The 70863-nt window shown below is 32.3% G+C and overlaps 7 protein-coding genes and 1 non-coding gene across 18 annotated transcripts in view; 5 read left to right on the top strand and 3 right to left on the bottom strand.

Annotated features, from left to right (window-relative positions):
* The first annotated feature begins 10330 nt into the window (after positions 1-10330).
* LOC114180039 lies at positions 10331-10437 on the top strand. Its single transcript, XR_003603615.1, has one exon. It is a non-coding gene; the product is annotated as a small nucleolar RNA R71 (small nucleolar RNA).
* Positions 10438-18932: 8495 nt separating this feature from the next.
* On the top strand, positions 18933-27277 carry LOC114178177 (probable amino-acid acetyltransferase NAGS2, chloroplastic). 3 transcript variants are annotated; one of them, XM_028063932.1, is made up of 11 exons: positions 18933-19383; positions 19795-19882; positions 20081-20289; positions 20479-20630; positions 20830-20904; positions 21397-21805; positions 22177-22274; positions 22946-23057; positions 23172-23331; positions 26720-26792; positions 26965-27277. In XM_028063932.1, the coding sequence occupies exons 1-11, from the start codon at positions 19018-19020 to the stop codon at positions 27119-27121; spliced, it is 1899 nt and encodes a 632-aa protein (XP_027919733.1). In that variant the 5' UTR covers positions 18933-19017; the 3' UTR covers positions 27122-27277. The 3 variants fall into 3 exon arrangements, with proteins under 3 accessions (XP_027919733.1, XP_027919734.1, XP_027919735.1); XM_028063934.1 differs by having other exon boundaries at positions 19133-19669; XM_028063933.1 differs by lacking the exon at positions 20830-20904 and having other exon boundaries at positions 18935-19383.
* Positions 27278-30846: 3569 nt separating this feature from the next.
* Positions 30847-32671, top strand: LOC114176441 (protein RDM1). Of its 2 annotated transcripts, none has more exons than XM_028061484.1 (3): positions 30847-31017; positions 31109-31198; positions 32086-32671. In XM_028061484.1, the coding sequence occupies exons 2-3, from the start codon at positions 31135-31137 to the stop codon at positions 32463-32465; spliced, it is 444 nt and encodes a 147-aa protein (XP_027917285.1). In that variant the 5' UTR covers positions 30847-31017; positions 31109-31134; the 3' UTR covers positions 32466-32671. The 2 variants fall into 2 exon arrangements, with proteins under 2 accessions (XP_027917285.1, XP_027917286.1); XM_028061485.1 differs by having other exon boundaries at positions 30875-31017; positions 31112-31198.
* Positions 32672-34458: 1787 nt separating this feature from the next.
* Positions 34459-38427, bottom strand: LOC114176188 (NADH dehydrogenase [ubiquinone] iron-sulfur protein 4, mitochondrial). Its single transcript, XM_028061141.1, has 5 exons — positions 38212-38427; positions 37562-37650; positions 37058-37187; positions 34855-34884; positions 34459-34681 (listed from the first exon to the last, which is right to left on the bottom strand). The coding sequence occupies exons 1-5, from the start codon at positions 38341-38343 to the stop codon at positions 34622-34624; spliced, it is 441 nt and encodes a 146-aa protein (XP_027916942.1). The 5' UTR covers positions 38344-38427; the 3' UTR covers positions 34459-34621.
* A 4693-nt stretch (positions 38428-43120) lies between these two features.
* On the top strand, positions 43121-51076 carry LOC114175853 (telomere repeat-binding factor 2). Of its 6 annotated transcripts, XM_028060686.1 has the most exons (9): positions 43121-43186; positions 43299-43376; positions 43978-44265; positions 44488-44699; positions 45567-45654; positions 46282-46365; positions 47091-47434; positions 47627-47672; positions 50760-51076. In XM_028060686.1, the coding sequence occupies exons 3-8, from the start codon at positions 44116-44118 to the stop codon at positions 47637-47639; spliced, it is 891 nt and encodes a 296-aa protein (XP_027916487.1). In that variant the 5' UTR covers positions 43121-43186; positions 43299-43376; positions 43978-44115; the 3' UTR covers positions 47640-47672; positions 50760-51076. The 6 variants fall into 6 exon arrangements, with proteins under 6 accessions (XP_027916487.1, XP_027916491.1, XP_027916486.1 ...); XM_028060685.1 differs by lacking the exon at positions 43121-43186 and having other exon boundaries at positions 43226-43376; XM_028060687.1 differs by lacking the exon at positions 43121-43186 and having other exon boundaries at positions 43226-43376; positions 47627-47676.
* Positions 51077-52379: 1303 nt separating this feature from the next.
* LOC114179584 (pentatricopeptide repeat-containing protein At5g67570, chloroplastic) lies at positions 52380-57949 on the bottom strand. Its single transcript, XM_028065979.1, has 9 exons — positions 57341-57949; positions 56903-57094; positions 56358-56439; positions 56091-56273; positions 55877-55990; positions 55252-55345; positions 55013-55170; positions 53916-54353; positions 52380-53430 (listed from the first exon to the last, which is right to left on the bottom strand). Exons 1-9 carry the CDS (start codon positions 57895-57897, stop codon positions 52633-52635), a joined length of 2616 nt encoding a protein of 871 aa, XP_027921780.1. The 5' UTR covers positions 57898-57949; the 3' UTR covers positions 52380-52632.
* Positions 57950-59729: 1780 nt separating this feature from the next.
* LOC114179585 (ADP-ribosylation factor-like protein 8a) lies at positions 59730-62865 on the bottom strand. Of its 2 annotated transcripts, XM_028065981.1 has the most exons (7): positions 62607-62865; positions 61820-61901; positions 61696-61728; positions 61455-61576; positions 60391-60552; positions 60107-60227; positions 59730-60018 (listed from the first exon to the last, which is right to left on the bottom strand). In XM_028065981.1, exons 1-6 carry the CDS (start codon positions 62642-62644, stop codon positions 60110-60112), a joined length of 555 nt encoding a protein of 184 aa, XP_027921782.1. In that variant the 5' UTR covers positions 62645-62865; the 3' UTR covers positions 59730-60018; positions 60107-60109. The 2 variants fall into 2 exon arrangements, with proteins under 2 accessions (XP_027921782.1, XP_027921781.1); XM_028065980.1 differs by having other exon boundaries at positions 59733-60227.
* A 6197-nt stretch (positions 62866-69062) lies between these two features.
* Positions 69063-70863, top strand: part of LOC114178297 — a 4296-nt gene continuing 2495 nt past the window's right edge. The window contains exons 1-2 of one of the 2 annotated variants that reach the window (XM_028064120.1): positions 69063-69393; positions 70219-70724. In XM_028064120.1, coding sequence (XP_027919921.1) covers positions 69351-69393; positions 70219-70724 — 549 coding nt within the window. In that variant the 5' untranslated portion in view covers positions 69063-69350. Of the gene's footprint in view, positions 69394-70133; positions 70725-70863 lie in introns of both variants that reach the window. The other variant, XM_028064119.1, reaches the window with a different exon arrangement.

Raw genomic sequence — 70863 nt, 5'->3', positions numbered from 1 at the left:
CGAAAAACTTAGCTAGACATGGAAAATGAACAATCAAACACTTCAAAACTGCAATAACAAAACAGAACCAAGAACCCTAACTTATGAAATCTGAAAAACGCAATTTAAGAGAAAAAATAGAGATTTCAAAGCTTAAATGGAATGCAAAACGGTATTGTCATATATTTACAAATTCGTGGTCATATCGTGGTCATATCACCCCTGCCACTCATATTTACAAAACTGCCACTCTGCCACTCAGATTTACAAAAATGCCACTCTGGGCCTCAAATGTTGACCCATTGACTTTGCTGACGTGGAAATGACATGAAAATGTTGTGGCAATGATGTGGAAAGTCTCTTCAACTAAATATTAATGTCCAAGCTCCAAAATTGCTTCACCCAAATACCTAAAAATAATTAAAAACAAAAATTAGGCCAAATAATGTGAAATTAGTCCAAATTCGGAACAGTGGCCCAATAAAGTCCAACAGATGAAAAACACTCTAATGATGAACAATTAAGCACTAATCAACTGTCTAATGGGTGCACAAAGGCTAGTGGAATAGAAGAAAATAATGACTCATCAAAATCGACCACACTTACCCTTTTGCACCCCTGGGCAAAATTAAAGAGTAAAGCAAAGCAAGGACATCACAAACATAATAAGAGAGACAAAAAGACACAAGACAAACAGACACATGACAAACGGAAACACATCTAACACAGAAGGATTCAAAGCTGCAAGGTATCCATGAACATCATCCAAGCAATTCAAAACATGTCAAGTACCCAGTTCAGCTTAAGGAGAGAATTGAAAGCAACATAACCTCACGAAATATGCACTGTATCACTCAAATCTCTAGGTTACTGTTTACTCTCAAAGCACCCCTGAAAAACAAACATCAAACAGACTTGGCAAGCCTCTAGAACGAACAATCAAACCAGAAACACATGCAGGTCAAGATCAGAAGGACTTTTCAAGGTTGTAATGGGACTGGGACAAGGTGTGGAACATATGGATAAGTAGCTAAGCAACCAAGGAAATAGAGGAGCAATGGGGAATAAGTCTCAATCAATCATGAAAGTAATCCCAAACACCAACACTTCCAACTTCGGTTCTCACACAATGCTCAAATCCAAACTCCTTTTTATTTATTTTCTTTATTCTCTTTTCTTTTCTTTTTGTTTTCTCTCTTTTCTTTTCTATACAAAGAACATGCAAAGAAACAATAATTTTGAAATCCCACTTTGGTGTACAAATGAGCAATTCCAAGAACCAACCAACAACAAGTGCGCGCACAACCACACTTGTTGTGTGCGACCACACTTAATTGAGCACCCATTCCCAAAACAATTCCAAAGCTCCAAAATTTCCTAAGGTAGGAATAATCATGGTTTTTCAGGCTAAGGGCTTGTAATGAGCTGTAGAATAATGAAAGGGTATGCAGGCTCAAAAAGGGGTATCAACAGAAATAGTTCAAGGTAGGCTCATCTGGCTATAGGCTCACAAAACAAAATTGCCTAAATCATATCCCAACATGCATGTGTATCAGGAAAGTATCAGAAAGAGTCAAGCCAAGGCCACTGTGCAAGCATTCAAGAGGCGGTATCACACAACAAAGAACAGAGAGTGGCTCAAATTCTCACACAGGATAAAACAATTCCAAAAGCAACTTGACATGCAAAGACAAAGCAAGGATATCAATTCACAGAATAACCAACAACTCATCCTCCAAAAGTGAAGTGAGTGTTCCAAACAGAAAGCAAAAATATAACACTAACTAACACAAATTAACAAAAAGGAATCAAACAAAAGGAAACAACAACAGACAGACCTAGACAAGTGCAATAAAAGTAAAGAAGAAAGGGAAAGAAAACTCCCTGAATCATGGTGAAACAGTAGTGGGGCAAGCAGGGAGGTTTCCTCCACAACAGTATCCACCAAGGCAGGATTGCTGAGGAATGGCTTAAGACGATGCCTATTCACTTTGAAGCTCTTATCTGTGGACTGGCTTTTGATTTCAACTACACCATAAGGATAAACATCAGTGACAACAAAAGGACCAATCCACTTTGATCTCAACTTACCCCCCATGAGTCCAAGTCTGGAGTTATACAGTAAAACTTGCTGACCAATAACAAACTCCTTTCTAGCAATGGAGCTATCATGGAATCTCTTGGTCTTCTCCTTGTAGAACATAGAGTTCTGATATGCCTCCAAACGGATCTCATCCAACTCGTTTAACTACAACTTCCTTTCCTCCCCAGCTTGATCAAAAGAGAAGTTGCATGACTTGACAGCCCAGTAGCCTCGATGCTCTATCTCCACTGGAAGGTGGCATGGCTTACCAAAGATAACCCGATAAGAAGACATCCCTATAGGTGCCTTGTAAGCAGTCCTGTGAGCCCATAGAGCGTCCTCAAGTCTACCCTCGGCTGCTTATCAATCCTTTGAGCTAGAACAACCCCTAATGCATAGTTGGATGCATCACACATAAGCTCAAATGTGGCTGTCCAGTCGGGCGCCTGAATGATTGGAGTTGTGGTCAGGGCCTTCTTGAGGCAATCAAAAGCCTCTTTGCATCCTTCATCAAAGATGAAGTCAACATCCTTTTGCAGTAGATTGGATAGTGGGAGGGCCTTCTTACTGAAGTCTTGAATGAAGCGCCTGTAAAACCTTGCATGGCCAAGAAAATAACGAACCTCTCGCACAGAAGAGGGGTAAGGCAATTGAGAAATAATTGAGATCTTGGCAGGGTCAACTTCAATGCCCTTTTTTGAAATTATGTGCCCCAATACTATGCCTTGTTCTACCATGAAATGACATTTCTCAAAATTGAGAACAAGGTTAGATTGGATGCACCTGTTTAAAACTCTGTCCAAACTATCCAAACATGCATCAAATGAGGACCCATATACAGTAAAGTCGTCCATAAATACCTCTATGTATTTTTCAAGAAAATCACTAAAAATGCTAAGCATGCAACGCTGGAATGTGCCAGGGGCATTGCATAGGCCAAACGGGATCCTCCTATAGGCAAAAGTGCCAAAGGGGTAGGTGAATGTGGTTTTTTCTTGGTCCTCAGGTGCAATGTGAATTTGAAAATAACCAAAAAACCCATCAAGAAAGCAATAGTGGGACTTACCTGCCAAGCGCTCAAGCATCTGATCTAGAGATGGCAAATAAACCCGTCCCCGTGGGTATTGCCCGAACCCGTCCCCGTTTTGATGGGGAATCCCCACATTGACTGGGTATGGGTATGGGTATGGGGAATCCCCGACTTTTTCAGTTGGGTATGGGGATGGGTATGAGGATGTACATATACCCGCCATAATACCCGTCCCCGCCATATCTCCATTCTCGTTTAAATTATTAAAATATTCACAATTAATTAAGTAACTCCTATATATATATATATATATATATATATATATATATATTTTTTTTTTTTTCTATTTTTTATTCTTTTAATTATTTCATTTGTCATGAAACTCATTCTCATCTCCAATATATTTTTTATCTTATCATAACCTTTATGTAATTATGTTAAAATGATGTATGTTAATAAAAAAAAATATTATGCCTCACATTTGAATATTTATATTATTTTTTAATATTTTTATTTATTATAAATTTTCCTTTCACATGAGAATGTTTATACTCTCAATTTAAGATAATATAAAAAAATTCTTTACTTATTATTATTATTATTATTATTATTATTAATTTTTGTTTAATTTGAAGAACTCTTTTGTTTCATTGAAATAATTTTCGTTATTTTTCAACCATTAAGTATATATGTTGATATTTGAAAAGTTTTCTTAGTTCTCTAAGATATTTTTCATCTTATCATACCTTAGTTATACATTTGATTTCCTTTGTGTGATTTTTTTCGATAGTCTCTCAAATTATTTCTAAAACACACATTTGTTAGCTTTTTAATATTTTTATTTATTGTTTTTATTTTTATCATGTAGAATAATATTTCGATATATTCTATCTAATTATTTTTTATTTTATAACTCATTGTTAATCATAATGTAATTTTTTCACTTTCAATTCTGTTTGAAGTGGTTAAAATTATATATATATATATATATATATATATATATATATAATGATATTTAGGAATAATATATGATAATTCACTACAAGAAAAACATGAAATGGTGACTGATTTAGTCAGTAACCCATATCAGTCACTATTTTTCATCATTGGTGGTAGTAGTTGATTTATTGTCTGAATCAATGACTAAATTAGTGACTGATTCAATGATCGAATCGATACTTGATTTAATGACCAATTTAATTACTAATTTATTTGTAATTTAATGACAAATTTTTTGGTCACTAATGATATTTCTATTTAATTTCAACCACTTCAAACGTAATTTAATAATTAGTTCTCTAATGTATTTTTTATTTTATCATACCTTAATTATACATTTGATTTCCTTTGTGCGATTTCTTTCGATAGTCTCTCAAATTATTTCTAAAACACACATTTGTTAGTTTTTTAATATTTTTATTTATTGTTTATTTTCATCATGTAGAATAATATTTCGATATATTCTATCTAATTATTTGTTATTTTATAACTCACTATTAATCATACTGTAATTTTTTTCACTTTAATTGTATAAATAACTTTTATTTACTACAATATAAAAATTTAATGTAATTGCTATGAATATTTTTTTGTCACTATCCAACATATATTGAAGTTCAAAAGATACAAAATCTATGTCAAAATTTTATTATTATGTTTATTATTTGTTCTTTGTGTCATTTTGATCAAGTGATGTATTATAACTTTTATTAGTGTATAAAAAAGAGATTTATTATAATTTAAAAAATTGAAGTAAACAAACATTTAAAATATATTTTAATTTGAATATTTTTTTCCTTTTATTATTATGTTTATTATTTGTTCTTTGTGTCATTTTGATCAAGTGATATATTATAACTTTTATTAGTGTATAAAAAAGAGATTCATTAGAATTTAAAAAATTGAAGTAAACAAACATTTAAAATATATTTTAATTTGAATATTTGTTTTCCTTTTATATTTTTTTGAAATATTTTTTAATTTTATCAACTAAGTTCATCAATGTTGTAGTTTGCAAATTTAATAAATGTTTTGGTTCACATGAAATTTTATTTGGTATTCTAATATAAAATGTAAACAATTATAATTTATTTTAAGGTATTTGGCATCAAAGAAAATCCTCCTAATATTGAATATTTCATAATATTATGTTTTCTTTACCGTAATTTTTTTTCTTTTATAAAAATTAATAGTGAAGTAGTTAGAACACGGGTACGGGTATGGGTACGAGATTATACCCGTTACCCGGTGGGGATGGGGATGGGAAAAAAGTTTGATACCCGTTGGGTTTGGGTATGGGGATGGGGATGAATTTTTTATGCGGGGATGGGTATGAGATAGCGAAACCCGTCCCCGCCCCGCCCCGTTGCCATCCCTAATCTGATCAATAAAAGGCAGGGGGAAGTGGTCTTTTCTGGTTTCTTGATTTAGCCTTCTGTAGTCAATGCAAACCCTCCAACTGTTTTGCACTCTTGTTGGAATCAGCTCCTCTTTTTCATTCTTGACTACAGTGAGGCCAGTCTTCTTTGGAACAACATGGATGGGGCTAACCCACTGACTGTCAGAAATGGGGTAGATGATCCCAGCTTGTAGAAGCTTGGTCACCTCCTTCTTTACAACTAGGGATGGCAACGGGGCGGGGCGGGTACGGGTATCATGATCCCATCCCCATCCCCATAATAAAAATTCATCCCCATCCCCATCCTCAAACCCAACGGGTATACAACTTTTGACCCATCCCCATCCCCACCGGGTAACGGGTATTTTCTTATACCCATACCCATACCCATTTTTTTATTGTTCCATATATCAATTAAATATTTTTTATAAAAAAATTTAAAAATCACACCAACGGAATCATGATACTATCAAAATATTCAATATTAAAATAACATACTCTTTTTGATTTTCATGATGTCAAATATTAAGAAAAATATTATAATAGTATAAATCTCAAATTAAAGTATCAAATAACAACTAAATAAAATTCAAATAATTATATAAAAGCTAAAAAATTACACATTACTAAAATTTTATAATAACCAAAATATTTATTAATTTTACAAATGATCAGTGGTTTCATTTGCATTCGATCCACCTACACATAGAAAAAAAATGAAAAATTAGATATGATATAATAATTGAAATTGAAAATTTTAATTACTAGAATATAATGTACCTTCTTCATCAGATTCATTTTCACTCATGAGAACATCTTTTCCTTTTAATTTTTTAACACCTACAAACACCAAATGTAGAATATTAGATGAGAATTCACAAAAAATACTAACAAAAAATATTAATAAATTTGAGTAACTTACCTAGATGGTTTGAGTTCCATATCCAACTTCTTGTACACATCAAAGCCTCTATAGTAATATGATGAAGTCGACTACGGTGAGAAGTTAATATCTGACCACCAGTACTAAAAGCAGATTCAGAAGCTACAGTTGTTATTGGAATAGCTAAAACATCCCTTGCAATTGCTTGAAGGGTTGGAAACTTTAACCCATTTGTTTTCCACCATGATAGGATATCAAATTCTTGTGTAACCGGCAAATTATCTTCTTCCAAGTAATAATCCAACTCTGTTTTCATAACTGTAGTTCTAGATTTTTTCTTTTTTGCCATAAACTCTAAAAATTCATTCGCATCATTATCAACATCCTTTCCCAACTCCAATGATGTAGCTCTATAAGAAGAAGTTTCATTCTTTTTTAATTGATATTCCAAAACCAAATCATAGCACATTTGACGAATCCTACTAAGTTTCAGATCAAAATCATTACCATACAATTTATAAAAATAATATTCTAACATGTCCATCTTGTACCTTGGATCTAAAACTGAAACAATTGCCAATATGTTATATAACAAAAAACAAAGAGAATGAGAAATATGTTATATATATATATATATATATATATATATATATATATATATATATATATATATATTATATTATATTATATTATATTATATATTATATTACTATGTATATATATATTATATGTGTGGATATCTTATGTTTATATATATATATATATATATATATATATATATATATATATATATATATATAATTATTTATATATATTATATTATATTATATATTATATTATTATTATATATTATATTATTATTACTATGTATATATATTATATGTGTGGATATCTTATGTTTATATATATATATATATATATATATATATATATATATATATATTTTTATAGATATATATTTATTTTAAGTATATATTATATTATATTATATAATAATATAAATATAATAATATATATTATATTATTATGTATATATATTATATGTATATGTGTAGATATTTTATGCTTTTATATATATATATATATATATATATATATATATATATATTTCTTTTAAATTTTTATAAATTTGTAATGTTATAAATTTGTTTATAAAAGATCTCACTAGTTAAATGATTAATTTGTTTTATACGTATATATTATATATATTATATTATATTATTATGTATATATATTATATGTATATTATATTATATTATATTATATTATATTACATGTATATGTGTAAATATATATATATATATATATATATATAAAAGTATATTTTATTTATATGTATATATACTATATTATATTATATTATATTTTATGTGTAAATATATTATTTATTTATATATATTTTTTAGATTATTTAATAAATTATAAATAGTTTAGTAATTTAAGCGGGGACGGGTATTTGGGCGGGTATATATATATCCCCATCCCCATCCCCATCCCCAGTTGAAAATTTCGGGTATTACCCATACCCATACCCATACCCAGTCAAAGCGGGGATTCCCCGTCAAAACGGGGACGGGTTCGGGTAATACCCACGGGCACGGGTTTATTTGCCATCTCTATTTACAACATCCGAGATGACAGGGTTGAGTAGCCTATGTGGCTGTCTCACTGGCTTTGCTCCATCTTCCAACAATATCCTGTGCATGCATGTTGATGGGCTAATACCAGGGATGTCAGCCAATGTCCATCCAATTGCCTTCTTATGCTTCTTAAGAACTTGCAACAACCTCTGCTCTTGTTCAGCAGTGAGGGAGGTGGAAATGATGACATGCAGTTTTTTCTCCTCCTCTAAGTAGACATACTTGAGGTTGTCTGGCAGTGGTTTCAACTCTAGAGTACTGGATGCTGGCTGAATATCAGGAACCAGAGGGGAGGGAGAAATGGGTTCCATAGCCTGTACTTGAGCATAACAATCAGATGCATATGTACTTCCTGCAACATGGTTAGTGCAACCTGATTGTATAACATCAAAGTGAATAGGTACAACATCCAGAGAGTCAAACTCTGTACATTCAACATTATCCACATCATATTCAGCATCATCAGAATCAGAATCAAAATCAGAATTAGAATCAAGAACATCAATGCATGCAAATTCAGATAACTCAGACACGGATGAATGTTTTAATGTATGCAAAGAGTGGAAATCAGAAATCAATCCATCAACAGCATCATCAATAATATCCACGTGAAAAACAGAATGATCCTCAGAAGGATGTTTCATGGCATCCAGAATGTTGAATCGCACAACAATATCATCAAACTCCATGGACAAAGTACCTGCATGGACATCAATTTTGGTTCGTGCAGTTTTCAAAAATGGTCTGCCTAAAATGATTGGTGCAGAACCATGTGAAAATCTCTCTTCCATATCAAGAATGTAAAAATCAGCAGGGAAAATCAATTCACCAACACGAACCGAAACATCATCAACCAAACCTGCGGGGTGGGCAACACTTCTATTTGCCAACTGAATCACCACACCCGTAGGTTACAAGGGTCCAAGAGAAAGAGATTTAAAAATAGACAGAGGCATTACATTTATTGAAGCACCAAGATCAAGCATTGCATTTTCAAATTTATTGTTACCTATGATGCAAGGTACACAAAATGTACCTGGGTCCTTGCACTTCTTAGGAATCTGAGGAACAGATTTACCTATCAATGCTGACATGTTTCTGCCACCATGCTGATGTTTTCGTTTCCCTTTAGCCTCCTCTTGTGCGTGCATAGCTCCTTCAAGAACTTTGCATATCTGGGAATCTGTTTAATGGCATCCAACAGAGGTATGTTCACCTCCACCTTCCTGAAAGTTTCTAAGATCTCCCTGTCAACCTCTTCCATCTTTTTGCTTGGAATGGCTCTTGGAGGGAAAGGAAGAGGTATGGAAGGTGCAGCAGTAGAGGTGGAAGGTGTAGAAGTCGCACGAGATGTGGAAGGACCAGCTGCATGAGCATCACGCTTTCTTTGAAGTGTGGCAGGGTCGGCTTCCTTTGGAGGTGTAGGCTCGAAAGTGGAAACTTCAATGTTCTTCCCAGATCTCAAAGTAATGGCATTCACATTCCTAGGATTTTCCACCGTCTGTGATGGAAGCTTGTCAGAATTCTGAGCTTGTGCCTGGTTTAGCTGAGTGGCCATCTGCCCCATTTGATTTGTCAAACTCTGGATTGAGGCCCTAGTCTCCTGCTGGAATTGCATATTTTGAAGGGTCATCATCCTGACTAACTCCTCCAATGAAGTAGAAGAAGAAGGTGCAGGTGCTGCAGTAGGAGCTGGTGTGGGTATAGGTGGAACAGGAGCAGCTTGTGGTGCAGGTGCAACTCTTTGTTGTGGAGGTGGTTGCACATTTTGAAATTGTTGGGGCTGCTGGTACCCTGGTTTCCCCATCTCAAATTAGGGTGATTCCTCCATCCTGGATTATATCTGTTGGTTGACAAATCATGGTGGTTTTGTTGTTGGGGTCTATTGTTGTTGAAAATATTTGCTGCATAAGCCTGAGGTGTGTCCACTGGTGTAGAAGAAGAAGGAGAAGCAGCTTGTTGTTGCAATGCTGGGCAAGATTCTGTAAAATGATCAACAGATGTACAAAGGCCACAAACTCTTGCAGCTGGAGCTCTCTGATTGGAAGCAAGTTGGTTGACCAGTGTGGTAAGAGCATCAATCTTACTCTCTAACTTCTTCGTGTACTCGGTTGCTCCTACATCATGAACACCTCTAACAACTATGGCATCACTCCTTGTGCCAAATTGTTGAGAATTTGAAGCCATGTTCTCTATCAGTTGTCTGGCTGCAGCTGGGGTTATGTTACCAAGGGCACCACCACTTGCGACATCAATCATATTTCGATCCATGTGGTGCAAGCCTTCATAAAAATACTGCAGAAGGAGATGTTCAGAAATCTGATGGTGTGGACAGCTTGAACAGAGATTCTTGAACCTCTCCCAGTACTCATAAAGGGTCTCCCCAGATTGCTGCTTGATGCCAGAAATCTCCTTCCTTATGGTTGTTGTCCTTGAAGCAGGAAAGAACTTGGCAAGGAACAATCTCTTCAGGTCATCCCAGCTTGTGATGGACCTGGGTGCTAGGTAGTACAGCCAGTCTTTCGCATTACCCTCCAAAGAATGAGGGAATGCCTTCAAGTATACATGGTCCTCTTGTACATCTGCAGGATTCATGGTGGAACAGACGACATGAAACTGCTTCAAGTGTTTGCACGGGTCCTCACCTGCAAGACCATGGAACTTTGGCAACAAGTGTATTGAACCAGTTTTCAGCACATATGGAACCTCCTCCTCAGGGTATTGTATGCATAAACTATCATAAGTGAACTCTGGTGCAGTGAGCTCACTCATGGTTCTCTCATGAGGTGGAGGAGGTTAAGCCATGTTATCAGTATGAAAATGAAAATGCTCAGAATAAACAGTATGCTCAGAATGTAAAGAATGAGGAGTGTCAGGAATGTGATGAGAGTCAGAAGAATCAAGAAAAGTCACTGAATATTCAGCATGCAAAGATGGATTCCTAAGATGCCTACTTCCTCTGTGGAATGTCCTATCAATCTCAGGGTCAAATGGTTGTAATTCACTTGGGTTTCCCCTAGTCATGCACCAAAAAGCACTAATTGTAGTGATATTGGCATAACAAAGGGTATAACTACAAGTATACTCAAACGACCTTCAAATGACTTGAAAATTGGTAGGATATTCCTTTGAGTGGTCAAACAGAAGCACACAAAAAATCAGATCAAAACTCAAAGCACAAGTATTTTTTTCAATTTTTCAAAAGTAAAAAAAATGAAGAAAAATCACAAAAAACATTGCTGAAATGTAGAAAATGGCATTTTCTGGAGAATCTGAGTTTGCAAACCGGCGGAGCGAGTTAAGACAAGGTGGGAAATCAAATTCTACCCCAAATCCATATAAAATAATAGTGATTCTGATAACCAGAGCAAAAGTTATGGTCCTCTGAAGTTTCACTAAAAATCAGTCCAAAATTTTTTTGAATCTCTTAACTCAGACCATACCAACTGCTCTAGCTATTTTTCCTATCAAGTTCAACGTCTTAGAAGTGGGGGAAAAAATTTCAAGTCAAAACAAGCACCGTAGCTACCAAAACAAAAATCCAGAAGTTAAATGTCAGATTCGGACACTATTCAAACACTATTTACTACTACAAATGACACTATTCATGCGCGCCGCAACACTATTCACTACACTACACAGAAACACACAGGAATGGAAACAGGCATTGAACTTAACACAACATTAACATCACAATGAACATATACCAACTCAACCACACTTGAACTACACACACACCAAAACACAAAACACAAACACACTGGAAATTTTACTTTGAACGAAACGATTGGTCCCCGGCAACGGTGCCAAATTTGATAGAGGTCGTACCCCACCAAATTAAAACATATTAAATATAGTATATGAAAGTGAACCAAGTCGTCTCCCAACGACCAATATTTTCATTTAAAGCAAAATTTTCAGATTAACACAACAATAAAACACAAGGGGGGGTTGGCAGATTCACACAAGTTTGCTAAATTCTAATCAAAACACCAAAACTGAATTAAACACACAATTCAAAACGTACTGGTCCCTTAATTCCACTGAAAATCCACCAATCACAGGTTACTAAATCAAGTCTCTTATCCAATTTACTCTCATGAAATCCGAATTAATCAACTATGCGAAAATTAACACAACTTCATTATGCCATTAAGCATAACATACATCCTACTTTCAATTTCACACACACACACAGATTAAGCAACTGTGGCCAAAATCCGAACTCACTAAGCATGACAAGGATTCTGAAATTGTGCAAAATATGAACCCACGATTAAGCATCACAAATTCCATTTCATTCAAAGCTACGAAATTGAATAGGATGAAGAGAAATTAGGAATTGGAGTGCACTGCAAAACATCAACCTCATGGTTTCTAATCAGTTTCTTCAAGGAACCAATACGAAAAACTTAGCTAGACATGGAAAATGAACAATCAAACACTTCAAAACTGCAATAACAAAACAGAACCAAGAACCCTAACTTATGAAATCTAAAAAACGCAATTTAAGAGCAAAAATAGAGATTTCAAAGCTTAAATGGAATGCAAAACGGTATTGTCATATATAAATGCGAAAACCCCATGAATGGGTATTGTTCCAAGTCAATAAAACCCACAAAACGAACTGCCCAAGCAAGAAAACGAATTCAAAACGTAAAACCCTCAATGGGTGCTGTCAAATATGCATAAAAACGGTAAAAATGAGCCAAAAACGTGAAAAACCGCAAGGGGGGCGTCCATGGAAGCTTGGAGAACGAAAATGGAGGTTTTGAAGAGAGGTTGAAGAAGATGGAGCGGCTGGCCTCCTTTCATGCAGACCTAATTCGTGGTCATATCACCCCTGCCACTCATATTTACAAAACTGCCACTCTGCCACTCAGATTTACAAAAATGCCACTCTGGGCCTCAAATGTTGACCCATTGACTTTGCTGACATGGAAATGACATGAAAATGATGTGGCAATGATGTGGAAAGTCTCTTCAACTAAATATTAATGTCCAAGCTCCAAAATTGCTTCACCCAAATACCTAAAAATACCTAAAAATAATTAAAAACAAAAATTAGGCAAAATAATGTGAAATTAGTCCAAATTCGGAACAGTGGCCCAATAAAGCCCAACAGATGAAAAACACTCTAATGATGAACAATTAAGCACTAATCAACTGTCTAATGGGTGCACAAAGGCTCGTGGAATAGAAAAAAATAATGACTCACCAGTATTGCGAGGGCGCCATAAATCACTGTTGACGAAACGAAGACGGAAAGAAAGAGTGGTGCTGAAACGAACGTTGATGCAGAAAGAATGGACACGACAATAGAGTAGGCACTGGCAAAGGAGTGAATGTGAGGGCACCAATTTTCTTTTAATTAATAAAAAGATCAGAACAATAGATAACACTTGTTCAATTACATGCTCTCTCTTTGTATCTCAATACATTGCACTTATTTCTACAAACACTCTCTTTTGATCTACTAAAATTAAAAAATAAAAAAAATATAGGCGGTGCTTATATAAAAAATGCTATTTATGTAAAATAATTAGATAGCACTTATTTTATGAAGCGTTTTCTTTTTGGTTCCGTGTTTCTATAGATAACACTTGATTAAAAAAAACACTTTTTAAAATGCATAACGGAAGTTTAAATTATTTCTAAGATAATATAAATTTGAATCCTGGATGATTCTAGAATACAGTATCTAAAGGATTTGGTGTAATGAATTTGTCATTTGCACGTGCTACATTGTGACAAAATTTTGTCAGTGGTGGAGATAGGCTTTGGGAATTTGGGATGCTCCTTGCCAACAAACAAGCGCGGCTTAGACTGAGCCCCAGAAACAGAAAAAAAAAAGAAGACATAATTCACTTCCTTCTTTGTCCTCACTTCACCAAAGCTACTCATTCATTTTGAGTCATACCTTCTCGTGATCAACCTTACATGTCTGCGCATGTTAAGATGGTGTTTGTTGTTGTTCTGTCTCATGAAATTGTTGCTAGTCATTGTTTGGATGCCACTCTCAAGGTACCTCTTATCCCTCCAATCTCATCAATTATCAATTATAAAATACAAAACTCTAATAGTTTCTATTATCAACTCTTCTGCTTAAGAAACAGTCACATCTTTTAGTTTGCATGCAAACATACACTTGTTGTTGATTGATAACAATGGAAATACTAGTCATAGAACTCTCTAAAACATTTTTATAACCAGCTATTAATTAAAATTTGTTCGCATTTCTAAAATCTCATCCTTTTTAACTTAAAATGTTTCTTTCCATCATCTCTCTAACAATGAATTTACTTGAACGGTAATAAATATATAGAACAAAATAGTACGAATTATAGCATATTTTCTTGTTTACTTTAAATAAGGAAAAAAGTTGACTTTTAGAACTTCTTTTTACTTCCAATTCAAATCTTTAAATTTTATTATTTTATTATTTTTCATCAACTTAACAAAGAGATATCCTACATTAATTAATATCAAAAGTAATTTAAATGTAGTTTTTTTTCTAAAAGAGAAGCAATTACTATATTTATTCCTCCACGTTTTCTTGTTGAGTGTTGGTTTTTTATAGAACTGTCAAAACGGGTAATCCAACCTAATCTGACTTGACCCACCACGGGTTGTTCATTTAGTGACTCAACCCAACCCAACTCACTTATTATTGAATCAAAAAAAATTGAATCTGGTCTGACTCATCATGGGTTTGTGGGTTAAACAGGTTGACTCACTGACTCACTTAATTAACAAAAAAGTATAATTTTTTTTCCTTCAGTTTCAAAAAACCTAAATTATAATTTTGATTCAAATCTAAATAAACTTCAATGCAATCCAAAAAGATGTTAAACTCCAAATAGAAACCAAAATTATAAAAATACAAATTATCAATGTGTTGGCTAAAAAAACAATCTAACCCAACCCAAATCAATGCCCAACATAATTAAAAATATGTGTGATTATTTATCTGCACCAACTCGGCTCACCACCGGTTCAACCCGAGTGTGCTGAGTTCTAGGTGGACTGGATCAAAAATTAATCCATGTTGAAATTTGTAAAAAATTTTAGCCCAATCCGGTCCAAACCCGTGGTAAGCCAAATTGGCTCGTGGGTTTCAACTCATTTTGACAACTCTAGTTTTTTAATTAAAAAAAAATATTTTTTATGTCACTTTTTACATTTCAAGTGAACAATTTTTTTTCTAATTATATGCTTAATTTAATTAATACGAGAAGAGAGTAAACATAATGACACATAAATATACATGAAAATTAAAAATTAAAAAATATAATAGATAACTTGTTTAAAATTATATTAAAATAAAAAATAAAAAATATTCTTGATTTTGGTGAAAAACTTTAACAAGTATTATAAAGTACCTCAATTCGTTTTGAACAGTTAATTATTTAAAAAATATTTTTATCGTTATTTTTTAATTTTGAAGTAACATTATTTGATTTAATTATAATATAAAAAATAAAAACTACTCATGAAAACGAAAACATTATAATAGCACTAGATTAGGAAAAGAAAACTGATTTGAAGATTAAAAAGTCCAAAATTTTGAAAGTTTTATAAAGCCCTTGAACTTTAAAAAATTAACAAGATTATTGGTTATTTTATGGAAATTGTCTGGTCTCGGGTTGAGAGTTTGAAAATACTTGTAACAGTTTCATCACCTAAGTGTCCATAGCAGAAGTAACAATGATTTTTTCTGGTTTCAAGGTTCTGCAATTTGCATATTCTTCATACTTTACCATTTCGTCACAACACAAGTCACGCAATGCATACATTACAAGAAAGGGAGAGCTTGTGTCGAACTAAAAATACATCATGTGAATTTTATAAATCACTTATTTTTTTTTATTTTACTTTGTTTTTGTAATTTAAACATTTTTTTCAATTTTTTGTATTTGTTAGTATTGGAATCTTTTAAAGTTTGAAGATGTATTGAAACAATCTTTTGGTCCGGCATATTCCTTATTTTCCGGAGATATGTTTTTTGATAGTGTTGGTTGGTATAGAGGAATTTGTTTCATCCTTCTTTCTTCAAGTGTTTTCATGCCCGCAAGTCATTTAATGTTTGGAGGTCTTTTCAGACAAAAAGAAACGTGTCGAAAATAAAATCAGTAGAAATAAACATTTTGTACAAAGAAAAATAAAATATTAAGTCTTGTAATGGAAAATAAGAAAGAAAATATAAATTTTTCTTTTGTATCTAAATTAATTTTATATCCCAAATATTTTTGTACGAAATATCTTCACACGTTAGTATTTCTATCTTTTTTACCATTTTAGTGTAATTTTATTATAAAATAACAAGAGTGGTGTAGGTTTAAAATAAATTGAGTTTGGATAACTTGTACGGAGTTGGCACGGTTATAAAATGAATAAGTTGTGTCATATTGTGACGATTTCAGTTTTGTAATGAAATAAATTAAAATCATTGCATGTTATGACAATATCAGTTTTTGTAATGATATAAATTGAAGTTGTGTCATATTGTGATGATTTTAGTCTTCTTATAAAATGCATTGAAGTATTACAAAATTAAAGTCATCATAGTATAATACGACTTCAATTTATTATATTATAGAACTAAAGTTGTCTCAAATTGTGACAATTTTAATTTTTTCAAAGAAATCGTCATGAGTTGGCACAACTTCAGTTCATTTGCAGTGAAGTTACTTTAATATAACTCAATTTATTTGTTTTGAAGTCATGTCAGGTTAGCACAAATTGTCCAAAATCAAATATTTTAAAAATTAACACCATTATTGTAATTTATATTGAAATTACAAGTAAAAAAATAACATCTCCTATAAAGAAGCTTAAACTTTTAGGTAAAAAATTATGGAGATCGTACATGATGTGATTGAAAAATTTACCTGGATGTAATGCAAAACTAATTAATTTTGGGATAAAATTTGTTTTTAATCACTAAATTTAGACTTGAAATTTGAATTGATTTTTGTTTCAAACATTGATATATTTTGGTCCTCAAACTTTAAAAATAAAAAAATATTGTCATTTTAACTCAAATACATTAAATTTCTTTTTGACATGTCGAACATATTATAGGATGATGTTTGAGTTGTTTACGTCTTTTTGACACGTTATAACTTAAATTAATGTCAACATAAAGTACCATTTAACAAGTAAGAAAAATTATATTCATTCATTTTTAAAGTTTGAGGACTAAAATATGTGAAAGTTTGAGATATAAATTAATTTCATTTTAGACTAAAAAATATTTAATCTTTAATTTTTTTACTATTAATCAATTTGGTCAAAAAGTTCATTTATAGCAGTGGTTAAAATGAATGGATAAGATAAAAGTTTTTATGATAATATGATCATAATTATCTTCCATACTAAAATTAGCACCTTTTATAAATTATTTTATTTATATTTAATGTGATTTTAATTGTTAAAAAAAATAGATAATGCATTTGACAATAATTATTTGATTAGTTTGGTTGGAAAGTTTGATAAGTGACATGTATTTACTTTCTTTACAAAAATACTTAAAAATGAGATACTGTTGAAAAAAATAATTAAGTGAAGACTAATTTGAAACCGTAGAAAAACTTAGAATCAATCGGATAATTAAACCGTAGAAAAAATACAAATATAACTTAGACAATTTTGAATATTTTAAAAAACTATTTTTCAAAAATAATTTTAAAGATCTAATAAATTTTGTAAATACAAGGAATATTTTTAATAAAATTATCGGTTGTAGATTAATACCTGTAGAGTTGATTTTAAGAATAAATTTGTCAATGTAAATTCACTCAACCATTTTTTTTTGTAAGTTATAAATCAAGATCTATTAAAATATACTTAAATTTTAATTTATTAGATACTTATTCTATAAACATAAGTGAGTATGTAATAACATACGCATACTTTTTTAAAAAGGAAATATTATAATACTATTTTTGGTCTCATACAAAAACTAATGAATAATTTATCAAGATCATAAAAATAATTAAATTAATTTATTCTTGAATTAATAATGTCAAGTATTCGAATTTTATTTAATAAATAATCATAAATTTAACGGGTTTAAGTAGTTTTTAAATATAAAGACACGCAACTAAATAATTTTTTAACCTTTCCGTATTAATATTTTAATATAACTAGCGTAACACAGGCGCTATCGCGCCTGTGTGTATATATTTTTTAAATATACGTGATATTATATTAGTAGGTGATAATATGATAATGTTATTAAGTTAATACTAGTGTAACACAGGCGCTATCGCGCCTGTGTCTATATATTTTTTAAAATGCGTGATATTATATTAGTAGGTGATAATATTATAATATTATTAAGTTAATATATATTTTAAAATTATATTTATTAAAAATAAAGTAAAATATATCAAAACAGATAAAAGAATAACCATTGATAAATAAAGAAGAAGAGAAGAAACAGAGACATCTGATTTTATAAAAAGTTTGTAAAAGTAACGGTCAATTTTTTAAAATTTAATAAATTGTTATATTTAAAGGGTAAAATCGGTATTTTGAAAAGTGGACACAAAAAGGGGAATCCCCTTTATATATTAAGTTAATATATATATATATATATATATATTAGAATTATATTTATTAAAAATAAAGTGAAATATATCAGAACAGATAAAAGAATAACCATTAATAAATAAAGAAGAAGTAGAGACATCTGATTTTATAAAATTTTTGTAAAAGTAACGGTCAATTTTAAAAAATTTAAAAAATTGTTATATTTAAAGGGTAAAATCGGTATTTTAAAAAGTGGACACAAAAAGGGGAATCCCCTTTATATATTGTTATAGATGACACAAACAGTTACTAATATCTATCAAAATTATCTTATGTAAGAACCAATAAAATAAAGAAGCATAATCACCATGATAATGCTACAAATCTGTGTTGAGTATCCATTAATAAAATAACCGATGAGACAGAGCCTTTGGAGTTCTCTTCAGTTGTGTCGCAATTCAAGAGCCTATGGCGGCTTTGTCTTCCACCTCTCGCACATCCTTTCCAAACCTTCCCAATTGTTCATCCCACAAATTCAATTTCCACCCACAGCTACTCAATTTACGCCCTCGCTCACCAAAATTCAAGCCAAACAAGCCGTTATCTTTTACGAGAGTCCCAACCTCAACATTGGAGCCCTGCAACGTGTTCAGCGAGGAACTGGTCGGAAGCGTGGCGGAAGACGAGGGTTACAGCAGCTCCATGGACGATAAGCGATTCGTGCGTTGGTTTCGTGAGACGTGGCCATACTTGAGGGTCCACCGCGGTGCGACCTTCGTTATCATCGTTTCCGGTGAAATTGTCGCTAGTCCTTACTTGGATCCTATTCTCAAGGCACCTCCAAATATTTCATTTTTTTATTTATTTTACTGGCTCATTCAGACACAGATAAATGTATCAAATTATTTTTTGGAATGTATCCTCGCAGGTATAATATGAGAGAGAAATATTAGATAGTCTGGGATCAAAATGTGTTTATGATCTTAATCAGTTTGTGACTCATACTTCAATGTTTCTATGTGAGAAAAAGAATTAATAAAGGGTGGAGTGATGGAGAGATTAGTTGAGACTATGGTGGTCCTGGATCGTGTGATAATTTCTCTTAGGCAAATAATCCTGGGTAGGATGATGAAAATTTCCTTTCAAGAACTTAATTATGTATAAAATTGTTGAATTAATTAATTTTCTTTAAAAGGGAATATTTTCTAGATTAATCTCATACTTAGCTCCGTAACGTGCGTGCAGGATATAGCATTTCTTCATCACCTGGGAATCCGGTTTGTTCTTGTTCCGGGGACCCATATGCAAATTGACAATCTTTTGCGTGAGAGAGGTGAGTCATGCTTTCCGCACAGGGAAATGAAATCACGAGTTGAATATGAATGGGTGGTAGTGGCTAGTTTTCTTAATGTAGTGAAAGTGACTATTTTTTATGATCTTATGTTGATTGATACATGCCAACCCCACAAGAGAGAAATGAAATTTCAACTAGTGTGAATGAGCATTGATTAATGATGTTGCTATTTTGTAGGGAGAGAACCTAAGTATGTTGGTCCATATAGGGTAACTGATGATGAGTCTCTAGCAGCTGCAATGGAAGCAGCTGGGAGAATAAGATTGATGATTGAAGCAAAGCTTTCTCCTGGACCCTCCATTTGCAATATTCGTCGACATGGTGACAATAGCCGTTTGCATGAAGTTGGTGTCAGTGTTGCAAGTGGAAACTTTCTTGCAGCCAAGGTTTGAATTCTGTGATTCAATTTTCTTCATATTATCTGGAGAACATGGTTTCTTTCAATTCCCTTGTTCTGTTGTTGCGGTATCAATGAGATTTCAATGTTATCCCCTGTTTTTTTTTTTTTTTTTTTTTCTGTTTTCTGCTTCTGTTACTGTTTTAGAGCAAGTCCTTTTAAACGTTTTGTTTGGCAGAGAAGAGGGGTTGTCAAAGGAGTTGATTTTGGGTCAACTGGGGAGGTTAAAAAAGTTGACGTTTCTCGCATGCATGAGAGGCTTGATGGCAACTGCATTGTTATTTTAAGCAACTTGGGTTACTCCAGCTCTGGAGAAGTATTAGATTGCAAGTATGTTTTAGAACCTCTGATAACTCCTTTTTACAACCTGGTAATTCTTGATTGCTTCCTGACATGTATATTCTGTTATACAATGTTTGTAATTTTTTTTTTAATCTGCTATATTTTTTCACCATGCTCTATTATTATTTGTCTATTGTAGAAAGCCTCAATATTTTATGTTGTTCATATTTTTCAATTGGGAGGTTAGTTATGGACCAATGGGGAGGTTGTTGCCTTGTGACAAGGTCAAAGGTTCTAGTTGTGGTTCAGCCTCTGCTCTCAAGTGAGTACGGCTTTCTAGATTTTACCATCCCCAAAAAACCATCACTGAAGAAGCTAACTATCTATTATCAATTATGTTTCTTATATCAATACCTTGGAAAATATTGATATCTTTCTTCAATGATAGCTTTTAAAGGTTGGAGTTAGACATAGATGGGAAGAAACAGCTTCATGGAGAATGTGTTGAAATAAAATCATAGAAAGTTAGTTTCTTTGGAAAAAAAAAAAAATACATTTACAAAATTTCACACAGTTATTTAGTACGCAAAATAGTTTATTATAGAATTTGACATGCTGTGGAATGTGAAAACAAAATACTGAGGAAATAATACAAGGTTTTTGCTAACTATTTTGTTTGTAAATCAGATTTACACTTGTATCAATGTGTTCGATTTATTTTTCTTTTGAATATTGCTATATAGTACTTGGATGTGATCCAGCAGATAAAAAAGAAATGCTTGAATACTGGACACTGATGATTTGTTTTCCACAGTACCTATGAAGTTGCAACAGCTTGTGCGTTGGCAATAGAAGCAGACAAGCTTATATGCATCATGGATGGTCCTATCCTGGATGAAAGTGGACACCTTATTAGCTTCTTGACTCTTCAAGAGGCAGACATGCTAATCCGTAAACGGGTTGAGCAAAGTGAAACAGCTGCTAACTATGTCAAAGCTGTTGCGGAAGAAAGTTTCAACACACTTAATAAATTTAATGGGGCTCTGCCAAATGGAGAACCATTTTCAGGATATCATATTGCAACCTTTCATAATGGTGTTGGTTTTGAAAATGGGAATGGCCTTTGGTCTGGGGAGCAGGGTTTTGCTATTGGAGGTCAGGAGTCCCTAAGTCGGACGAATGGTTACCTATCAGAGCTAGCTGCTGCAGCTTTCGTTTGCAGAGTAAGTTGATGATTCAACTTTTCCTTGGTTATTTAGGTCTACAATGTGCTTTAGTATCTTCAATCACTTAAAGTCTGAAATTTTTATTTTCATTGCATATTGTTCTGTTCCGTTATGGCAGACAGGTTTTATTTCATTATTTTTTCACAAACCAAATAGTTTTTAAAGATTTGTCAAGTGACTGATTTTTATAAATATAGTGACCCCAATGTAACTATTTTTTGTAGAAATTACCTATTTTTTTCCAGTTCTTTTACCTATCACTTCATTATCATACTGAAATTCCTTGAGAAGTTGCTTTTTCAAATAAGATGGTGGTGCTTGAAATCCCAGTTAATATGTTGCTAAGTATAACTTCTTCTGTCTGTCAGGGCGGTGTTCAAAGAGTTCATTTGTTGGATGGCACTATTAGTGGAGTTCTCTTGTTGGAATTGTTCAAGAGAGATGGGATGGGGACAATGGTGGCAAGGCAAATTTTTGTTTATCTATGGATTTTTTTCTTATTACTATGAAATATTTTCTCTATTACTTAGGAACTAACTGGTGATAGTAACAGTACTATGGTAGGTTGTATCCTCATTCGTTCAACTAAACTGTTAAGTTTCTTGATTTTTTTCAGTTATTAGATTTTAATAAATCATAATTTTAGTTTGCATTCTAGCGGATTTTCTGCTAGAGTCATCACATTGGTTATACCAGTGAGAAGCAAACTTTTTTGTAGTTGTCTATGATGAGTTGATGGTTACACTGTTACACGGATATTTATCGAGATTGAAAGAAGCAAATATTTGATTTGGATCTATAGATCATTCTCCTGTTTTACCTTTTAAGGATAGCTGAGTTAGTTGAAATATATTTGTTATAAAGAGAGTAAAGTGGTTAAATTCAACCATTCTATGACCATATGCTGCACCCTTGAAAGAAATTTTTGCCTGCTTTTATTTTCAAACCCCAAAAACTAATTAATGGCAACATGATGTTTATGGGATAACCATTTCTGCTACTGCCTACTAGCATAAACTATGTGGCAGATTGCCGAAGGTGTTATGGATAATTAAGGTCTTTTTTCTTTTCTTTTATCTAGTTATATTTCTTAAAGCTTTTTAATCTTTATTTTTTTGCTTTCAATTAATTTTGCAGTGACCTTTATGAAGGCACCCGGATGGCTCAAGTAACTGATATTTCTGGAATTAAACAACTTATCCAGCCTTTACAGGAGTCTGGCATATTAGTTATGCGGACTGATGAAGAGGTTTGCTCACTTTGCTTGATATCTTCTTCATAGATATTGTAGAGGCCACATTATCACCATCAATGGGGATTTCCTTAAATAGTCCCCTACATTTTGACCATTGTCTTTTTATAGCTGCTTCAATCGTTGGGCTCCTTCGTTGTTGTGGAAAGAGAAGGTCAAATAATTGCTTGCGCTGCCCTTTTTCCTTTCTTTGAAGAGAAGTGTGGAGAGGTTGCTGCAATTGCAGTATCCCCTGATTGTAGAGGCCAAGGACAGGGAGACAAATTACTTGGTATGATATGCTATTATTGCCTCTGTGGATTGACATTGTTGTTTTTAATTCATAGAGAAGTAGTCAGTGATTCCCTATTTTTGTAATATATTGAAATTCCATGGATTTATTATTCTTTATTCTGGCTTGTTTCTATTATTTTTCATGGATTAGCATTAATAAGAAAGGTTTGGACTTTGAATTGTGACTACTGTTCCCTTCTGCTTCTCTTATGAATTTGTTTCTTAGGGTCTTCAAGTTTTTACCTTCTATTTCAAATTATTTCAAATTTCCATTCATTTACTGTGGTTCTACAGAAGTTCCCAACATAGTATGAATTATTAGGCATTTAAGACTCTTGCAAAGTTTTCAATGTCTTTCATTTTCTGATACATAGAAAGGATCGTATTGTTTCACTACACTAGGAGGGACTGATTTTGTACTTCCAGTGTACACTACTTTTTCTCTCATATTTCAGCAACGCAGTTTTAAACCAGAGTCCCAGATTGACCACTCAACCAAGTTAAATGTAAACTGGTCTGATTAAACCTTTTAAACTGTCATTCTAGAAATGCCACTAGACCGAATGAGCCTATACTGAACTGTCAAGACCATGAACATGGTTTAACAGGTTCAATCAGTCCTAGGTTAATATTATCGTGATGAAACCAAAAGACAGGAAATGAAGATTCATACTTCGACCTGTGGTTGTACTTGAAACTGTCTTTCTGATACCAAGCTACTGACACGTGCATTGCTACTGATCAGTGTTGGATTTTAATAAACTTAAACATATTAGCTGTGGAGAAGAGGTCGGTTGAGAAACTCAAATGTTTAGTGTGGCAGGTATGACCATTATGCAAAGGAGTGCTACTCGAATAAGTGCTTCAGTTGTGGTAAGGTTGAGCTTTTTGCCAAAGATTGGCAGTTTGAAAATAGGAAAGAAGAGACGATCAACCTCACAAAAGAAGAAGTGACGTTATTGACAATGACACATAGCTCTAGGGCCGAGAACAAGCGAGTGGAGAATTCACAAAGAAAATCGAATAGCAAGGAGAATTCGGCAAGACAGCCGAGTAATGTGGATAGGTCGGCTACACAACCAAGTAGGTTGGTAAGATATGCAAATAGCCCTGACAACACGGTGGACCATATGAAAAACTCGAGTAGCACAATGGAACAAGTGAACAACTCAGATAGCTCAGTGGAGCAAGTGTACATCTTGGAAAGCTCAATGGGGAGCCTAGGTAGCTCGGTGGAGAATGTTGATAGCTTGGATAAGTTGGAGGAGCAAGTGTTGCACAGTTCAATGGTGCATCTATACAATTCGGATAACTTAGACATGTGCGGGGATGAGGTTGTTATCCAAAGGTTAGAGATTGCAAAAAGTGATTTGCAACAAAGAGTTGAAAAGGAGGTTAGAGGTAATGCAATTTTACAAGCAAGCTTAGAGAGAAGGAAGCAGACTTTTGCAGAAACGACGCTTGGAACTTGAAGAACGGCGGTACAGAAAAGGAGTACTCGTGGTTGGGCAGAAAAGGAGTACTCGTGATTGGGCAGCTTCCGCTGGAAGGGGAGTGTACCAATGTGGTTGAAGGGACTCATCCTTGAGGGGGAGATTGTTAGAAATTCAAGTGTGAGTCTAAGTCCCACATTGACCAGAAATGAGAAAGTAGAGCATCATATAAGGATTAAGGCCCATAAACCCATTGCCTTGGTGTCAGTGTCTTATGTGGTTGGGCTCAGGTCTCATTGGTGTTGTTCTCCCTAGTAAAACCCCCTCTGTAATCCTGACAAGTTGTATCAGAGCCGATGGTTAATATCGGCTCAGACGAGTGCAGTACCAGTATGGTCCTAGTATCGAAAGTCTTCCTAGCAAGAGTCCCAGGTAAGGGTTCCAGGTAAGCGTGGGGGAGTGTACCAATGTGGTTGAAGGGACTCACCCTTGAGGGGGAGATTGTTAGGAATACAAGTGTGAGTCTAAGTCCCACATTGACCAGAAATGAGAAAGTAGAGCACTATATAAGAATACAGACCCATAAACCCATTGTCTTAAGGTTTTGGATTGAGAGTGGTGTCAGTGTCTTATGTGGTTAGGCTCATATCTCATTGGTGTTGTTCTCCCCAGTGAAACCCCCTCTGTAAAACCTGACATGTGAGAGGAGTTATTGCACATGGGAAGCCGGGATGAAGAATAAAGGAATTGAGATGAAGAATAAAACAAACATTTAAGTTTACGGGAGAATTTTGTTGGATTTTTAATAAACTTAAATGTATTAGCTGTTGTAGGTAGTTTATGTAGCCGTTGGAGTGTCGATAGTTAATGAATTAGCAGTTTATAATTGTTTTTGTCTGTTTTGAGTACAAAGGTCAGAAAATTGTGAGCCTATAAATTGTATTGCTGATGACATGAATGAAACAACAAGAGGTGAATTAAGTTTTTCACAATAGAGAGTTTGTTGTCTACAAACTGTTCATACTGTTCATGGTTAATCTTGAACAGGTTCAACCTATTCAAGGCTATATTATGGTGATGATAGCCTGAAACTCTTAGAGAGGACTAGGATTACTTCAAACCAACACTCTTTTTAAGTACCTCTCGAACTACTATGCCAAGTTTGGCTTTTACTTTTGATGCACATGTAATATTTTATGTTGTTTTATAAGTTAAACTGTTAAAACAAACTGAACATGGAGTCATACTTTACGTTGAATCAATCAATTATTAATCAATGTATTATAAATGTATATGAAGTTGTTAATACTTTCATATAGTGCATGGTTAATTTAAGTAACATAGCTCACTTTTTTTCTATTTTTATGCATGGATGTGCATTATATTTGTCTAACATGTTGCCACTTACGTACGTTTATAAGCGTACACATATTGAACCATGGTTTAACCTTAAATTTCTCACTTTGCCATTTCAATCGCTAATTTAATTTTGAAAAGATTAAGTTTTGGGAAGTTCATCTGTCAGAGTAGCAAACGTCAACTCATGTTCATCTTGATATTCCTTACTAGGAGTATTCGATCTAAAAGCAAAAAACCACACTGCTCTTCCTTTTATTTATTTATTTTTTTCCTATTTTGTCTTTGAAAAGTAGTGAATCCTACTAGGCTTGTAGGTTCTTGCATACGTTCAGTGGCTGACTAGTTCCTTATGCAATTCTCCAAGGATCAGAAATTGTTTGCAAATATCAGACCATAACATATAATTTCTAGGCAAAAATTGTTTCCGATTTCATCCAGAAACTACTTTTAGGGTGTAGTGTGAAGTCTATGCAGTGCATGGTAAACCATATTTTTTAGCAGCCGTTTGATTATAATCTTTGGGTACTTTCGCTCATAATAGTATTTATCTCATGTTTTGACTGTATTGTTTAATGTTATGATCAAATGTAACAGATTATATAGAGAAGAAGGCATCATATCTGGGATTTGAAATGCTTTTCTTGCTTACAACTCGTACAGCTGATTGGTATGTACCTTGGACATCAAACATATGTCAATATATTTATCTAGAATCAACGTCATTTTTTCTCAGTGGATTTTTACTTGCTGCATGCTCTATCTTTTCTTGGATGCTTTATATGGTTTGTTAACTCCATAAATCCTTTTCTAAAGACAATGGATTCATAATGTGTTAACAGGTTTGTGAGACGTGGATTTTCGGAATGTTCAATTGATTTTATTCCTGAGAAGAAAAGGAGAAAGATTAATCTATCCCGCAAGTCCAAGTATTACAGGAAGAAGCTTCTACCCAGTAAGAGTGGAATTACGTTTGGTAGCAATTTTTCTTCCCCTTAGCATATCTTTTTTTTTTTCACTGGGGAAAGGTTAGTTACATAAAGCGTTTGGCATTTTCTGTAGGTAATAATATCGTAATTATATGTTTTCTGGAAAATCAATAGCTATAACAAGTTTTCTGTTATTTATTGTTATTTAATTTCCAGATTTAGAGTTTTTTCTCTCTCGCAAATCAGTTGTTGAATAATATTGATTTGCTACATGTTACATATATATGGATTAATTTTTATTTTGCATCTAATAATGTGATAAGGAAATTAACACCGGTGAAATAATGAAGAGAGGTAATTAAATAAAGCAGGATTTACAAAAGTTCAATATTTAAGCAAATATTTTACTAACAAAGGACTCTTGCAGTTTTAGTATGTGTTTAGTTCAGTGTTTGAGGATTGATTCTAATTGAATCAATTTTCTATCGTAAAAGTAACAATTAATTATATCTCATATTCAAAGTTAATTTTTTATTTTTTAATTAATTTTAAAAGTCAAACGCATATTGATTTTGTATTAAAAATTTAATTCTTACCAATTATGTATTTCTGTCTGACATATCCATTGTTGAAAGTGATATCTGTTGTAGAAAGTGAAAGTGTTTTTAGTGTTTATAGCGGTCTGGGGGTATCAAACGCAGGCAAGCACACAATTTGTGGTTGTATAAACTACACTATTGCCATTTAGCACAGCCCAATCATCCTCATCACCATCACATTAAAATGACCATCAATTTAAAATGAAGGAAATTGTTCAATCATATAAAATAGGTTCATGTACTATTTGATTAGTTTTATTCTTGTGTTTTTTTTATTTTCCACAGAAAAAAAAAATGAAAAGAGTATTAAGATGTGTAATCCACTTCATTGTTCCCGTTTCCTTTATCTGTACAATAAATTATTAAGAGCATCTTCGATAAGAGTTGGTTACAAGAGGTTTTTTAAAAATAAAAGTATTATTTTAATAAGCAATTCCTGTGAACAATGAATGTTTATAATGTTAAATAGTGAACTTTTAATTGGATTGATTTTTAAGGCTACTTACAAGAGTAAAAAAGTGTTTATCGATTAAAATTAGGTTTAATCACTCGAATGATATTTATTTTAATAGGATTGTATCAATTTGGTACTCGCTTTTAAAAAAATATCAATTGTATTTCAATTCTTTAAAAAGTATTTCAATTAGATCCCTTTCAGATGTAAATGACTACCGTCGTTAACAGCGTGCCACGTATCAATATGTGATTTTTTTTTTAAATTAAGTCAAAATTGAATCAAAGATACAAAAAATTAAAAAATAAATAAATAAACCACATATATTGACACGTGACACATCATTGCGTTAGTCATATGAAACCTAATTGAAACACTTATTTAAAAGTTGGGATGCAATTGACATTTTTTTAAAAACTGGTACAAGATTGATACATCTCTACCAAAGTGAGTGTCATATGAATAATTAAACCTTAAAATTAACTTATTTATTAGTTAGTTAAACTTAACTTCTTTTTTGAGAAATTGTTTTAATTTTTAAAATATGTTTTGCTTTATTAGAACTATAATCCATAAGCACTAAAAGAAAATGTGGAAGAAATTAAATAATATCTAAAAAGGTTAAAATTAGTTTAAACATAAGTTCATAAAAAAGGAGTGGAAGACGAAGGATAAAAATTTAGCGCTTCATGAAAAAAAGACGAACATTCTTGACTAACTTGTAGCTTAGAATTTAAGCCAGATTAAAGATAAATATATATATATATATATATATATATATATATATATATATATATATATATATATATATATATATATATATATATATATATATATATAACTCACCAACGAACATTCTTTACCGCTTTTTATCATATTTTTATAGGTTTTTATTATCATTATTTATTATTTTTAATTATTTAAATTGACAAATTGATTTTTTTTAAATTAGAATGTTTTTATATAAAAATTGAATAGTTTTAATATTTAATTTATTTGTTTTTCAAAAATATGTATTTTTAACTAATGTATTTATAATAACATTTGGTGAAATAAGTGAATACATTAATTGTGTTACAACAAATATATAAAATAAATTAGAAAAACAAAATATTCTAAGTTAACCCACATAATTTATCAACTCTTAGTAAATCGAGTTGTGTTATAAAATTTCTTACTCATAAAAAAGTGGGTTTAGTTGAGCTGATTTAATTTTAGCTCAATCCAGAATAAATAAGTTCTTATAGTTGATTCTTTTTTTATACTTCTTTATAAATATTGTCATCTTTCACCTTTGTAATTATTAGTCTCTTTACATATATTGTTATTAAGATACATGTTTCATTTTAAGTTGTTGAACTTATGAGTCTTATTATTTATAATTATTAGATAAGTAATTGTTTTAGGTTAACCATGTTAGTAAGTATGATTTTAGTAACTTACTATTTCATACATATTTACTGGCATGAAGATTTTTTCTTTCAAAGATTAAGAATAAATTTGCTATACTTATGAGATATCTTTTACTAACATTTTTCTCAAGCATAAGTAATACGAATGATTAGTGATGTAGAGGAATTTGAGGATAAAAAAAGCTATGACTTTTATACGTTGTAGAAGTTTTAAATTTTAAGTTTATACATGCCAGATCCATTATTTTTCTGTTTACTAGAGGTAGAAAAACAATTTCTAAAAAGTTTATAGTAATTAAACATTTTAATTTCTCTCTTAATTTAATAATATACTTATTACAAACATGATGTATATGGGTTAACTAATAATTATAATAAATATTAATAACGATTTATCAAAAGATTCTTTTTAGACATTTGTTAAATATTTTTTTTTTCAATTTTTAATAAAAAATTAGAATTAGTCTCTATTCGAAACTTTAAACCAATTTAGTTTATCATATTTAAAAATGTGAAGATTTGATATTTTAATTAAATTTTGTTAAATTTATAATATTCTGCTTGAAACGTTTTAACAAATTTGATTAAAATGACTAAATTTTCAAAATTTAATAAAAATACTAATTTTAATTTTTACTCAACGATCAAAAATATATTTGATTCTTAATTTAATTAAAAATTACTAATTATATGTTTTTTTTAATTAAAGTAGCTCGGGTGAGTTACAGTTAATAGTAAATACCTCTAAATTTATTTATTTATTTCGGTCTTTAAGATTTTAATTTCTTTCGGTAATAATAAATATGAATTTAAGAGAAATTGAAGATAAGGTCAAATAAATATTAAAAAAGAACGCAGAAAATGGTTTTAATTGAGAATGAAAAGGTAGAGCGCTTGGTCCAGTTCAAAAGTGCAACAGTGCAGTTGGGTGAAAAACTCAGCTAATTCTCTTTCAATCAATTACCCACTTCACTTCATTCCACTAATTCTATTCTGCTACTTCCTTCCACACCTCACTTTCCGTTTTATTCAATGCACTCTGATTTTATAATATATATTTATTACAAACATTCATTTGATGTAAATGGGCTAAATAATAATTATAATAAAATATTAATAGCAAGTTATCGGAGACATTTATTTTAATTAAAATTTACTAAATATACGCTTTTATTCTTATAGATTAAAGTAACTTGGGTGAGTTGCAGTTAATAAGAAATATCTTTCAATTTTGTTTACATTTATTCATTTATTTATTCAGTCTTTAAACATGATTTTAATTTCTTTCGGTCATAATAAATATTAATTTGAGAGATATTGAGGATAAGATCGAATAATAAATATACAAAAAGATGGCAAAAAAGATTGTTTTATGGTGAGAATGAAGTGTAGGGAGTTTGGTCCAGTTGAAGAGTGCAAGAGAAGAAGGGTGCAGTTGGGTGAAAAACTCAACTAACTCTCTGCTGCTTCAATCAATTACTCATCTCACTTCATTCCACTGGTACTTCCTTCCACACCTCACTTTCCGTTTTATTCATTGAACTCTGATGTTAATTTTATCTATATTCATCTTCGTATTCGCATGTATTCAGCAGGAACAGGGTCTGGTTCGCTCGCGATGAAGAGGTCATTTCCGTGGGATAATCAAATTGATTTGTCTTCTTCTTCACCAAACTCCATAGGTATTCTTATCATGTATTCGTCCATAGTCATACATACCTATGTTATAACTCTTTTTAGAGTTAGGGTTGTTCTTTTTCTGTGATTCTTAAACAGAATCAGTTGTTCTGTTTCTCTTTTGGATATCAGAAAATCTATATTCAGTTTACCTTGTGTGTGACTTGGAGTTTGAGATAGGAAGCGTGTGTCTGAGTTCGGTGAGTTTAGCCGTGAGTGTGCGTCCGTCACGTTGAAGGAGTTTGCTCCCTGGGGGGTTCTGCGAGAGTGAAAAGAAGTTAGAGTTAGGAAAGAGGATCTTCTGTTACGGGGAGTAAGAAGGAGGTTAGGGTTGTATAGGAAATCTTAACATTTTATCCCTTTCTTTTCTTTGAGTACATCAAATCAAAATCACTTCTCAATTGAAGAATTAAAATGTATATGTGTGTGAATGGTGACAAATCCATGTAGTTGAATGGTGGAAAATCAGTGTAGTCGTGATGTTTAAGGGGTAAATGGCTAGAATGTTGAACTGTATATGTGATTTATGGATATGTTTTAAGACATTATTTCTTTTGTATACGATGTTAGTTGTTAGTGAGAGGTCAATTTTGGTTTATAATGTCAATAATATGGATTTAATCTTCAATGAGATCTTTTTTCTATTTTTTTATTTTGTCATCTTGTGTTGTTCAAAACATAGCTATGAGAACACACATTGAAACATCTTCTTTCCTATCACATGAAAATTGGAAGATCTTTGTCAATTCTCTTCCCCGAGGCTTAGTTTGTAACTCATTGCAGATAACTGTGTTCTTTGGTTTCTAGTTAACCTGTATGCTACTCTTTTAGTTTATATTGCTTGCCATTGTGACGCATGCACTTACTTTAGCGATGTGGTGCTTGTAAGCAGATGCACTGATGAGACGAGCAGAAATGTATCAGGATTACATGAAGCAGATCCCAATCCCAAATCATCGAGGTTCTGTGATACCATTCACCTCGTGGATGGGATTGGGCAGATCCATGAAGCAGTTATATGGACAGCCCCTTCACTACCTCACAAATATTATGCTTAAACAATGGGATCAGTTGAGAATTGGCAGTGAAGACGAATACAAGCCCTTGGACATCATTATTCATCCACACAAAGCCGAGAACACCATCTGGCTCATTGAAGAAATCCACCGCCAAACCTCATCGCATTTTCATATTGCTAGTCTCTGGAAGGTGGACTCTATGTACAGTGGTTTTATTGATCCCATTTTCCCAAGATTACAGCACGCATCATGAAGACATGAATGAAACCATTTAGTTTGTAGGCTTTCTACTCTATCCTGGAAATAGTTTCACATTTGTTGTGCTTTTGGTAAAGCAAAATTGAATAGCTTTGCTTCTAACTTTTTTTCTGGCTTTGACTATTTTCCGTTTTATACATGGCTCAATCGCAGGACGCCTCAAGGAGACCATAAAATTGAATATTTGTCTGGCTTTGAATATTTTTGTTTTAAATCTTTGTCAACACAAAGCTCTTTACATGTTTTTTTCACAATAAATGTTTTAATTTAAAACAATACTTCCTTGCGAACAGAATTTAAAACAAACAGATGTTATGTCCCTATCCCTACGAGCGCTACTTTTTTCTTTTTATTGTAAAAGAAAGTTTTATTCGACAGTTTTTCAGGAATTAGGCCACGGTAAACAAGATATACGAATAAAAAAAGAAGTTACAGATTTTGGCTTTCTTTTCATCCTGCACCTCCATGATGATGAATGTGTGCATCTTCATGTTAACAATAAAAAGACTAAAATAGTTTTCCTCACTCTGCACCGCAAGAGTCATTGTTGTCATTGTGTCTTCTTCACTGCACTTACGGAGCTACTATATTCTTGTTGCCAAGATTTGCAACAGCATATCAGTGGGAATGTCACTTTAGGAAATCTGGAGCCTCCGCCACGGAGACATTGAAGATTATATAGTAAAACATAGTTTTGTCTCCTTTCAGATGGTTCAATTCGTAATGTTTCCGAATGGTTCAATCTGAAGGAAAGATGGACGCTTATATAGGGTTGAAACCTAGTTTGTTATTGAAAACTTATTTCCAGAAAACATCTTCGGGAAAACTTGTTCCGAAAAACATCTTATACGTTCTTGAAACCTTCTTCCGGAACCATTATTTTAACATCTTGTTATGAAATCTTTCTAAAAAAGTTGTTCTACAAAATTCAAGTCACCATAAAAATATAACATGAAGGGTAAAATGGTTATCTTACAAATTATGGAGATCAGTTAGTAACTTAGAGGAATGAAAAACACAAACGTCCAGATTTTTTACTGCGATTTTGATATACTAAAAAGTATTTTTAATATATTTTAAAATATAAGTTAATGTAACTTAAAAGTAGAGGTACCTATAAAACAATAAGTAGAAAATCAAAATTCATAAAAAAAAAAAAAAAAATCAGTATGCTCGTATCTTTCTACTTCAAATAATGCTCGTGAAAATAATCACTCCGATAAAGATTTTTCAAGATTGAGTTAATGACATTTCAAAGCTAGAGTTCATGGTATTTGTAGGCATTAATTTTTATTTGTAGGCTTTATTTTTTATATAACATCAAACAGAGATCTTTTCCTGCACCTAGTTTTTAATTACGCCAATCTTCTCCCATATTACCATCTCAATAGAAAAACAATCGCATTGTACATTGTCGAACTCCTAAAAGATACAACCTTCGCCAGCGTTTCACTATGTTTAAACAGGGCTCTTAAGAGGCATAGAAAGAAATTACAGTTTCATTGTCTAAATTATGCAGTATCGTCGAAATGAGACTGATTAAAATCATTTCTACAAAACCTAACAAAAGAAAAACAATTTCTTTCTTCAAAATTAGAAAACGTTCTACTAAGATGAAAATTTTAACCTGACTTCCCCTTCCTCCAAACCCTCCGTCCCAAAATTACTAGAGAACATGACACCTATATCTCGGGACAAAGTCTTATCTTAGGGCAAACTTGTTTCTCAGGATAAATCTTATGCATATTTATAGTAACACGCCCATTTAATCAACACGTAGTAGCTTGGAAATTAAATACCCACAATTAGATCAGTTAGAATAATACTTTTTCATAAGCAGTTGAATAATACCTTACAAAAATTAAAAAAAAAAAAAAAGTTCGGGCCATTTTGTTTAGTATTCTCAAGAATATACTATTACCCAAAGTCAGCATGTATTGTTGGATCAGTTTTTTTCTTGCAGACATTTGTTCATTAAAGAATCCAAGTAAGATGTTAGGCGTAATCAATCATAATTAGATCAGTCCCATTTTATTTTCAACAAGTAATTCACACTAAAACTTTCTTTTTCCAAGAAAAGATGCAGAGAAAACTGCTGCATGTTGAAACTCCTGAAGGCGGAATACATTAACATGAATACAAACCAAGCAATCACTCTTCAGCAGGTTTGGGTGGGCCCTTCCATTTAAAGTTGTCCGCATATGATTTGACCTGCAACCACAAGTAGTATGCATTAACACGTATAGAATTATATTACCACTGATCGCACCATGCTGCCACAAACAAGGTTGTGAAAGAAACGAACTCCACCGTCGTTCAAACTAACACTTAAGTCGTTCAAAATGCACCCAGTTAAAGTACAAAAATGGTGAAAGATGTTAAACCTTCAGCAATGGTGTGTGGCGCTTCTTGACCTGCAACAAGTTCAGAGCTTTTGTTACTCATAATAAAATAAAACCCCAACGGGCAAAACATGATGAACACTAATTCACAGTGAGTTTTTTAAATTTAGGGGCCTGATTCTTGAAGCAGAATTAGTGACTAACAAACGTACTCTAATGATATACATTTCACAAAATCATTTGAAAAACAAGACATGGGAATTCACCATTGCCATATTAAAACTAAAGGCATCTCTATTGTAAAAGTCATCCAGGGTCATAAATTAAAAATCTAGATTTTAGAAGACCTCGACATTCGAATATGCTGACATAACAAAATTTAAGAACTGAGTTTTAAATAAGACCTTGGGTCAAAAGAATAAAAGATATTTTTTTGTCTTGAAAACGTCCACATCCAAATAAAACATTAGTATGGGTGAAGACCCTTCCAATAGAGTAAAAGTGATAAAGATGTCTTAAAAGTGATGTGGCAAACGGTAGGATCCCCAAAATGAAAAGTATGACCTCATGCCATGATTCTTACAATGAAGATGACCTTATACAATCTTAGTATCATGATTGAATCACGGGTAAGAAAATAGAAATCAATTCACCAAATATGAGATCACTAATTAGCAAGAGGTTGGGGAGGAAGTGGAAAGGGATTAGTCGAGGGAATTATGAGTTGGATGAGAGAATATTGAAGTGCTTCCTTCTTTAGAGTTAAACTTACATATGTGAATATTCAAGAAAGAGTATGTCTTGTTTTTCATTCCCATTCACTTGAAGAACGAATGCTATAATTTATATCTCATACGGCCATGAATATAGCATCTAAGGATACCTACGGTCTGGAAAGTTTTCTAGTGTTTTAATACGATGCTTCGCAATTTTTAATTACACAATCTAACCGGCTTTGTTACATTGGTTATAAGTTGTGTATTATCAACAATTTCTTCAGTTGGTGATAAAATGTAGTCTTCAGCAATTACATATCCAAGACCTTTGAAACAAATAGCTGTGTTCTGATCTCTATACAGATTACTTCTCAATACATTTTTTTTTAAATTCATTAAAACTTCACGTATTGATTCTGCAATACCTACTATGGTTTCATGTGATATTTTCTCTGATTTTCCATGCATGTTGTAACGCCTATTGCATTTGTATCGTTTTGGCTTTTCTTTAACAATTTGAGTTTTGTATATCCTTTGCATGAACTGATTAGGGGAAGAAGTCAAGGATGGAATGAAGTAGCAATCTTAGAACTTTCACCAGTGCTGATGGATAATGCTATGCAAATCACTGAGAAGAACTGAACATTTAACAGATGGGAATTCTCAGACAAGGAAGGGCTACATTCAGAAGTTACGCACCATCCAAAAAGTAACATGTGAAAGTGGTTCTAGGTCATCTGTGCAGACTAACTCATACGGAGGAGGCTCAGTGATAAGCTTTGCAGCCTAACCAGTGGTACTTTGAAAAGCCAAGGAGGGAGGTTGAAGAGATTTTCTGAATTCTGATGCAAAATTATTTGTCGATATCAAGAAGGGATATGTTTTAAGTATGACGAGAAATATATCCTGGATCATATGTGCCAAACAAAAAATTTGCAGTACTAGAGGAAGAGATAGAATGGGAGGGAGATGGAATGTCCACTTGAGGATAGGCTGCTAAATTTCCCCTTGAGGTCATTGTTTTAGGAATTGAAACAGGGTGAAACACATTATTTTTTGAGGGGAGGCTAGGGCATGGGAGTATTGTCAGAGAGACCATGCGACATGGTCAGATAAGCATGGAGCTATGGGTTACGGTCACACTCATATGTATGTTCGGCAGACAGATAAGAGTGGCATGGATAATCAGGAATAAAAGAAGGAGATGTGGAGTTAACTGAGTTATTGATTGATTGAGAGGGAGTTAGGGGAGAGTAGAAGGCTCTCAAAAAGGAGGGTTAGGGACCTCTATTCTGCAATAGTTTTTATCTTCGTTTCCTTGTCTCTAGTATTCCAGTGATACAACCCAGAGGCAGATATGGAGGTCTCTGTCAATGAACATTCCATTTACTTTCTACCTTACGATCCATCTCCATTATTAATTATTTATTTCAATAAGAACATATATGATTTGTACCAAAAGAAACCTTGAACATTTAAAAAAGTATGAGAGATTATCTGTGTTTCAATATTTGAATAGTAAGACATACCGAATATTCCCAACCATGTTTCTCTGCAAATGCTTTTGCCGCTTCTTCACTATCAAATGTCAAGGCAGAATCACCAACATGAGCATAGGGATCCCCAGTGGATGTCCAGCCCATCAGTGGATTTTCCCACCTACAATTAGTAGAAAATTACCATTTGTTGAGCCATTATTAATGATTACACAACAATTAATCCAATTTAGGTTATCATACTGAAACCGCTAGCCTTGACTCCTTAAACTATTCGAGGATTTCCAGAATCAATGTGCTATAAGTTTGAAACTAAAACATATGAAAATTTCCATAGGACATGAGATGTCAATGATAGCACAAGCTCCCCTCTTATGAATTCCTTTAAATCGTTAATTTGCATACAAAATCCCAAGCATCCCACCTACCCAATTATCAAACTCGATATTGAAGGGGAAAAAATATTCAAATTGTTCAACTCAGACAATGATGTTTATAAAAGCAGTGAAAGAATTGTGATAAAGCGAAAGAATATACTTTTGGGTTGATAAGAAGTTGATCTTCCATCTTCCAACCTTCCCAGATCCTTGCTGAGATGCAGTTCTAGCGGGAGAATAAATCACAACCTGCATTGCGGTGAAAGTACAAGACAGAAAGTCCAACAGTGTCACAACGATTAGCAAGTGAAAGTAGGCGATCTAGAGATGCATAAATTATTTCCAAACTGTGAAGTCTGTGTATAGAACTTGGGAGAGCCTATACTAGGTGAAAGTGAGAAAGGTGAAATAAGCCAATCACGAACACTGAATCACTAGATGATTGAATGATCAAGATTGGCGTCCTTAACCTCTCACACTCTCAGTTAATACGCCCAATTGACCATTGGTACTTAACCTCTCACTCTCAGCTAATACGCCCAATTGAACATTGATACCCTCTAAAATGGTGAATATGGCTGCAGTTGAATCTACCAAAACCAAAATGTCTATGCTAAGATTTATCGCTTAGTTTTTAGTATAATAACCATAAACATAGGCGACTGGCATGCATTTCTACGCATAATTAAGTTATGGTAAGGTTTTCTAAATCGGTGAGTGTGCATAGAAGGTGATGGAGAGCCTCGGAAATTGAGCGAATCAATGAATTTAAAAAATATATATAAAAAGAGAATAAAAAGAGTAGAATACCCTCCTACGAAGGTGTTCTTGAGGAATTCCAGAAACAATTCCGATCTCGCCTGGTTTGGTTTCGACTAGTGCCTGGGTGGAGAACCGACGGGCCATGGTGGCGCGTAGGGCACGTTGTAGAGTATTCGCCATCGTCAAGGAGAAATTTGATTGTGCGCACTAAACAGGGCCAAGTGAGATTGGAAGCAAAATCTCGTGTATTTCATTTACTGTTACGAATTTATTAGCTTCACCCTTTCATTTTTTATTACTGGTGGGAATCTGGGCTGGATAATGTTCACACAGTTTCTTCTTGCACCTCCATAATTTTTTCCTTGCATCCCACTTAAAAAAATTTCTGTTTTTTTTTATTATCTAAAAGTCATTCCAGAAAATAAAAAAGATTTTTAAATTGTGTAATTTAAAAAATATTTTTCTTTAAAAAAGCTTTTAATTGCATACTCTTGAAGTCGATTATTCATAAAAAAAATATTTTTTTTTCAAATTTAAAAGTTATTTCTGATTCAAAAGTCGTTTTTAATATTAGATTTTGTAATCTGGAAATAAAAAATGATTTTTAATTATAAAATATTCTGAAAAAAAAATGAAATTTTTTATATGAAGCTACAAGAAACTGCCTGTAGTGCAGTGAGTTTTTGGACTGTCAGATAATGTTTGAATAAAAAAAATTTAAATTCTTTTAGCATCAAATTTAATACAATATAAAAATGATTAATTGATATAAGAATAATAATTAAAGGAAAAATTTAAACTTAATAATTTATTATTTACACAAATAAAAAATACTATAATAAAATAGTTTAATAAATTATGAAATAGAATTTAGAAATATATTTATAAATATATGATATCAATTAAATAATTAGTAAGAGTAGTTAGTTATATTTAATATTAAAAAAATTATAGCGATAATAATAAAGGTTAAATATGCTCTTTGAACTTTGATACAAAATTATAATTCGTCTCTATAAAAAACTTTGATACATTATTGTCATCCAACTTTAAAAATAAATAGAAATAGTCTTATTAAGCTAATTACATTTTTTTTTTTACGAATCAAACACATCTTTCAATTGAGATTGAAACGAGAACGTGTCATAAGGGACGCATGTCACAAGGCCTCACTATCAAGTGAGTGCCCAACATGCCCTTCGAGCGCCCAACGTGGAGGACTATTAAAGCTCAATGTCAGATCAACGTCTGGCGAAACACAGATGGCGTCCAACACTATAAACCTTTGGAGTCCTCTATAAAACACACGCCTAGCAATGGATTGTAGTGCCTGACACTCCGGAACCTGAAGCTCTCTATTCCAAGTTTTTATAACTGACGCCCAACGCCCTATTGCTGCCCAACGCTAATACAAAAAAACCAAGGATGCAAATAATTTGGCTTGCTTCATTAGTTCAAATTATTACTTTTTTCTCTCTTTTTTTCAATTGGTTGCAAAACATTTTCAAAAGTATCACCAAAGACTAGTTTTACAAGCTTGAATATTCTCAGACAAATATTTCTAAATTTCCAATCAACCTAAACTCACAATCATGACAACACAATTTTCATATACCTCTCATTTATGAATTTAAAAATTCCCAGTCACGTAGTTTCTTTTGTATTGTGTAGGGCTTGATACATCTAAGCCAAACTAAACCTGGTGAGTCTGGACATAAAATCGAATACATCTCGACCATATATTGATTATCCTAATCAAGCCTAGTATGCAAGGCCCAAATCTAATACAAAGACTAACGGTATGAGACTAGACTATCTCGGACAAGGACCTGCTAACTTCGGAGTACATAAAGGTGTCTCAATTTCAAGTATAAGGTATCTTAATGTTGCTATCATCACTAAATTTATCATATATTCCTCACAACTCACTTGAGCATCAAAGTACTTGCAAGTACTCGTTCCCACGTGGTTCATTGTATCAGACTTAATGAGGACATCTCAATCTTGAAGATCTAGTATATCTCGACAAGAAACTAAAGAATAGTACCACACCTTGCAGGACAATCAGTTTCATACAAAAACACCTTAAATTAAGCCCACAATTTCATCATGTACTATAGTTCAATCATTTTAAATAATCCAAACAATCATATAAATAAATAATTCAATTTATAATTTTCCTTACCTTGCAAGATCTCCTTTCTATAGTCAAAACACTTATTCAATTGCTCAAGTCACAAATAAACCTATTTTCACACAAAAACCTAAGATTAATGATCCAAAAGTACCATTAGGATCATCAACTAACAAAGGGATAAAATGGGAAGGATTTAATCGCATGTAATTCAATCTTGTTCACATGCACCCAAAAACACAGTTTGACTTTAAAGAGAGGTAGAAAACAACTTACTAAAGTCATTTTTATCGAACAAGGTTGGAGTACTCTTCGTGATTCCAAAGGTAGACTCTGATCGAAAAAAAGATGAAAGGTGAATTTTATATCCTAAGGAGAAGGTAGAAAACCTATACAACTATTATTATCATCGTCCTCCTCCTCCTCCTTATTATTATTACCATTATTATTATTATTATTATTATTATTATTATTATTATTATTATATTCAACTATCATGATATTAAACCTTTTATAACTTTAAATACCAAAAATTATTGTTCTTAGCATTAATAATGACTTAAGATATATAACTTCAAAAGTAAAAGTAATATGCTTGAACAATTACCCCTAGATCATACCCATTTTCATAGAAAAAAAGTCATTCCCGTCTTCATATCCAAACTCAACGAGTATTAAATTTTTGTCTAATTTCCATCCCCACCGGATAAAGTATATTCTTGTACCCCTACATGTATCAATTTTCTTACTATTTTAATATTAATTAATTATTTTTCATAAAATAAAAAAATTACAATAAAGGAAACATAATATTATCAAATACTCAATATTAAGAGGATGATTGTTTATTCGATATCAAATATTTAGAAAAAAATTATAATTGTATACATTTCAAATTATAATACCATATAAAATTTTAGGAGAACCTAAACATTTATTAAATTTACAAACATTATTGAAACCTAGTGGACAAAAACTTAAAAATATTAAAAAAATATATAAAAGAAAAATAAATATTCAAATTAAATAATATTTTGAATGTATGTTTACTTCAATTTTCTAAATTATAGTGAATCTCTTTTTAATACACTATTAAAAAGTTATAATATATCACTTAATCAAAATCATGCAAAGAACAAAGATTAAATTAATAATAATAAAATCTTAATACATATTGTATCTTTTGAATATTAAGATATGTTGGATGGTAATAAAAAAATCATGACAATTACATTAAATTTTTATATTATAGTAAATAAAATTTATTTATGTAATTATAATAATAAAATTACAATATGATAATGAGTTAGAAAATAAAAAATAATTATATAAAATATATAAAAATAATATTTTACGTTATAAAAATAAACAACAAATAAAAATATAAAAAAGTTATTAAATATATGTCTTAAAAACAATTTTAAGAGACTATTTAATGAGATCGCACAAAGGAAAATAAATATGTAATTAAGGGTATGCTAAGATGAAAAATACCTTAAACATCTAAAAAAACTTTTTAAATATCAACATAGTCAATAGTTGAGAAATAACGAAAGTTGTTTTAGCAAAACAAAATAATTTTTAAATGAAATAAAAAATTAATAATAATAGAGTAAAGAAAATAATTTTTTTATATTATCTAGTAAATGAAATGTTTATAAATCTGTTAAACATTCTCATGTGAAAGGAAAATATACAATAAATATAAATATTAAAAACGAATAAAAATATTCAAATGTGAGATATACAAATATTTTATTGACATAACAATTTGAAAAAAATAAAAAATAGAAAGTGTGTAATAATAATATATATAAGGTTACTTAATTGACTATAAATATATAATTTAAACGAGGACGAGTATAATAGCGGGTATGAAGACGGGGACGGGAAGAATATGTACATCTCCATATCTATCTCCTACCCAAATGAAAAAGTCCAGAATTCATCATACTCATACTCATACCCAATCAATACAAGAATTTTCCGTCAAAATAAAAACTAGTTTGGACAATATCCACGAAAACAAATTTATTTGTCTTCTCTAATCTCATTGTAACAAATATTAAATTATTTTAAAATTTTGTTTACAATATATTAAAGTTAAATTTGCTCTCAATTTTCTCTTAATTTTCTCTTAGTATAAACTATCATAAATCATCTTAACAATAATACACCACTTCAACAATTTCTATCAAAATATAGTTACTTTGATAGTAATGTTTTAGAAAAACTATTTTACATCTAATTTTTTTACTAATGTAATAATTCTGAAAATAACCATTTTAAATAAGAAATAAAACAAAATAAAAATTTTACTTTTTTAAAAAATACCTTTTTTATCACCAAGTTACTCTTCTTAAATCACATTCAATTACTTATATTTTTATTTTGTACGATGAATTTAAAATACGATTAAATGAATAAAATTTTAAAAAGTTAATTCTCTTAATAATCTTTTTTCAATTTCATACTTTTACTGAAAAAAATTGATTTTATAAAAAAATTAGAAGGGCTGACTCAATATTTATCTAACTGTAAAATATACTTTAAAAGGAAACATTTTAAATTGATATAAATACATTACTAAAACTAAAATGATTTATTCTGAGATTATTGTTTTTAAAATTTTGAAATATGTAATTACTTATTAAATATAATGTAATAATATTAATTTTGAATTTTAAACAATTATTTAATTCGTAAGTTAATTTTTATCGACTATTTTTTATAAAGCGCATGTTAGATTTGTATATTTTTTTCAATTTTTTTTTATTACATTCATATTTAGTCCACTACCCTTCCCATGTATTCAGAGGACAACTCCCAAAGTGTAGAATATTTTCACGACTAAATCCCCGGTTTAATCAGAAACATTGTTTTGTCAAGGTTTACTCAAGAGACATAAATAAAGAGACACTTTTTATTTATTTATTTATTTTATATTTCACCTCGATTGAATAAAACTCATATCATGTGTCTCATTCTTCTCTGGTTTTAGGCAAAATCGTTTGGATTATTCCTTTTCTCTGTGTAAATACTTCAACTATTCCAATTCTCACCGTCGTCCGGTTATTCGGTACATCTCTCTCCAACGATTCTTTCATTTATTTTTCACCCTTTGGTTTTTAGTTTTCCCCCCAAAGAAAGTTGTAAATTTTGGCATTCATCAGAAGTATAGTGTGGCATTTCTCTTCCCAGTTGAATGCATGTCTTTCTAGTTTATGCAGTTGTGATTTTTTTAACTTAAATGTTGGTACTTTCTCCGTCCGAGTTGAAAGGCTGTTCCTTTTCGTTGTCATTCAGTTCAACATGAATTTAATTCGATGGATTCAATGAAATTTGAAGCTGAGACATTGAAATCCTCAGATTTTGCATTTTGCATAATACATAATTCCAGATCATTTTAGGTTATTCCCAAGCTGCACCTTCCTTTCAGAAGGCCTAATAGCACAGGCATTTCAAGAGTACATTGCAAAAATGTTTCTGCATGGTTCTTACAATGTTATAATTCACTTTACCAGTTATATATTAGAGCATTGGGGTATTAGGGACGGCATTGAAGTGAATATTTGGGATTTATCGTAGGAACTTTATTTATTTGATTGATTTGTTGTTTTATTTATGAACCTTGAAAATAACATGTTTTGACAAGTGAAAATATTTATTTTCTTGTTGAGGTTGTTTGGTGGGCAACAGTAGTCAGATTTTTTTCTTTTTCAAAGATGCACTAGTAGAAGAGGGAAGTACCGCATTCCATTTCCCTCTAAAGTTGAAGCAAAGAGTATCTGTCATAAAAAGCGGCAACCTTTCCTTCAATGGGTGCTCCTAAGCAGAAATGGACTGCAGAAGAAGAAGCTGCGTTGAAAGCTGGAGTAGTCAAACATGGGGCAGGAAAATGGCGCACAATACTTACAGATCCTGAATTTAGTGCTATTTTGCGCATGCGTTCAAATGTAGATCTTAAGGTATGTCTTTGCCATAGCGCAGCAGGTTGTGGGAAGTGTTGCATAGAGGAAGTTTTATTCTTCTATCTTTTTTTATCTGGTTGGGAAGCTTATAATTACGCTAGCCAAAGGATTATACGTACATTGCACCATAAAATCAGCATATAATGCTACTGTCCTTTGCTTCAATATAATTTCCAAAGTTTTGCTGTACTTGTTTATATGCTTTTGAACGGTGAACAGGATAAATGGAGGAATATAAATGTCACAGCAATATGGGGATCCCGGCAGAAGGCAAAACTTGCTCTTAAGAGGAGCCTACCCGCCCCCAAAATTGACAATAACCATATGGCCTTAAGTACTGTAGTTCGACATGATGAAGTTCTTGATACTAAGCCTTTAGCAGTTTCTGGTGGACCATTGCAATCTCCTAATTTGAAAGAACAAATATCAAGGTTACAGAATATTCAGTTAATATATCTGCCATTTATCATCTGGAAAAAATAAATTATCTGTGACTGTTGTGCTGGACTTGTTTAATTTTGTTGGTGAATTGTGTCTGGAAATTTTACACTTGTAGACGTTACATCCCTTACAAGTCAATTGTTCTAAGAGAAGCTGTGTGCTGTTTCCCAACTTTTGCAAATGAATACATTACCAGACTTTTCTACATTCACGTGTTGTCATTTCCAATGTTTCTCTCTGTTTTAAGCATGGCGATGGCATATGAGAAAGATGGTTTTGTTACCTTTCTGGAATAACGAAAGAAAAGAGGAACAAAAAGATCATGGATCATGTTAGCTACCTAATGGGTCACTACTTTTGCATTTTTGGGGAGAAAAATTATATCCTATGTTAGATAATTATTTGCTTACTTGCAATTCTTTTAAACTATTATTTGAATATCAGAAAATTCAAATCATATGACACCGTGTACATATATTTCTATCTCTTACCTTTTTGTCTTTTTTTTTTCTATGCATGCATCTAAAAATACACCTCAAAATCAAAGGGGATAACTTTTATGCTTCCTGTAGGAAAATACTATAAATAATTAGCAATGATTTGTACATGGACTCCTTTTCTAAAGGAATTCATGCTTAGGTATGTTTATCTTAATGTTCTCACGTTCCAATGTGCATTAATTCTAGATTAAACTTTCATGGCTGTGTACATAGGTTCTAATTGTAAGTTGCAATTGCAAATATTAGTAAACTTTTTTCCTGTTTGATGTCATTTCTGATAACATTTCATCTTGTTCTGAATGTTGAAATTATGCAGCAATGTATACTTTTGACTTATGAAAGCAATGATGGTGTCAGGTTGGTAGATAATCATATATTGGAGGCCATTGTCAACATGAAGGAGCAAAAGGGTTCTGACAAAGGTGCCATTATTTCTTATATGGAGGTATTTCTACTTGACTTTTCAAATGATTGTAAAATCTAAACATCAATGAATGTTATCATCCCCTAAAGTAACCGATAGTTTAACTTTTGTCATGTTAGTTAAGTATTGACTGATGTCTAACATCAAATATTTTTTTTTTATTGATATGATGATTATTGTTATGTCAATTGTTGTTTAATATCTTTTTGTCAGAAAATCTTTTGCGTAAAACATAATAAAAACTGTTATAGTTTTTCAAAAACAAAACTTAATTATTACATAATAAATTATAACATGTTGACAGGACTGATTCCGTGTCTCATGTTCCTAGAGTTATTCTTTTAGTTAGTGATCATGAGTATGTGCTTCAATATGTCATTTTTAGTGGCATACACTATGTGATCTCATTTTGTCTGCTTTAAACTGGCAAGTAACAACTGTTAGTTGTTTTCTGTCCCAAATGGTTAAAAAATAGTATAATTCAACCCATCACCCTATGCTATATGTTGCATATCTTGTCTTTGGAAATGACCTGTAATTTACCTTTAGAATATTGGTGAATTGTCAATACAGCTAAGCAATATAATGACTGTTTACATATCTGCATCAAAATTCAAAAGTAATTTCGAAACTTTTTCATGTGTTTAGGAAAAGTATCGGTGCCCGCCAAATATCAGTAAATTACTGTCAACCAAACTGAAGCATATGGTAGCAAGTGGCAAAATAATCAAGGTAGTTTTACTATGAGAAGCTCTGCCTGGAAACCTGTGTAATAGACTCAGTCAATGTGATTTGAAGGCCGTATTGAAGTTTTTCATGTATGAAAGCGATAAATATTTGATGTTGCTGAAACTCATTAAAAGAAAATGATTGGCAATGAAGTTAATTGGTTATATCATGTTAAGACTGAGCAATTGGAATAGGAAACCAAATGCTGTTAGATTTTCTTAGAACTGACAATATAAAAGAAGAGTGAAATCTGAACAGTGTTCAAATGGTTGTAAGCACCTTACAATCGTGAAAACAGAAATAAAGGAGAACCTTGAGACTGGGAGATACCCGTCAGCACAGCCTTGCATTAACCACTCAATTGAGCTTTTGAATAACCTCCTGTTATTTCCTTCCCCCTGCGACCTCCTTAATTGCCATTTTGTCCATTCAGTTACTACCCTCTCTTTCCCTTTTCCAAATTCCATCTAAGCTGCCTTAATCAGGCCCACACTACTACCTTTGGGGCCATATCGCACTCTCTCCTTTATTTTTTCTCGTATTTACTTGTGAAATGGGCCTAGCAATTGCAATGTGCATAGATGGGCATTATCTTAGCGAGGAGAGTTCTATTTGAGTTGATAAATTGCTGCTCCATACAATAAACAGATATTCCTTTGACAGGTTCGTTTGGCATGAAAATTCAATATATGATAAGTTGATCGTGTGTATGGTATATCTGTTGACAGGAGAAGCATAAGTATAGAATTGCATCAAGTTCAGCAGTCTCTGAGAAAAGAAGGTTCTCATCATTGGAAGGGAGGTCCAAAGATCCTTCAGAAGCAAATAAGAATGATGATGTCAACATCCTTTCAAAATCACAAATTGATGAAGAGATATCAAAAGTGAAGGGCTTGACAGCTCAAGAGGCAGCTGCTGCAGCTGCAAAAGCCGTGGCAGAGGCAGAGTCTGCAATTGCACAGGCTGAGGCAGCAGCTAGGGAGGCAGAGGCTGCAGAAGCTGAAGCTGAGGCTGCCCAAGTGTTTGCAAAAGCAGCAATGAAGGCGCTTAAATGCAAAATGCTTCATATTTGGTAGCTTCCTCTCCAAGAAATCTATATTGATTCCTGTAGATGAGATGCTCAATAACTTCACTTAAATTTTATGTTCCTGTTTATAATGCATATCAAATCATAGTTATTCAAAAATTATGCTTGTTCTCTGCACTCTTCAGTTTGTCATTCCTTAACAATCTTCACATCCTTATTTTGTTTCCTTTGTTTTAGGTTACTTAATTAGAGGCTGATCTGTATGTGGTCAGACTTTCTTCATGTGGGTAATTTGCTCAAAACATCTTATTGCCAACTTTTTTCTACCTATCTTGAATTTCTGACAATGTCTACAGTGGGGTTTCACTTTCAAAAATGAAAGGTCCAACTGTAATAGTAGTGAAAATTATAAAGACTTAGATTTAGAAACCAATAAAAGTCAAATACCTGATCTTCTAAATACCAATAAAAGTCGAATACTTGTATTTGTCTTTTATTGGTATTTACTTGTATGTTTTGCTCAAGACAAGACACCTTTGACTTTTTTTTTTTTATAACTATGAGTGTTATGTAACTCTTTATCATTTTTTAGAATTTATACATTACATAGACAATTTTGCAACAGTGGCTAGCTATGACATTTTTTTGGGCCAGGTGCTGTGTTTTGTTATGCGGATATAAAACATTAGTTATGACTCAACAACAAATTCTACTTTTATCTTCTATTTGGTTGAGAGAAGAGAAATAGAGTGGATGAAAATAAAAATGATGAGTTCGAAAACGACAGTAATAAAGTATAAATTAACAGTGTTTGTTGAAAAGAAATATAAGAGATGAACCAAAGTGGGTGAGAAATTGTACAACAAATCCTACCATTTCAAAATAATTCTCCTATAATCTATTGAACCAAACACCTCCAACTTATTTCTCTATCCACTTGAAATTATTTCCACGTTACATGCAAAACTTGGTCTTATTATACTCATGAAATTGAGGACTGGTATGAAAAGCTATATTTCATGAAAGGTGACATGTGAGCCATAGACATGATGACTTTGATAGCAACAACACTTACCACACCAATGAAAATACATTTAATCGTGAGTCTAACTTTTTACAGTGTTGACTGTGAGAGTGAACTAAGACAAGAAATTCAAAGACATGAGTTGAGAGACTAGGATATGATAGGAGAGGAGGGGAAGAATGATTATACGTGCTGTACTGGGCCCATGTCGTTTAAGACCTGAGAAGTTAAATTGTTTGTGATAAACGTAGCAGTCAAGATGGCATCTCCCCCATAAATTTTGGGAACAAACATTTAGAAAACTGGAGCTCTAACTGCTTCAAGATGACAGCTTTTGTTTCTACAACTGCATTTGAGAAATTTGGATTAGCATAGATGTTGCCATTGTCAGACTGCAATCTTTTGATAGATTTTCTAATCTAAGATGGAAAAAGAAAATTAAAGGACAACTGTAAAATCTCATTTTTCATGGGAAGTAGCCGTGTGACTTAAGTACAATCATTAGTAAACGGCACAAACAACTTTACCCCAAATATTGTAGATATACAAATTGGTCCCCACACATTAGAGTGAACAAGGACAAAAAGGTTCAAGACACATAATTACTCAGAAAAAATATTCTACCATGGTGTTTTGCAAGTTGACAAACATTGCAATGAAAAAGAACTCCATTAAATCTTTTGTAATTAAGTGAGGAAACAAAAGCTTACAAACACTAAAAGCCGGATGTCAGAGATGCATATGTTGATGCCAAACCTGGGAAACACCTTGTTGCTGGTACATTCGGTGTCCATACGTTGTAAGCATATAATACCCTACTCGGCAATGAAAAACACAATGGGAGTGGGAGTGTTACCTTGCATTTGTAGTCCTGTGCAAATGTTATTAGCCAGTTTGGCACATGAAGGACATTGTCTATCCACAGTGAAAGAGATTAGAAAGTCTTGTAGTTGATCAAAATTTGAGATTCATAATAATTGTCATCGTTTAAGGATAGTGATGGTCAAAGTTGAATGTACCTAATCCGACAGTAGTGGCAGGAGTTCCATTAGCAGTAGTAATGTGTTAGTTTCTAGACAATGTGGAATAAGATGAGAAGTATGAGGCCAAAGGTGTCACATATGATCCGTTGGCTTAGAGTCATCGATCCAAAAATCTTGAGGAACAATACAAGAGACATTGAAAGAACTCTTAGCAAAACCTAGCAAGTTTAAGATATTGTTGGGACCCAAGGACTGGAAAGAAGAACGTGTATCTTCATCCATGGCAAGGGCAACACTTCTAAGAGGAGTAATTAGAGCTTTCAAATAGGCACTAAGCACGACAAGGTTGAAGAATATTGACCATTGTGCCTGAAAGGGGGCCTCATCAGTGATGATGTGAGAGAAGAATGGGCTATTTGAAGAGAAGGCTCCTTGATGCAATTGCTGACCTAGGTGGTGTCAGTGGAGAGGAGGAAAAGTGGAAAACTATTTGATGTTTGATTCAATAAGGCTCTAATTCATACCGAGGGAAAGATGGATGGAAACTGCGAATAGGCTAAACCTATTAAGTGAAAGATGGAAAAAAAGTGAAAAATCTATCTTAACATGTTGAAAGATATTCTATCCCGAATTAGTGTCTATTTACAATCCCCTGCATCCCCCACCCCACCAAGGAAATGCAAAAGCGTGCTAGCTTCCAACAACAAAATATGAGCAGTTTCATTAAGATGACAACATTTATTCCTGGCCAATACATTTTTTGGAGGTATGTTAAGGAGTGTTGATTGACGTAGAAACCCTGAAGATGACAAAAATTCGTAGGAAACTATTCTGTTTCATAGTCTCTTCTCAAGATGAAATTGACTCGAGAAATTGATTTTGAATTTCAACATAAAATGACTAAAAAGATTTAACCTTAGAAGGAGTTAGAACTTTCCAAATAGGTTTATCAAGGTGGAGGGAAACTCTAAATGGACTAGGAATTGAAAGTAACGTAAAAATCACCAAAACACCCCAGGACTGAGGAGTAACTTCCTCCATCACATGTTTTCTTCCAACCAAGATTCTATCTCTTCTGAAAGGACCCAAAACTCTGTTAGTTACTGTGGGTTAAGTGCTTTTCCTAAGCTTTAATTAGGGCTGTGCATTATTCTGATGTCTGTAAAGTAGTTTCTTTTAGGCCAGTAGGTTTTGTTCGTTTAAACCTACAGTCATCACCTCATTATTCTGATGCTTGTGCAGAAGTAATTTCATTTAGTCTTAGTTCTTTCTAAGCATTAATCAGTGCTTCTGTATTGTAATGCGACATTGAAACTTCTGTTAGTTCTTTAACCCTGTTTAATAGTTTGTAAATTCTTTGCAGATGGTGTGGACACATGATCAATTATTAGCGGAGTTGACTTGAGATTATTGTTTTTCTGCTGCGCTTCCTCCCTGTTTTCCGTAACTGTACATAATTTTCGGCTTGTAAATCTGGAATAGTGCAGGATGATTCATGAAAACATTGTCAGGAGTCAATAATAGCCTTTTTTTTTTCCTTTCCGTTTTCTTAATTTTAAAGGAAGACAATGAGGGGAAAGCTACAAGCAGCAACGGAAGAGTGGAAATGGCCATGTTTTTCTGTAGTAGAATGATTGACATCCACGTAGAGTAAATGAAGAAGTAGTGTTTCAAAAGCAATATGGATTGTTATTTATAGGCAGATGATATATTCAATTCAAGGATGCTTACTGTTACTCTTGCTACGTATTATATTGCCTTCCTTGTTCTATAGTCTGGAATTTTAGCCAATACTGAGGACAGTACGACGATGTATGTGTCTATAGGGTATAGAGGGCATTTGTTCCAAATTGAGAAAATGGTCAGTTCTTAGAAAACCTGGCAGCGAATGGTAGTACAAATTATTATCAATCGTGCTTCTGCACAGATGTAGGTTCTCGGTCATGTGTAAATGATCTTTTACGAGTAATTAGTATGCTTAAATAATTACAACTGGTAACATTCTCAAACTAGTTTAAAATGTTTTTTTAGTCAGCCGTAAGATATAATTCAATGAAAAAAGGTACTCATAGTGTCAGAAGTACAAGACTATAATAAGTCCAGCTAGTTCGTCAAGGATTATTGTAGAATATACATTCACCCGTTAATCCAAGATAATTAAACCAAATGAAGCATAGTGTAAAACTCTGTCGAAATCATGGTACTACCAAATGAAGAAACTCAATTGCAGAATGCAGCAGTCATATATAATGGACATTATAGTTGGGGACCGAATTCCCTTCAAAAGAGGAGAATAAAAAAATGAGACCCGAAGGGAGGTTTTAATGAGGTATATTGGCTATTCTACTTCATGCTTAGATTAAAGGTCGAGATAAGGATGTCAACAGGATGAGTAGGGTACGGATAGTAGCTCTTCTGTATTTTATCGTTAGATAAATCTGTACCCCTATCTATATTCATGGATATTTATAAAAAAAATTAATATTTAACGACATATTTTAACCATAAATTCAAATAAAAATACAATACATAACATTCATCAATTTCAAATAAAGTACAAATAATTCATTCAAATAGTATCGAATGACAGCTTACAAAAAAAATGAGCTTTTTTGAAATCAATTGATAAAAAATAATTTCATTCAAAATCAATGTGTTAATATTTTAATCATGTTTTTTTATTTATTTTTAATTTAAATTTTAATCATGTTGAAAAGGAAAGATTGATCAAGAGCGAATAGGTTAGGTAATAGTTGACGATTTACTAGATCAATTAAAACAATACTTAACTGACAAATGACTTAGTAATTTTATGGAATATTTTTAACAAATCAGCAATTTATTGTCTACATGGCCTCAGTTAATCACGCCACTTATTAGCAATCATTTAACGATAGGAACTGAATCTGGCCAATTTTATAATAATGAGAGGAACCAAAAGCTAAGAAAAAAAACGCAAGAACTAGCTCTTAAGTTTATTATATTTATTCTAGAAACTAAAAATATATTTAAATTCTTGAAATATTAGTACAATCCCCTGCAAAAAATATTATGACAAGGGAAAGGTTGCCAACATTTTAATTTTACAGTGTTTTAATTGGGTTCCCTTGTTTTGATTATAACATCGTACCAGTTATCACCAGGATTGATCGGAACAGGCTAATCTACACTGGAAATTGTTACATTTGTCCCTGTCTAGATAGTTTATATGTAAGCAGTTGAACAACTTGCAATCACTAGCCACGACCAAGTTCAGAATGTAACAAGCTCCCGTCCTCCACTCTTAATTCTTTCCATAATTCTAATATTTCATATGCTGTGGCCTTCTTAGTTACTCCCTCACCATTATCATCTTCAGAGCTTCCATCATCCCAGAGCTTTTTGTCCAATGCATCAGAAGACTTTTCAAGTGCCAGATTATCAGTGCATTCCAACCTATCAGCTTGTGAACTCGTTCCATCTTCAATATCAGAGTTTTGATGCCTGAAAACCATGACATCATCATTATCTCCTTCATTGCCTCCATCACGAGTACAGGCAGACGTCGCTGAATCATAACTACCAATAAAAATGTCATTCTCAGATTCAGCACCTTCAATCATCATTCTTGTGCTAAATTTTGGCGCATTTCTATCATCAATTCTTTCATTCGGACCTGAGCCATTAACAGAATCTTTACTTCCAAAAGGTATTATACTAGAGAATTTTCTAGATGTATCTAATCCACAAAGAACATGTAATGATTTTGTTAAATTAGAGACTGTTGATTCTGAAACCACGTCACAACTACCAAGAGCATCCAACAATCGCTCTAGATTTTCATGACTCATTCTGTCTTCACTTTCCTTAAACAAGTTTGTCCACTGCTTTTCACTCACTTGGAATGGTGCATGAGCCAAGGTGTTTATTAAGATAACAGCTCGATCATAATTATGTTGAACTATAGCTTGAATCACCAATTCAAAAAAGAAAAGATGGCGAGGAATTTCTCCAGCTTCCAGAATCATGTCAAATGCATGCTCCAGTAAATGCAACTGCATGGAAACCAAAATATGCCATCAAATTCAAAGTTTAGCTAGACACATAAAAATTAATAAACCACTAAAGATGTATGTTTTGTGGTTCCGTCAGCTGACTGGGGCAACTAGTAATAAGAAAAGCAATTGAATCTGGAAATCATCAACAAATGTTAGTCTGATTCTAAAGGATTGAAGGTTGAAATAATGCACAGGTCTTCTATGGAGATCAAGGCCACAAGTCTAAATATATTACGTTTTTGAGCTGAACTATACATTCAAGCTTTTTACATTTGCTTGCGCACAGTACAAAATAATTTATAAAATGTATGCTGACACTAACAAAAAATAGTAGTCTTTTTTCACCTTTATAGTAAATTGATGGATGAAACAGAAGCACTCTAGGGTGCAAGCATAGTTTGAAACACAAATTTGTAGGATATGACACCATGAGCAGACATATAAATAAGCATTGTCTGAATATAAATAAGTACATTTTCTACCTTGCCAGCTCTTGAAGCTTTAACAAGTAATAACAAGTGTTTATTTTGATCCAATTGATAGCCAGAAACAATCATCTCTCTGTACACATGCTCAAAGTATTCCCATTGCTGTGCACTAGCTGAAGCTTCCAACATTGAGTTATATGTGTATGCGTCTGGGACAACAGAGCTATTACCATCCCCTGGAGTGGCATAAGATTTTGATTTGGCTGCTTTAACTTCCTCAAACAAAACTTTGGCTTTAGAAAACATATCATTTTGGCCATAAATTTTCAGCATTGTATTTATGGTCCCTATGTTAGGAACACAGTGGTCTTTCATGTATTCAAATATCTGTATGGAATCGTCCATATGCCCACCATCCATGGAAGACTTAATCATGCCAGTGAAAGTAACCTCCAAAGGCTTGGCACGAGGAAGACTTCTAATATTGTCAACCTGTAGCCAAGTGTCAAGGTCGATCTTAATAAGGATTTATAAGTAGCTACATGTTCATCTTACCACATATATGTAAAAAGAAAAGCAAGAATAAATAACCAAATTCATAACCTAAAACTCCACCCGGAGTCCCTAAAAGTGTGCACACGGGTTAGAAGGCAAGGGGATGGAATCAAAGGAAAACGAAAGGAAGGGTAAATTGTCTCTTGTTTGGCTGTTACTAATTTTCCAGGAGAAGGAATGAAGGATTAGTAAATAAAACAATTAATAACATAATAAATTTACAGTTTCACCCGTTTTTTTTAATAACTAACATGATTAAACAAAATACTTTTTACCTAAACCCCTGTCCCCACTTTGGAGAACTCAAAAGGAGGATGTTTGGAAATTTTATTGTAAATCCTCATTCCTATTCCATCTCAGTAGAAGACTCCCGCCGAGCAATGAAAAAACTAACCATAAGCCTTGCATTCCCTCCCTCACTATCCAAAGATCTCATCCCCAACATGGCTCAAGGAAAAACAGACGTTGGCCATATTAGATAGTTCTAGGGATGTGTCCAGAATCTAGTGCTGATGTAGTTCTCAGGACCTAATATGTCCACCACCAAATTTCTCAAACTCAGATTTGAGTTTACTGAAAGAGATTGAAAACAGTACCTCTAGAATAGCATCTCGCCACCTCCCACAGTTGCAAAGGCAACAAGCTAGCTCGTAATATACACCAGCTGTTCCAACTACTCCTCTTCTTTCCATATCCCTGATTGCTTTCACAGCTTCTTCAACTTTACCTTCCTTCCAGAAGGTTCTCACCAACACTAACGAAGTGAGATAAAATATATGAGGTTATCGGTTACCAAATATCAATAGCAAATAATACCAAGGAAGTAAAGAACTACCTTTATAAGTAAGGGCTTTTGGAACTTCCCCACTTCTCTTCATCTTTCCAAAAAACTCATGGACAAGGTGATAATTCCCCGACTCCAGCATTACCTTGTAACAAGCACCACCTGTAAGACTTGAATACAAACATGCTTTGAGAGTAATAACATCAGAAGGTAACATTTTCCTCATCAAATAAATTTCCCATTCAGCCATAAAGACTGAAATAAAATATAACTTAAAGTAACTTGTTAATAAAAATAGAAATCTCAGCCACCATACAGGGATATATAATGCTTCTATACAGGGAAGATAGCAATAATTACTTTATAACAAAAAAGTTTACTTAATAAATAAGATAAATAAATCTAGTGTGTTCACTTTTGCCAAGAACAGATGATCTTTTTATTTCAAATAACATGAAACTGACTTAACTGTACTGAGCTAAATTGTTACTTGTAAATGACAAAAACAGGCTGAAGATGATTGCACAAGTAAAGATTCAGAAAAGCAGTTCTCAAATAGATTTAGCTCGTAAAGAAAAGTAAAAACTATTGAGTTAATTGTATCCCCCTGTTTCAGTATTGCAGCATACACACTTGGTATATTACTTGGTGTCAGATGCTTTCATCCTGTAATTACCTCCATTGCAAGTCCATAAGTTGCTCCGTTAGGTTTTAGACCACTTTTTCTCATTTGCTTCAAAACCCATGACACACCTTTCCACTGCTTTGATGGAACACAAGCATTGAGCACCTATAGCAATCAAAGAAATTTGACGATTCAATCAGTCTGCAAAATTGCATTCATTAGAAAGCTATATGATAAATTTTGAAATATGTAGTTGTTCTCTTACAGCATTGTATATAACCAGATCAGGTTCAAGGACTGGATCCCAGTTCTCGCGATGCATAAATGCTTTGGGTTTCTGCCTCATGCATTCCACAATATTCAGCAACTCTTTCAAAAGACCAGCTTGACCAAGCGTAACAGCAATGCTGTGATATGCAGCAATATCAGGATATATATGGATGCTTTCCTGAATAAGTTGAAAGTAAATCAATTAAGAAACATTCCAAAAACAATTAAAAACAAGCCTTAATGTGGAAAATAAAGCTCTTACACGCATCAATTTGAAAATTTGAAGGGCCTCCTTTGGCCTTCCTGCCTTCCCAAGAACTGCAAGAAGTTTTGTATACACAAACCTACAAATTCATTATTAACTTCTTCATGAGACAGGACTAAGAATGCAAACATATAAACACAACAACCAAAATATAGACTCTTTAGAATTAATCACACATAAAATTTTATAACATGATACGCCAGGTTCAAGACATCCTCAACCAGTATCCTATACTGTTCACGTTGTTTGCACAATTACTGATAATAAAACATTCATCTTCTCAAGCACCATATCAAATTTAGGTTGAAACAATACAGCACAAGAATGTTGCACCATTCCATTCCATTTGCCCCGTCCCATTATTATTATTTGTTTCCCATTCCATTTGTTAACACAATACATTAGCAAAAGCCATCCAATGCCGTCAATCCATTTGTTTGATTAGTTGTTTCCTCCAAAAATATAAAACCACACACAACACAGATTTCTTAAGGAGCCTTCAAAAACAATGCCAGTAAGCCAAGACAAATATCTAAACCCACCTGCTTTGGAACTTCCTGCGATCCTTATATCTGTACACCCACTGTACTACAGAAAGAGCTTGCTTCCAACAACGTTTAAAACCAAGCATCTCGACAATCCTCAACAACTGTTCTTCGGTAAATGGCAATCCCGACAACTTCATCATCCTCGAAAACTTCCAATCCCTCATAGTAATCTCCCTATCACTCAGCCTACATCGTAAAAAGAAATATAACAGATAAATTACTTTTGGGTTTATCACATGTGTCCTACATTAAGAAGCATTGTCATACACTAAATAAGGACACCTTTTTTCGGTGGTGATTAAATTACCACATCGATGAAGAATAATATATTCAGCTATACCCAATTCCCATTGGTTAACAAAGATATTTATTAAGTTAACACAATACACGTGAAAAAACAAATTAATTAACAATATTGAACAAGAAACGAACCTATCAACGAGAAACTTGATAACCGCACCCTCGCTACGTTTCCGAGTGTCGCCCCTCGTTCCATGCCCTTCGTTGAACCAATCCTCATTGATTTCGAGGTCGGCGTCGAAAACCCACTTGAGTTCATCCATCTTCCGCTCCTCGAACATTTCCTTGAGCTCCGTTAAGCTCTCTCTTCTAAGCTTTCCTCCTCTGTACTCCTTGATCGCTCTCGCCTTCTCCAGAAACTCGACCGTTTGAAGCTCCTCCCAGGGCTTCCCCGCCACGACGCGCTTCTCGTGGAAGGAGGTGGCTTCCATTACTTTTCTGAATTCGCGTTTGATGGCGTGGAAGTGTTTGTCTTCCTCCAAGGCTAGGGCCTCGGCGGGAGTGAGTGGAGGAGGGGGCTGGGACTTCAGTTTTCGGTTGTGCTTTTGGATTTCCCTCTTACGGAGTATGTGGACGATCTTGGGAGTTGGGTCGACGCCCTTTTCGATGAGCTTGCGTCGGATTTTGTCGGTGTCTGGACGGAATTGGGCGACCGGGCGCCCCTGGAGATGGAGGTGCAGAGGCTCCATGGGATTGGAAGTTCAATGTGGAGGCTTCAGGCTTCAGTTGCTCACTGTGACAAGATAATACTAGCGGAAGCGCCAGATATTTCCTTACTCAATAAAATAATTATTAAAAAAATTATAATTTAGAGGATATTAATTTTGTTGGCATACAAATGTTTTTTTTTAATCAAATTTAATTAGTAAAATGAACTTTAGAAAAAAATGTATTATAGATAATAAATAATTATAAAATTATTATTATTATAATTATGAAAATATATATAAATATTTTTTATTTATTTTGTTGATAATGTCTTGTAAAAAGTTATTTTATTTTTAGAAAATAATAAAATTTAAAAACAACAATAAATCAAAGTAAAAGAAAATGTTAAATTTAAAAAAAATACTTAAAATTAATACTTAAGAGTAAAGTAAAAAAAAAATTGTGTATATATCGATAAAGAACAATTTTATATAATAGTATCAATTATAGATAATAGAAAGAAACTCCTAAAACAAGTTATGGAAACTTAGAAAATTATATATAGAAAAAGTACGATTTTTTTTTTTTTAAATCACAAAACAGAAACTGATATTTACTCGATAGATTTAATTCTCTCAGATAAAGCTAAATGGAGAGAGTAAATTTCATCCTTCCTTTAACTTCAAGTCTTATATTGAAATAATTTATGAGTTGGTTAAATAATTAACTTAATTTTAAGATTAATTTCAAATGCCAATGAGTCATGGTCAATAAAAACTGAAAACTCATCCACAATGTGAAATAAAAAGCAAATTGATGTCGTGCTCAATTTAATATTGAAATGAGCAAATGCAATTAGAAAATGAATAAAAAAGCAAATGCAATGAAAAAGAGGTGAAATGCACCTAGATAATGTTAACATTAACATGTTATATTTTTTTATATCATTATAAAAGATAAATTAGAAAAATTAATTGACTATAAAGACCTGTATATATAGGTATATATAATAACTATAGATGATCACATAAATAATTAATTATTAAAATACTTCTTTTTTCAAGCACGTCCTTCTTTTAAGAATGATTTACGTAAATGAAGAAGCATTGGACATTTGAAAACTGCCGTTGTGAGGAAGCTTATTTAAGAGCTGGGATAAACCCAAACATCATATTAACTATCTTTTAAAGAAAAGATAAAATAAATATTATCAGTAATTAAGGAAAATAATTTTTTTATATTATTTTTCACATCCAAGATAAAGACGATACACTAATATAAGTTTGCCTTCAATTAGCAGAAAATTAACTATAATAATTTATCAATATTATAATTATTTTGAATTCTTATAATTAAATTCATAATCGGACACTCTCACTTCCTTCTCTTCGACGACCAATTCTCTGCCCTTGCCGTTTCCGCATATTGGTGAAGATGGTGAATACAATCGGAGAAGTGAGTAAAAAAGACAAATAAAAGTTAAATGAGAAATAGAAAATATGAACCATCAATTTAAAAATAAAATGATCTAATGGTTCCTGAGGTTTTTCACCGTGGGAGACATGTATTGCTCTCCCACCCCTGTAGCGTGGACCTTCAACAATAAAAATCCCAGAAACACGAACTCTATCAGCAAGGTATTCACGGTTCAAGAGAGAAAGAAAACGAGGGAGGTGTAGGACCCATACATTACATGTGTCTTCTCTCTTTTGAGTTGTTCAATACTGGAGAGGATTTGTGCTTGTTGTAATTTGTCTCGACCGATAAACTCTGAATATAAAATTATTATTTTGTATAAAAATTATTGAGCTATCTTTTTCTGTTTTGCTGGAATTGTTGTAGAAAGCAAGAATCAAAAACTTCAAACACGATAAAATGACAAAAAGAATCCACTCAAATTTATTTGTATTTGACATACCCCAGGAAATAACAAGACCACACAAGGCTGACCATTAGAAAAATCTAATCTAATTTACAGAGATAGACAACCATTCCTCTCACAACTGCAGTTCTGCAAAGTATTCTAAAAATGCAACTAAGCTGACAATGACAATATGATTCACTCATAAAACAAACCTTGACATTTCATCTTGTGGTTTGATACCCCATTGGACTTGATATTACATTAAGAAGCAAATGAGAAGAGGGCAGGAATAAAATATCTGCAACAAAGTTAGGCATGAAGATGCCTTCAGCGACTTACAGATATATTTCATTGAAATTACAGTAGAGTACAAAACATTAAGAAACCTCTTAGCTCTTTGATTTGGAGTGCTTTACAAGCCAATCGATAACAGAGTCAATGTTAGTCGAGTTTTTGCACGAAATCATGAAGCAGCAAACTTCTCTATCGGTAATTGACTTCAGATCCCTGCATACCAGATAGCTCTTTTAGCACCCAAGCAATATAAAAGTAAGAGCAAAATAAGAAACAGGAAAACATGTAATAACTCAAAACAATTCAGTAAAGTAACTTCCAGTACTAGTTTACTTTCGTTATTGCTGCAAATTAGAATAAAAGTGACATAAATTACATTTGGTCAGTCAAAGCTTCTTTAGACAGAGCCCCTGGTTTGTCGATCTTGTTCCCCAATACCAACAAAGGAATACCATTCAATGATGGCTTACTCAATAAATCATGTAGTTCACTCTTTGATATGCTAAGGTTATCTTGATCTGCAGCATCAACAACATAACTGCAGGAAACATCATATTAGGGGAACTGTAACCAAAATCCGTTAATTAATAGATCAAGATAACATTGGACTCCTACACTAATGTTAATGCAGGAGAAGAAAAGATATCAACTTAGAGAAAGATTAGCAACAACAGCATGATTTAATCACACATCTATAGAAGATCGAAGTGGAAGACATTATTCAACAGCATCATAACTTCGGAATAACTAGGAAAGCTGTATTGTAATATAGCAAACCAGGTCTTTTAGAATTGGAAGCAATAAAACACAGAAGGTGAAAGATTTAACTAGTGAAATCATATAACTCATTCAATGAAGAACAATCCGGTCATACAGGACAAAGCTTCAAAGAGCTATGCTCACTTCCTCGCCTTACAAACTGCACTAACCATTATAAGCCATATTAACTAGTAAATAATCTTTATCGTGACACGACTTAAAGAGTCATTAGTAAAATCAACTAATATAGACAAACAAATCCCTCTGCACTTCTTCCCTTCTTTTTTTCGGTTACAGTACAGATAAAATATAATATTAAACCAAGGCAAGAGCTGTTGACATGGGCATCTAAAGTGAGTTTGCATCAAGTTCACTAATTAAAAATGAGTTTGGGCTCATGGAGGTAAAATGACAACTCGATCTTTAGTCCCAAAAAGAATAAAATTTACCATAACGAAACAACTATGAAAACAAAAACAAGCAATTGTGTAAGTTGATGAACAACTCAATTATGGAATTACCATGCATATGTTGACAGATTACCAATGCAAAAGTACAAATATACACAAGAAGATTTGTGCATTTATCAATGATGTCAGTCTCATTGAATGTACCGGTGCTAGGAGGGGAGATAGAGAGAGAGTTTTATAATCAAAAGGAAATAAGAAGTTTGCTCCATACACAATAGCAGAAACTGCACGACAGTAGCGCTCCCACATGCTGCGGAACCTAGGTTGCCCTCCAAGATCCCATAATTTTATTGTAACATTGCCTTTTGTTACTTTCCTCATATTGAATCCCACCTGGAATCCGATGACAAAATAGAGTGATCAGAATATCATGCTGCTTGATAAGAAGAAATCTTCATATAGTAACTCAAGGAGAAAGCTATAACCGAAAGCATTTGGCAAATAACACTTACAGTAGGAATCATGTCCTCGCTATACCCACCCGTCTAGTAAGAAGATCAGAAAAATAGCTTTCAGTGAATCAGTTCAATTAATGACAAATTACTAAGATAAATCCAAAAAAATTATCATACTTACAGCAATAACATTTACAAGTGAAGTCTTTCCAGCATTCTGAAGTCCAATCAAAGATAATTCCATTTCCTGCTTGAAAAAGAGGCTGCAATCAAATTTACAATGAGGTAAGCTACCTTGAATAAAGTAATCCACTAAGCCCAGATCAAGCATCCGTATAAAACGCACATACCGAAATTCAACTTAGGTGCAACCTAACAACACTCCAAAAAAAGTTTGTCACAAAAATAGAATCAGATTTAGTACAAACAATAGCTGTTCCTAAATTTCAGCAAACAGTTGTTCAAAAGTTTACAGATTACCTAAGCCCAGCAGCAGCTACTGTCGTTTGGCAACACTTTAACTTCGCAACTGACTAAAATTCATTTAGATTGAATGATTTTCCAATCGTTAGACAACACTTTTTTAAACGAATTGAATTCTTAAACTAATATAATCCAAAACAAGTTACATACAAGAATCCATTTATGCTTCCATTTAAAAAATCTTGAAACACCATCAAGAAAGAAAAGAAAGAGCAAAATTGGATTTGCTCATACATATCTAATTACACAAAAAAAAAAAAAAAAACGCATGACTAGAATTATCACCAATTCAGTAACAGAGAAAATATTTTGCGGGCAGTGAACATCTTAGAAAGTCCTATACATTATTACACTAAAACCTTAAACGAATTCACAATCGTTTATCACAACAATCAATTAATTCTGAGTTTAAACCGATATATAAATAAATAAAGAAGAACTACATTGTGATAATTTGTTTGTTGGAGTAGAAAAAGCTAACTAACCTGCGAAGCCAATTGAGAAAAGATTCCCACAACCCCATCGCTTCTCTTCACTGATAAAGAAAGGTACACAAACAAACACACGGATCTCGATTCCCTTGTTTCAACTCGAACCCCCACACAGATCCTTCAACACTGTTTATCGCATTCGCATCATGGAAACTACTTTTTATTTTTCTAAACAGTGCTTATTGCTTTGGGGTTTTGAATCGCGCGGGTCCCACACAGAAGAGACAAATGAAGCGCATCCAGATCAATAATGGTGACGATGCAGGGGATTATATCTCGCGATTAAAGCTTATTTGCACGATCTGAGCCTGTTGATGACCTTACCTAACCCACTCTCTTTGTAGAGCGCGTGACATGAAAACCACTAGACAGTTTTAGCACAGGATTCTACTGGGGAGTTGCGTGTTGACACTCGCGCGTGGAGAGAGGGTACACAGCGAAGATATTATGATTATATATGAACGTCAACAAATGAGAATATGCCACCTGTAGAATAAATAGTGCTTAACATCTCTGGCTCACGCCATCATGTGGCCAAGCAGGTACTTACAACTGTCAAAAATTGATGACGTAAGACTTGAGTCAAGGATATAGTTTTAAAATCTTTATAAAAATAAGTAGATTAAAAAATAGTAAAGAAATTGATAACTTATATTTGTAAAACATGATTTTAAGTGGTAAAATTGTGTTGGAAACATAAGTCTAAATTTTAAAATTTTCATTAAAATTAAGTTTTAATTCACAAATTTTATTTTTCTTTATATCTATGCAAGTGGCAACTCTCCCTTTTAAACTTACAATATCTTCAAAACAAAAATAATGAAAATAGTGGTCGTATAAACACAACTTTTTTAAATAAAAATAAAAACAAAAAAATTGAATTTAAATGAAAATATAACCTATTTAATTTAAATTAAAAAATTGGATTGTAAAGTCATAATCTATTATGTATCGGTACTTCAATTTGGCTTACGCTGATACCGATACGTATCTGTATCCGATACTTTATGATATTTTATCGATACTTATTAATAAAGTATCTAATTCATGAAGTCGTAATAGACTATAAGGAAATATTTGAATAATGACCAATTCTAGTAAAAAATAAAAATTAGTCAATGTAATAACTAATTTAGGTACAAATTTATAAACTAAACATCATAGATAATTAAAATAGTTCAAAAAGTTATAATTGGTTTATAAATTGATAACTAAAGTATTTTCTATTATAAATTGATTTTTAAATTTGTCACTAACATTAACTATCAAAGTTTTATTTTGGATTCATACAATAACAATCTTATACTTATTATGTTTTTAACAATTGTTGTATACTTTTCAATATTCATATATAATATATTTATCGTATCCTATAATTTTTAAAATAAATGTATCGACGTATAACATACGATACATATCCGTTACACGTATCATATTCGTGCATCATAGGTCATAATATAAAACATAATCTCGAAATATTGTTTTAAAACCTAATTATTTGTTTTATAATTTTTAAAATTAACCATTTCCATAATTCTCTTGCAAAAATTACTTCAATTACATAAAAGAAAATGTAAAAAAAAAAAAACATGGGCACGTTGAGGCAAATTAAGACATTAAGAAAGCTTATTTTTAGAACAAAAATTGAACTTACATAGGTTAATTTCAATGATTTGTTTACAGAGTAGTTCGTTTTAGTTTTTTGTTCGATTGAAATGGAGAGTCGTTCTTTTCTCATCAGTTTCCTAACTTTTTTTATGCATTGAAACTGTTATATATTCACCAACATGTTTTATTCTGTAATTACTTTTTTTTTTAATAACTTATGTATATAATACCTAGTAATTTTCAATTTTTTAAATATGTTTTAAATAAATTTTATCCATGTTTGTTATTTCTTAAGAAAGTACTACTAATTTTCGAAAACTGACTAAGAGCGAAAATAAATTAGTTTTTGAATTTATCTTCACTTAATAATTAACTCAAATACGTTTTTAATTAAATTAATAAAAGCAAACTTTTAGAATATTATTATGGATGAAAAAAAGTAAGAAAATCAGTATATATATATATATATATATATATATATATATTTATTTATTACATCTTAACTTAATAAAGTTTTATAACTGTATCGTCAAGCTTTTAACAAATTAAAGTTACAAATCAATAATTCTAAAATTATTGGATTAACATAATAACTACAAATAAATCAGATATCAACAAACAACAAAACAGAACATATGTCAACATTAATTACATATCAATTCAAAATAAGTAAATAAATTAATTGGAGACAAAATAGTTCTTAAGACATTTGAAGGAATAATCTCCATCCTACTAACTTTTATACTTTTATGAACAATAGACTGATCACCACTCTGTCCCACATAAATTGTGGTATAGTATTGAAAAATTATTTACATGTAATTGATAAAATTTATGTTGTCACTTATTAAAACCAATATGTGGTTGATAATAGATCTTATCTTTTAAGATATTTATAATTTTAATATGGTTAATTTATATTATAAATTAGCTTTGAAATTAGTTTAAACATAATAGTTTGTATTTATACATAGTAAAATAAGTTGTACTTGGAACTGTGAGACAACGTCATGTACTTTTTAAGTATTAATTTTTATTTTTTATTAAATTTAAAAAAATTTAATTCAGTAGCTATTAAATTTTTATGATATGTTAAGTTTTTTAAAATTTTAAATTTCTTTAAATGAGTCTTTATAAATAGATTTTTCTGTTAAATATATAATGTAACAATTATATTTTTCACCCTCACCTCTTTTAAATGTTACAATATAATATTTTATTATAAAATTCCATAATAACATGATATCTTTAAATGATTTACAGTATTTAAAAAAGTTATTTCAAAAATTAATTAAAATTATAAAATAAAAATTTAAAAGCTTAAAACTTTATAAAACATAAAGATTATAAAATAAAAAATTCATAAAATTATAAATTTATATAATATAAAATTATGAAATCATAAAATTAAAAAAATTATGTAATTATCAAATTATAAAATGACAAAATTACAAAATTATAAGATTAAAATATTATAATATGACAAAATTATTAAATTACGAAATATACAATTATAAAATTAATTAATTTATAAACTTTTAATTGTGTAATTTATTATTTATAAGGTTAAAATTATAAAATATAAAATTGAAAAACTAAAAATTTAAAAGGAAATTATACAACATAAAATTATAAATTAGATAATAATAAAACTATAAAATTATAAATTATAAAACTAAAAATAAATCGAATTACCTAACTTTATAAACTTTTATTTTTATATTTGATAATTTGATAATTTTTTCATTTTATGATATTTTATCTTTGAAATTTCGTAACTCAAATATTTTATAATTAAATTTTATAGTTTTACAAATTTATATTTTGATATTTTTATAATTTTAAGATTTCATAATTTTTTAATTTTTTTTTTACTTTTATATATTATCATTTATAATTTTCATTAATTTTAAAATTAACTTTCATTAAATATAACATATTTTTTATAAAAATATCATTAGGATACTATTTTATAATAAATTATTATGTTATGATATGTGACGTGGAATTAAAGATAAAGTTAAAGTTATAATAAGAATCAAATTTTACAATATATATATATATATATATATATATATATATATATGTATATTTGATAATTTTTTTAAAATGTCAGACAATTTTATAATAATAAAAATTAGAATTTCAAATTTAATTTCAATATGTTGACTTGGTTTGTTTTGGTAAGACCCAATTTTTTTGTGTCAAAGAGGTGAGTCAACTTTGGTAAAAAGGTCCAAGGGCAGTTCATCTTGTTTTTCAGGATTCCTTCGATTGTCCACATACTTCCCATCTTGTTTCATCCACCCAAAACAGTTCACTCACCTTCTCCTATTCTAAAACAGAAAGTTTTACTAGGGCTTGAGTTACTCCCTCCAACAAGGTCATCGAACGTTGTCCTCCGCGTAAGTAGAACTTGAAACTCAATTTTCTTTATGTTTATTTTATGTTCCTAAGCTCTAGTTGATTGCATGTTTGTTTGAGCTGAAGTTTCTGGTTGCATGCACGAGTAGGGAAGAACTTTGCTGTTTTCGCCCAAGCGAGCAACCCTCGCCTAAGCGAAAAGTAAAATGATTTTTTGACTACTAAATTTTGACAACTTTCTCTTACAATCTTAGGTGTCATCTTTTATGTGGTTTTCCATTTTTTTTCTCATCCTCAATATTTCAAAACCATTTAAAAGATGACATCTCATGTTGTAAGAGAAAGTTATCAAAAATTAGTAGTCAAAGTATCATTGTTCAAGCGAAAATAGTAGAAAGCTCACCTACGGTTCTGCTCGAGTGGTTGCTCAGGCGATGAACTACAATTTTGAGTTAGAGCAATTTCGCCCAAATGAGAAGGTTTCGCTTAAGCAAGAACTCACAGAACCTTTGTGTGCTCACTGTTTGCAATCTCGCCTAGATAAGAGCTTTTAGCTTAAGTGAAAGACTCCTGTCGCTTGAGCGAGAGCTCCCTACCTTGAGCGAGATTGACAACAAAGTTGATTAAATGCTTGTCTACTTCCATGATTGATTGATTTACTTTTTAAAGCCTGAGGTATGATGTTGTGTATGTTTAAGTGCGATGGAATGAGACTGTTATATGTTGTGTTTGACATGAAATGAGTTGTAAATTGGTTGGTTGGTGGTACATTGGCATGAGATTATAATGCTTGAGATAAAATGAGGATTTGGTGTGAGAAACATGGACATGACATGAGTAGGCCTAATTCCACGAGACTTTTTTGACGATATTTCATGGTGGTGTTGTAGTGTACATAATTAGATAAGGGTTTAAACAATGTTGCATCCTGAAACTCTAAAGAATCAGTTAGTCTCACATAAAGCAAACTGATTCAAGTGGTGATATTAGCATGATGTCCTAGTCTTTGACAGAATAATGACCTTAGATGATATGGGCTAACCTTATGCATGGTAGGGTGAAACCTATTGACAATGGCTCTACAGAGTAGTAGAGGTCACCACAAGTGTAAATATTCAGTGAATTCGATCTCTTTATATGTATCCGTATAATTTAGTTTGGAGCTCAGATGAAGGTGAGTTAAAAAGAGTATGTGGTGTGGCTGATAGGGTAGAGTTCGTTGAAGATGTGAAGAGAGGTGGGCTATCATAATTTGCAAAAAAGATGTGAGGTTTTGTATGATGAAGTAAGACAATATTGCTTCTATTTTATTTTTCTCAATGGCAACATCCAGAAGAAACATGGTGAGAACACGATTTTTTTTTCAATTTTTTTTGGTTTGGAGGCCCTTACTAGTGGAGTTCAACGACATTTTTGGTGGTAGAGTCGTTGTTTGATAAATGTTTTGTGTTTAGGAAATAGCCATGAACTTAAAATATATTTTTTCACTTTCTGCTATGTACTTGTTCCAATGACTTCTTGTTATGTAATGTTATTATGGTTGACTACATTACATTTAGTGTGAAATCTAATTATAATCATGCATCTTATTTAAAAGTTAATTATAATCCATGCATTTTATTTATTTTATACCCTACATATTTTTTTTTAATAACTACAAATAAAAGTTAATAAGAATAATAATATTATAACTTTAATTTTATTCTTCCAATAATATTTTTTTTTCAATTTTAAATGAAAACTTAAATTTCATAATTTTCACTAATTACTTTTAAATTTATAACACAGTTTCTATCAAGAATAATTGGGTAAACATCTCTTATTATTTATTATAATATTTTTTTAATATATCGTACACATCATACCATACATAAATATTTAATTTTTTTTACTTCATATCTACTCAAATTACATTATCTTTCATTTAATTAGAATAACGTCAACTTCAACTTTTTTTTTCCTTTAAATTCACTTTCCCAAATCATATTCCACTCCAAACACAACCTAAATTTATAGAGCTTATTATAAGAAGTGTAGGACGCTTGCATTTGAAGAACAAGTGCATTGTATTTTTCCTCTTTGAATTAAGTTTTAATTTATTTTTGTTTTTATTTTTTGAATTTTTTAAAATGACACGTGTCAAAACTTCTTTTTAGCCTCTTCATTTATATTATTTATAGATACCGGTGCAAGGTGATTTAGGAGTTTTAAAAAATTGAAAATAAGTACTTTGAAGAAGAAATAAAAGTAAGGAAACTGATAAAAAAGAATTAAAATGTCAATTGTATGTGACAAACATTTTGTCGAGAAATTTAACCGTATTAATTAAGAATATTTTAAAACAATGACAACCTTAGTATAGGTTTTGAAATTATAAAGGCTTCATTAAAAATACGGTGAAAGTACATGGTGGTGCATAGTAAACTAGAGATGGTACTGAATCTAAATTAAATGCTGATATGTGGCAAACCGTGTTGTGTATTTGATCATAGTCTCATGGTTGATTAAACATGGGAAGAAGTTGAAGAACCGTAAGTTAGATTCATAGATAGCTGTTATAACTAAAGGACAAAAGGCACCGCAACACAAGGGCATGTTTGGTTTCGTTGGTTGTAAAGTCAACGTCGTAAACTCAGATCCAAATAGCGCCCTAAGTTAACTTCGCAACGACAACTTCGTCTTCTTAATTTCCTCCCTTTTGGACCGCAAAGTACTGAATTCACCCTATCTATTACTCAATGTGTCTGTAGCAAACAAGAGAACCTCATGTCGGGTCATTTTGCTACTTCCATAGTTCGGTTTGTTCCTGGTGAGTGACTGTTCTGCTTCAACTACATTTAACTTTGTTTTCTAGTTTCAATTTTTTGTTTTGTTTTTAAATTGAGTCTGTGGAGAACAATTCTTACTTCTGATACACGGGATTGAACTCTGATTCTTGTGGGAATCACTCATTCTACCCTGCATTATCCTCGTACGATCTTGTGGTAAAACCCTTTTCACCTTGTAAAGTTAAAAATGATGAATTTAATATGATTAAGGTCAGAATTTTGAAATAATTTGATTCAGTAGCAAAACAGAGAAACGAGTAAGGTGGCTTCTGTAAAATCAGCTTTTAGCGCTACTGGCAATCTCTTATTGCGATGAACTGTCACTTAGTTTTCGACTGCAGGGGTTTCGGTTCCAAACTTTTCGTATGGAACCATCAAATAAGGGATATTGAGAATTCGAAGGTTTACAAATATAATGAATCCAAGTTTTAACCTTTTGTCCGAGCTTAAAATTAATGCCTTAAATCTAGAAGAACTTGCTACGAAGAACTGAAACTTTTACGTGCCTCTTTCCTTTTTTTCTTTCTTATGCCTCTCTCTTCGTATACATTCATAGGCAGTACACAGCAAGGGCAAAAACCCAATAGTATAGTGTTCTATTTTACGATTTTCATATGTTCTCATTACTCATTGCATGTAAAGTAGCTTTTCGTGACTTGTTTCAATTGAGTTATCGGGTCTCAAACTCAATAGATTGCATTTTGTTAATTGCAATTTCCAGCATGATTTTGAAGATACTAAAACGGAAGAGAAAATGAGGATGAGGAACCTATACAGGAAACCAACTACTTTACGTTGCAATGCAGGGAGCAGATGCTATTCTGCATCAGCTGTGATATGGAGCTTGTTAGGATGCCTACTTTTGTTTCATCTGTATTCCAATATTCACCACAAACACGGGGAAGGTAGAGAGGTGCAACTGCATGTGACTAATCATCCTCAGTTTCGTGAACTCCAACAAGTGGAAGAGGAAATCATCCAACTTCCTCCACAAAAAGGGAAGAGGTCCCCACGGGCTGCAAAACGCAGGCATAAGCGGGTAACCCCACTGGTTGATGAATTCTTGGATGAAGATTCACGACTGAGACATGTTTTCTTTCCTGGTAACAAGAGTGCTATTGATCCAGTAAAGGTCACTGGGAATGATAGTTATTACTACTACCCTGGGAGAATTTGGCTGGATACTGATAGAAATCCTATTCAAGCTCATGGAGGGGGCATTCTATTTGATGAAAGATCAAACACATACTATTGGTATGGTGAATATAAAGATGGGCTCACATACCGTGCTCACAAGAGAGGAGCTGCTCGGGTAAGTTATTTTAATTGAAGAATATTATTGTTTTAACCATTAGTCCATAGTCAAAATGATGCTTATGTGGGGTTTATTTAGTGTTTGTCATTTCATGAAATAAATTTAATGGCTGTTAATGACTAGCTTCTGTTATGTT

Source organism: Vigna unguiculata, chromosome 3 (assembly GCF_004118075.2).
Source record: "Vigna unguiculata cultivar IT97K-499-35 chromosome 3, ASM411807v1, whole genome shotgun sequence".
NCBI lineage: Eukaryota > Viridiplantae > Streptophyta > Magnoliopsida > Fabales > Fabaceae > Vigna > Vigna unguiculata.
This window is presented reverse-complemented; position numbering and strand designations above follow the sequence as displayed.

Bases quoted from the DNA above. Each gene is read 5' to 3' on its own strand.
- LOC114178177 (XM_028063932.1), top strand. From the start codon at position 19,018: ATGGCGGCTTTGTCTTCCACCTCTCGCACATCCTTTCCAAACCTTCCC. The intron at 19,883-20,080 runs GTGAGTCATGCT...GCTATTTTGTAG, and splicing joins CAATCTTTTGCGTGAGAGAG to GGAGAGAACCTAAGTATGTT. The intron at 23,332-26,719 runs GTATGATATGCT...CAAATGTAACAG, and splicing joins ACAGGGAGACAAATTACTTG to ATTATATAGAGAAGAAGGCA.
- LOC114176441 (XM_028061484.1), top strand. From the start codon at position 31,135: ATGAAGAGGTCATTTCCGTGGGATAATCAAATTGATTTGTCTTCTTCT. The intron at 31,199-32,085 runs GTATTCTTATCA...GCTTGTAAGCAG, and splicing joins TTCTTCACCAAACTCCATAG to ATGCACTGATGAGACGAGCA.
- LOC114176188 (XM_028061141.1), bottom strand. From the start codon at position 38,343: ATGGCGAATACTCTACAACGTGCCCTACGCGCCACCATGGCCCGTCGG. The intron at 37,651-38,211 runs GTATTCTACTCT...ACCGCAATGCAG, and splicing joins AAGAACACCTTCGTAGGAGG to GTTGTGATTTATTCTCCCGC. The intron at 34,885-37,057 runs GTATGTCTTACT...AACTTGTTGCAG, and splicing joins AACATGGTTGGGAATATTCG to GTCAAGAAGCGCCACACACC.
- LOC114175853 (XM_028060686.1), top strand. From the start codon at position 44,116: ATGGGTGCTCCTAAGCAGAAATGGACTGCAGAAGAAGAAGCTGCGTTG. The intron at 44,266-44,487 runs GTATGTCTTTGC...AACGGTGAACAG, and splicing joins GTTCAAATGTAGATCTTAAG to GATAAATGGAGGAATATAAA. The intron at 45,655-46,281 runs GTATTTCTACTT...TCATGTGTTTAG, and splicing joins CCATTATTTCTTATATGGAG to GAAAAGTATCGGTGCCCGCC.
- LOC114179584 (XM_028065979.1), bottom strand. From the start codon at position 57,897: ATGGAGCCTCTGCACCTCCATCTCCAGGGGCGCCCGGTCGCCCAATTC. The intron at 56,274-56,357 runs GTAAGAGCTTTA...CAACTTATTCAG, and splicing joins AAATTTTCAAATTGATGCGT to GAAAGCATCCATATATATCC. The intron at 53,431-53,915 runs GTAGAAAATGTA...GTTTCCATGCAG, and splicing joins AAGCTTCAAGAGCTGGCAAG to TTGCATTTACTGGAGCATGC.
- LOC114179585 (XM_028065981.1), bottom strand. From the start codon at position 62,644: ATGGGGTTGTGGGAATCTTTTCTCAATTGGCTTCGCAG. The intron at 61,729-61,819 runs GTAAGTATGATA...TCTTCTTACTAG, and splicing joins CACTTGTAAATGTTATTGCT to ACGGGTGGGTATAGCGAGGA. The intron at 61,577-61,695 runs GTAAGTGTTATT...ATCGGATTCCAG, and splicing joins GCGAGGACATGATTCCTACT to GTGGGATTCAATATGAGGAA.